This window comes from Porites lutea, chromosome 7 (assembly GCF_958299795.1).
Source record: "Porites lutea chromosome 7, jaPorLute2.1, whole genome shotgun sequence".
Classification (NCBI taxonomy): Eukaryota; Metazoa; Cnidaria; class Anthozoa; order Scleractinia; family Poritidae; genus Porites; species Porites lutea.
In genome coordinates, this window is record NC_133207.1 from 4,314,920 (window position 1) to 4,386,210 (window position 71,291).

Consider the following 71,291-nt stretch of genomic DNA (forward strand, 5'->3'; position numbering starts at 1 on the left):
AGCATAAATTATTCAATTATCATTAAACATTCCATCTGTTCGAAAAAATAATTTTTGAACTAAGCAGCGATGGTCTTAGCTATCCCTTGACTCACTTAACCCCCTCAAATTGCAACCTATAATCTATAATCAACCTATAATCTCGACACTGTTTTCATACATTTCCTACTGTAGTGACAAACAAACTATATACAGTGAAACCTCTATTAAGCGGACCCCCAAAAATGTGGACACCCTCTACTAGTTAACAGGACACTAAGCTGGGTCCCGAAATTAACGTCTTATATTTCCCTCTATAATGAACCCCTGTTCAGCAGACACCTCTATTAAGCGGACATGGACACAAAAATATGGTGTATTTGGCTAATTTCTATTGTTGAAATCCTCTATTTGGCAGACACGGGACTGAATTGACAATAATAGCATTGGATTACATCCTTGAAATACGGACTGAAGTCAGTTAATGTTTTTGCATTTACAAACAAATTAAAGTTGGTCATGAAAGGTAATGAACTTGAACTCTGGATATCAACTGGATAGCTTGTTTAACAACATTCAACTTTATCACAGTACAGGGTAACCGTTGAATGTTGATTGTGAACAAACATCGCGCAATTTTTACAACCTCTATTAAGCAGACGCTTGGGAAGGTCCCGAAGGTGTCCGCTTAATAGAGGTTTGACTGTATAGGGATTGTTTCTTCTATGTCCCAGAATATTCACTTTGTTCATGATCACAGCATTTTGATGCCTTACTGCAGGTCCTCATCATGCCATGGTGTCCATTTGCTGTGTGGGATAGCCAGTGTTCTAGGCGTTCAGATTGTGAAGATGGTGAAAAGAGATATGAGAAGGAAAAAAAAAAAATGGGATGAGGTAGGGAATGAGAGCAAAGCTCCCTCCTCTCTCCTTTTCCCCCTCTTCCTCCTTATTTTTTCCCAATTTAAAGAGGACAGATGGCAAATTGTTGTTCCTCGAAATATCTAAAAGTCTAAAAAAATCTAAAAGTCAGAACTGTTCGTCAGTAGGATGCCTAAAATGTGTGCAATTCTGCAATTGGTTTTGGCTATATTAAATTCTATAACATTTTAGGAGAAGCCACCCACAATGTGAGCACAGTTACCGACAAGGTACATGAGTAGGAAAACAACCCAAAGAAAATGTAATGCGTTAAATAACAAACTAAATAACAAATCAATTAAGTAATAAAAGAAAGTGACTTTCTGCTGCACTCCACAATCTGAATGCCTGGAACAGGCTATGTGTGGGACTATTAGTTGTAGTTGTTGTTAGTGACTGATGCATGGTCCCACCCACCCATTATATTATAGATACCATTGCATGATATATATCAGCAGTAAGTAACCAGAAGGTCAAAGACAATAACAAAGTGACTACTATGAGATTAAAACGATAAATATACCCCATCATACACAAACCAAGATACCAATAAAACCTTTCCTTATATTAAGACCTTTTATCTGTGGCATCATTTCTCATATTCTCATTACATAATGTTTGACAATTAAAAGAGATATCACATGGAGAAATTAGTTTCTGATCAGTTTTAATCAGCATCAAATTTCTTCTTGTAAAATTTATTAAGCAGAGTCCTTGCAAGAATAATATTAAGGACATGATCAAACAAGATGAATTTCACTTATACTTATCCAATTTTTCCCTGCTACCTCTTTAGGAAATGCATAGGGGCAACAAATAGACAAGAATTTAAATTTTGGTGTTAGGTTTAGTGGGATAAACAGGTAAGCCAGGCGAAAAGAAAGGCACATTTTACGCAACCTGCATTTTCAGAAGTTACAAATCTGTGACAAAATTTTTTTTTATTTACACTAAATCTTAATATACATCAGTTCTGGAACTAAAATCATCACAGCACCCAAACATTAAGAAACTTGTGCAAATGAAATTCTAAGCAAAGATTTCAACCACCTCTCAATTGTTTGGATACCTGTTTGTCAATACTATGCTGAATAGCTTTTAGTGCCGGCACAAAAAACTATCCAAACAGTATAGTATGAACAGCAGTTGGCTGAGAAGGTTTGGTCAACTAAACCCCAGTCCCCACTCCTGAATATTTACTTCCGTCTCGATGGTTCCCAGTCCCCACTCCTACTTATCCACTTCCACAACGGACGAGTAACTGTTCACACTGCACAAGAGTGTGGCACAGAACCTATCCAATATGTGACACTTTACTTTCGAAATTGGCACCGGGCAGTTTTGCTCTGTTACAGAAATCACACGTAAATCACCCTTCTCAAGTGTAAACAGAAGCCCTCTCCAGTCTGATTTTCACGCTAGCGCGAAAGCTATGCAAGGATGGTGTGAACATGGCCTACTTTTCAGCCGGAGCAAAAGATCAACAAACCAGCGTCATTGTAATGCTCTTTTGTTTCCTCTCCTTTAAAAAAATAATTTCAATATACTCTGAGAACTGCTCATCTTTGAGTGGGCCAAGAAGAATAAGCAATCAAAAATAATTTTAAATTCCTCTCCTTTCTGGATTTTTAAAGTGGATTCACATTCACACTGGTGAGAATCTTCCCCTTGATGGAACATAATCATTAAAGAGAGAAGGTGACAATTCTTTTCTCGTGGGGTAGCTAATCTGAGTTCCTGGAGCTAAGACAGTCGCTCTGGCAATTTCTCCAGATCTACGCACAATTTCTTCAAAAGGAAGTGTTGAGTGTTTAGCCATGTAAAATGCCATTGCCCCAATAAATGCATCTCCAGCACCCTAGAAGAGGGAAAGAGTTATTCATAATATTTAGCTCAGGAAAATTTGCACCCCAAATCCTTGCATATTCAGCTTCATATGTCGCAAAGGCAAAGAATGTGGCAGTTTTCATGACTGTCTCAATGGCATAAGGCCACATTGCAACTAGTTCTGTTTATAGAAGCTTGATCATTAAAGCCTATTAATATGTGATTTTATTGCAGATAAAAAAAATAAAAAATGAAGTATCTTAAATTGAATGTTGATTTTCATGAGAGCCAACCAGGAAGGGGACAAGAGGGGAGGGGTTGAAAGTAGTTGTGGCATCTCAGGATCACTTGCTTCATAATCCATGGTTGCTCCACAATTCAGCTTGATGGCAAAATAAGCACATTAGCACAAGAAAATAAAATGGGGTCTGTTTATTACAGTCTTCCTCAGTTAAATCTCAAAAGTCCTGGGGGGTTACTCAACAAAGTTTTGTACAGGAAGGCTCTGCCCTGAGGTTCAACCATTTACCCTTTTGTATACCTTTTTTTTTAACAAAAAGGTACCTCCTTCATATACCTTCTATTGACAAATGTTACTCCTTTCACATACATAGTTTACAACTTTGCATCCCTTTTAAACGCACAGTCTTTTAATTACGATTAAATCACAGAACCAGAATGTTTTACCACTTTTTCACAGTCATAAAATGCATCTGTTAGCTGTTTGCGCTTATTTACAGACCAAAATTACAGATGTCCCTACCCTTTCATATATGTGAAGCCTAAAAAAGCGGAGCCACCCTGTGTAGGCCTTATTAAATTTTAAGGAGTACCCTCCAGATCAAAAATATGATATTATCAAACTTACTGTGGTATCAACAGGATCAGCAGGTGTGATAGGTATGTGTTTTGGTATGGGGTTTTCTTGCGTCCCTATAACAGAGCCTCTCTTGCCCAAGGTAACTACCACCCGTCCTGCTCCTCTATCTAATAACATGATAACGGCCTTCTCCGCATCATCTATTGTTTTCACGGGCAAACCTGTTAATAGCTCAGCCTGAATAGGAAAGGAACAATGCCATCAGCCATAATTTAATTTAGTAAAATCCAACAAGTGGACTATTAACAATGCTGCATTCTGATTGGTTGAGCTACTACTAGGCTATATGTTACAGCCAACTAGTAGCGAAAAGCTTGGGCTTTTTGGCGGCAAAAAAGGATTTAAGTCTAGTTTTAACTGGCTAAAAGTTTTTTATTCTCGATATTTTTGACCAACTAGTTGGATTTTACTAAAACACTTATTTCTCGAGCCCTCATGGCCTCTGAATCAATAGCCCATGAGGCCAAAGGCCGAATGGGCTATCGACTCAGAGCCCATTTGGGCTCGAGGAATAATTGTTAATTAGACAATGTGCCATGCTTGCAACTATATAACAGAGGAAACATCAGATGGTATATATCACACTGCACCCACTTAGGTATGGTGACTAGTCAAAGTGAGTAAATCTCTGTTTTAGAGTCATAAGTTACTCCTGTAGAGGTTTGGATAGAATGGTCACAACACAGGGCCTAGTCAACAAAATCAAGAGTTAATAAATAAACATAAGAAAAATAGATAAAATTATAAATAAATAACAATTTGGTCAGGTGGCAATAAATCCACAACTTAGTTCTTTGTCTACTGTTCTAGATCAAATTGGAATTTGGAAATGTTGGGTTTTGAGGAGAGAGAAGACTGGAGTACCTGGAAGGAAGCAAATGCTCCCACTAATTCCTCTTGACAATTTTTGCTTCCTAATTTAGAACTTCTGCGAGAACAATAGAGAGTTTAAGCAACAACAACGGCAACAGCTACAAAATCGTCACTTCAAAAGTGAATTTGCACTGCCTCTAACTTAATTGTGCTTATTCAATCTCATTCAATTCATCAAATGTTGGCAAATGTTTTGAATTCTAAAGGACTGTATCACAGTTCAGGAAAAGAAAAAGAAAGTTGTTGTCTTGTTTTCCCATCCTGAACAAAACGTGACATTAGACAGTTTCACATTGTAATCGTGCAATGACGGCGGAGAAAGGTACAAACAAGCATGATGCATGTGCAAAGTTGTTGTTTTGCCAATCTAAACAGCCTATTGCTTTTTTGTCGTTCTCGTGGCTGTTGCCGTCGTCGTTGCTTAATCTCTCTATTAACTTCTCTGACAAAAAGAAGAAAAAGTTTCTTCTCCAGGACCCCTCCCTGTCAGAGACACCTTGTGACCCCTCCCTGTGAAACTTCTTGATTAAACTTCTGCCAAAGAAAAATATTTTATAATGATTATTGTGTTTTTCTAAGTGCTGAATAAAACCACAACAATATTGTGTGGGAAGCAGGACGGTTCAAATTCACAAGGATTAATGACTAAATCTTACCTCACTTTCATTGGCACAAAATACATCACTTAGTCTGTAATAATAATAATCTAGCCATGATGAAGCCGGGGCAGGATTGAATATTGTTTGTACTATCAAAAAAGAAAACAGTTAAGCTTTATATTTCTTAAACCTTTAAGTCCCAGTTATCTACATACTGGATCAGACTGGTCCCCATGCATTTTCTTAAGAATTAGTTAAGAGAACTAAGTAATTTTAAAAAGATCTTTTCATCAATTCTTACAGCCTTTTCTCTTAATTATGCATTGATATTGTTATGAGAAAATAATCAACAATTATTGGTTAAGACTGAGCAAAATATCGTGAGTTGTCAGTGGCGAGACACTCACGAATCACAATATTTTGTGATGACCGAGTTCAATAACTATTTCATCATTCAATCACCAAGTAAACTCATGGATTGGAAGCGATCTTCCATTTTCACGCTAGAGCGATCGCAAGAAGGAGAAAAGCATGGTACGTTTCATTTACACATTCATGAGTAGGATATTATTTGCAGTCAAACACAATTGGACAACAATGGGCATGACCAGACCATTATAATTCATGTGGGCAGTTATTTGCAGGTCATGTGATGGGCTCTTGCCAATGAAAAGGAAGAAAAATTTGCATCAAATGATAATAATTGATGTTAGTCACTCTTATTGCTTAAAGGTTAATGTGTAGTTCCAGGAAATATACATATTCTCCCCACAGAAGGGACTGGAAATTCCTTGGGGGTGGGGGGTTCTCAAAGGCCCCAAAATTTATTAAAATAAATGTATGAAGCTTGACTGGAATTTCCAGAGAGGTGGGGCAGGGTGAGGGAGGGGGGGGAGGTATGGATAATTTTTGGAACCACACAACACCAAAATCGACATAAAATAAATAAATATGAATGATACTGGAAGTAGAACTAATGTGCTTTTAATTACTTGTTAATAAGTGTTTCATTTATGCTTAACTAATTTAGTTTGGAAGTTGTGAGTTGGGGAGTGGAGCTTAATGGAAGATTTATGGTAATTAACCTGGCCATGCATGCAAAGAGTGATTTATAACGACTTGCAGCATACACAAAATACCTCCTGCTTTCTTTGCGATGGAAAGAGTATAATGTGTCACTTCAGGATTTATTTCCAACTGACAAACACAAACTGATGACGATAATATCACAGACTTTGCATTTCTCACATCATCTTCTGACAGAATATCATTAGCTCCACTGACGATGACAATAGAATTCTCTCCTGTAAAAATCAATGCCATTAGTAGTCGCAACCACTGTTGCTAGAGAGACTGCTAAGTTCTACCTCCTAAAACTAATCTTCCTTTTTTCTGTCAAAAACACAGGAAAAAATAACAGATTCCCATTTTTGGATATTTTAGGGTATTTAAAGAATACCCACAAAAATCCCAAATTTGGAAGAGTGAGACAAGTCACAACCAGGGAACTTGGTTGGGAATTCCCTGGTTGGGACTTGTCTCTTGGGATTTTTATGGGTATTCTATAAATACCCTAAAATATCCAATAATGGGAATCTGTTATTTTTTCCTGTGAAAGCGTTAAGGGTAATTCACTTCTCAAGCAGTCTAGACAGAGCAAGAAGAGGAGACTGGTTAGGAAACCCACCAAACATCAAAGTTGAAAACAATGGTGCTGTAGTTTACGTTGGAAGCTCCCTGACCGTGCCCAATCCATTGTTTTCTGTTCACAGATTATGACTGAATAAATTAATGCAATGTTTCTATTGGTCAATAACTTCAAAATGATAGGAATACTATTGAACGTTGTGCACAGTCAGGTCCAAAAAAGCTAACTAAAACCTATAACATTAAGGGTTTCCCAACCATTCCACTTAAATTAGCTATGGTCTAGATGATTCAGTCATGCCTGCTTTTTTCTAACAACAGACATTTCACATGCAAGTAAAGGACATCCAGTCACAATATCAGAACTCTCTACAAGCAGTTATGAAGTTTCGATGTTTGGGTGAAACAAACCTCCCCATAATAGCTAGACTCTTGGTATTGAAGTTACTAGCTCAGTCTCCATCATGTCCACAATAAATTGCAAGTAAATTTAGGCTATTTTCACCTTAAGGATAGGCTTTAGAAACTGAGACTTACAATGTATGGGAACTCTTAACACATTTGATGGTTTTGTAGTCCTGGAATCACCAAATGTATTCAACACATGTACATTGCAAAAGAGTCAAAATAATCACAATAATTATTATTACACAGTAGTTACCATTTGCATTGACTGCAATTGGAGCAACGCCTGTAGATGCCTCAGATGTTACGCTCACATGATCTACAAAACATCAACCATTATTCAACCAAGCTCATCCAAAATTAAAAATGTTGAAAATAAGCAAATCAGCTGATTCAACTTGTATTTACTTGGTTTCATTTGGCTTTCATGCAGTTTTTACAAGTTTTTCACAAGGATGCACTCTAACAAGAATTGAAGGAAGCCCAGTGTTATGAACCTGTGAAATCTGGTGTGCCCAGCATATGATGTCTATGAAAACACTAAGGACCAATTATTTAAACAGAGTTTAGCTGGTGTTAAACAAAACTTCATTCTAAGCCATTTTCAGTTTGCCCAACGTTTTTATCTAAAGACCATTTTTCATGAACAATTTGAATAAAAAATATAGTGCAGTCTGGAAAAGCACTTACTTTCTTAAATTAACCCCTTAAGAAGAAGACCTGGAGGTCCAATAACTTCTTAAACGGCAGCCTAAGTTAGACTTCGTTTAAATAACTGACTCTAAGATTTTCTAGTTGTCCAGAAGGAAAAGCTCAGCGCCAGGGGCCACCATGCACTGCTTAAGCACTGCCCTCTCTCAGCTAAGTAAAGTTTTTATTCAATGAACACTGCTGTAAACTTGCCATAAGCTTTGATCTGAACTATATTTGCATGCACTTCCCACCTTGAATAGCTTGATTGTGGCAGAGAGTGCTCATTGTCAAAAAAATGGTCATACCATTTTAGCTTTGTTGTTGTTGAATCAACTAATATGGCATTAAACACTCAACAGTGAAAGATTAGACTTATATTAACAACTGTGTTATAAAGTTCTCTAGGATATCAGTACAGGCTGCACAGTTTGAACACTTGTCCCCAGACGTTTTGACAGGAGCACCAATCCCCTAAATCCAATACAACCCCCTCCCCCACCCACACCAAACTACAGAAGGCCATGAGATTTATGGAGATGACAGTGCCCAACTTCAGATTAAATGGTGTTAAGAAATGTCCCATTTTTATCATCGGCAATAAAAATAACAACTGTATAAATCAGTAGAAAGGCTCAACTGTACAATGTAGCTCATACCTGTATTAACTCCATTTTGTTTAAAATTTTCAATGTATCGCTCTCCAAAGGAATCATTACCTACCTAAAAGATATAATTACTGCCATTTTTATAGTCTGAGAAAACAACCAACATTTTGTGATGCCACCATTGGTTTCCCTATGAAATGATGTCTGAGACATGACCACAGGAATTCCATACTGATGATGCGTGACTACCTAGATCTGAGTAGAGTTTCTGATTGGTCGTGCCACATGGGGACATTTGTTTCAGCCAATCAGAAGCAATACCCACGTAGTAATGAAGCATCATCAGTATGGAATTTCTGTGCACAATTCTCAGATGTAATTTCACACGGAAACCATTTGTTGCATCATAAAATGTAAGCTATTTTCTCAGGCAAACTTTATAACCCGTTGAATAAAGTTGAATAATGGTATTTACACTGTAGATAAGCTTGACAAATTTAAAACCCTTTTTTCCCCAGACTCAATCAGGGATTGAAAAGAGTCCAGTCAGATTGTCCAGGATAGGTAGATGTTCCTGCGATGCAAATAAGGTGTGGATCATGTGTAAAATGCAATGCAAGGAAATTAATACTCATGTCAACTTAAATTCAACAAGGAAGTTATACAAGAAAAACAGTTGCACACCTGAAGAAAAGAAAATGCATGCAATGTAGGCCAGCAAATGTGTAATTTCCTGGTCAATTAGTAGTTTTACAATCAGCATTTTGTTCAGATATTCCACAATTAAATAAAAAACTACTTAAATGACCAAAAATGGACCAAAAAAACCACGAAGGAGGAAATGTTTAATTCACTACTCATTTAAATTGAGTTACATAACCATGTCGACTTTTCCCATAATTATTATTAATCCTTATATTGAACTACTGCTTGACTGACCCTAGCCTGCATCACAGAATTTTTCAAACCCTGGCTTGTAGCGATCTGCAAAGCAGCACCCATGAGATCCTTGTTCTAGGCCCAATACAGTCTCAACAAATAAGAGGAAGTGCTTTTTGAATTTCCTTTCAACCTGGCTGACAAATCCACAAAGGCTTTTTTAAATTTGGTTAAATGTAATTTAACTAAGTTAACCACCACGAGCTTGGCAGTCAAGCGGTCCACGAGCTTAGCGGGCATCCAGCAGTCAATCCCATAAGTGCAGGCTCACATGGTGCGTGGTAGGTATGTAAATTGCTAGGAACTGCAAGCTGAGCATTTGTGCAGTGGTCTGTGGAGTGGTTCATTTAGCATCTTCCCCCCCTCCCATCCCTTATTTTTCTTCCTTTCACTGTTTCATCAGTGTGACGGGTACTTGGAATGGGGGCTCATGGCTGGATTGAGGGTATTTGCCAGCCATGGGGGCAGTATGCTATCCAGGAGTTGGCTGGTCACAGTGGAAGCCCCTAGGTATCCCAGGCACCAACCTTCCACTTAAGCGAGGCAGTTGGTTAACTGGCCAATCATGGCGCGTACTCAAATTCTGATACACAGGTGGGGACCCAGAACAAAGATTTCAGCTCTGTTTTGCAGATGGACTTACCAGAGTTAAATGCCATCTGTTGCGCAGGCTAGATTGACCCACTATAAAAAATAATGCATTTTGAGCTTGTGCCACTCGTGGTTTGAACAGTGGTCAATTCTAGATATAAAACAAACGTGGGAAATTGACTTGCAATGACCAACTGAACCACAACAACATCTAAGGAAATTTACATTAATGTAATCAGACATCATTATCTATAATTTTACTGACTCAAATAAAAACCTGTCTCTGAAGGGAAGAAATGTTTCATTGCCTTTTAACTGTTAACTATATTGCCTATTTCATGGCACTCCACAAAAGAACAAAGTCATGACTGTTAATATGTTGAACATGAAATTTGTGTATAGAAAATGTACAACGCATTTTACATCTGTATCAAGGTATACCCAAATAACAGCTGTTTTCAAAAACAGAAATTAGCATTTGAATAAATTAATTAAAACAGATTTAAAAATTAACAGCACCTTTGGGAAATATTTAAATCTAAATGGCAATAACCTGAACAGCTTTATTAGAAAACAAAAGCGTTTAAAAAGGAATCTTTGTGATAAAGAGATTTACTTTGTTCAGCATAAGTTTATGCAAAATGCTACAAACCGAAAATGAGAATCCGATTTTCTCACAATTTTGCTAAACTTGAACCTCAATATTTGAAGATCACTTCAGTGTCTGGACACAAGTGAAGAAGCAAACATTGAAATTGTTCACATAAGAAGTTAATTCGCTCAATTAAATTTCCACAAAAGTAAAATTTTATCAGATTTGCAATCGACGGCAAAATGAAACCAAGAATGAAATATGTTTACGCTTGCCGCATTTAATTTTTTTAGTCCATTCTTTTTCTACAAAGAACCACATCCGTGTCAACATTGACAATGAGCTTTACAATTTCTTTTTCCTGTTGAAGTATGTGGACCGTTTCATATTGTTCGGTCTAGTATAAGCTTTAATACATAACTGATTTTAAGGTCAAAAACCCTTAAGCTTCCAATTTTTTTTTTAATGTTCAATAAAATAAAGTGATTATATCTTCAGACCCCTTTTTTTTCGAGGAAAACAAAATCACTATAAAAAAACCGATATCAGCGATACTAAGCACAATATTATGGCAGATTTAAGCTTAATTTAGACGTTCGAGTCACCCGGCAAAGTTACTGTGTTTAATTCACACCTCCTGCAGTCTTCCACATGCTACTACCTCGACTGTTCTGGAACAAACAAATACCTCGCTGTCCTTGACAAGCTTACTTACTTTCGCAACCATAGCGGTTTTAGCCCCAAGTCTTGCAGCCATTACGCACTGGTTAGCCCCTTTGCCACCAAATCCCATTGAGAATTTCGTTCCATGAATGGTTTCACCCGCTCTGGGGAGACGTGGAACATAGCTGGAGATGTGAAGAAAAACAACATCTTTAGACAGAAAGGTTTCACATCAAAATAAAGGGATATGTTTGTCTCGTTGCTTATGCCAACCTCACGAGGTCAGTCATGCAGGATCCGACAACAACGACATCGAATTTTCCACGTTCTCCCGCCATTTTGATTTTGAAGGAAGCCACTAACCGGAAACTGCACAAGTCACATAAGAGATTCACGGGAAACGGGAGAGGGAACAAGGTTATCACTATATTTCGTTCATCGTACATGACCATACTACTGCTTTTTAATCCGCTGACTTATTGTTTGTGGTCGCACGAATTGCCTTGTTTTGCTGGGGGTCGCTGATACTGTGAAGGTTTATTTTCTACTTTTTCGATGAAATGAATAGAAAATAATGCCTTTATTTGACGTTATTGGACTTGGGAGTGAGAAACTTGCCGTTGTTATCGACATCGGAGCAGCCTACACAAAGTAAGATGGTTCTGATATCGCAAAGGTTCCAGTTCAGTGAAGTGTTCAAGGTTTCAAGGAATCAAACCAGAAGTTTACTGTACAGTATTTTGGGTAGAGAATTCATTCCTGGGAGTGGTTTCCCTCTAAACATTTAGAACAGTAAAACATTGCAAAATGGGCCAAAATCAATCACTAAAATATTGCAAAATATTTTTTTCATTTTTGATCGGATTAAATCCCCTTGATAAATTCCCTATAAGTTTGGACATATTTTGATTGAGTAACAAAAAATTTATTAAATTGGGCTTAGTATGACGGGCAGAATAATTATGCAGATCTCAATTCGACTAGGGTGTCATCAACTGAGGCTGACAGCAACTTTGATCTGCATTCTTAGCTTTATGTCGTACTTAGCTTTATTCAGTGATTGTTAATTATAAAGATAAGTGCAAAAACATGTAGCGTACGTATGTGTTAATATTTGTTTGCCCTTTTTGCATTCCATGGGCAGTGTATTGGTGTTGTGAATAATGTGATCACTAAATGACACCAGTCAAGAGATTCAAAGCACTGCATAGTAACTATGCCACAGAACAATAGTTACCAACAACAGTTTCCATAAAACCCAGACACTCCTATTCTATTGTTCTATATACAGTGGAACCTTGATACAACAATGGGTCAAGGGACTGACCAAATGCATTTGCTTTTACAAGGATTTGTTACTTTATATCAAATTGTTTTCATATACTTTACTTTTTCTGGGGCAAAGAATATTCTTTGTTTTGCCTAGGACTTGTTTTATAGGGTTCATTATATATCAAGGTTGCTTTGTAGTTTGTTTTTATTTTACATCATTTTTATATGTGCCTGTCATTTTCGTACACCACATGTAAACTTTGTTGCCTCTCTTTTATTCAGATGTGGTTTTGCCTCTGAGACAAGTCCCCGTCACATCATCCGCAGTGTGCTCACACATACCATAAATGGACAGGTGAGTTTCCATAGAAACACAACCAGTATGCGGCCAATTTCAAATGGTTAGGATGCTAAAGTTAGATACATATCCAGAAGTAGTCAATGGTTATTATTAAAATATGTTCAATGCATTTTATGATAGGTATTTTTCCTTGGGTGATACTTTGTGTTTTCTTGCTCTCGTGGAATACATTTTTTGGTGTTTGCTTAGTATTTTGTGCTGTCCCAGTTGTGGTATTTTCTGGTAACAGTTATTGAAACATGCAAAACACAGTCAAACCCCGTTTACGGACAGCCGCTTAATACGGACACCTCATTATTACAGACAGTTTGCTTTGTCCTTGGGCAAAGAAAGCCCTTAGAATTACATTTTCTCTAAATTCAACCCACTTAATACGGACACTCCATTAGTGTGAATGCTTTCTATGGCCCCCTTAGTGTCCATATTAATGGGGTGTGGCTGTACCTTAGCCAAATGCTTTTTCCTGACTCTTCTTATGTGCTGATATGTGGATTTGTACCCTGAAGTGGTCAAAAACTGAAGTTTGTCTTTCTCAGTGACTGTTGTTGCAAGGACTACTCAACCTCATTCTCAGGATTGTCTCCTACTCGTCCAGCAAGTAGGAGAGAACCCTGGGAGCAAGGTCTATGACTTCTATGATCGCTGCAATCATCGAGAAGTTGATTTGATTCCATATAATCTCTAAGATCAGCCTAAAGTTCCTTGCTCATTGCAGTTATGATAATACTCAGCCAATATAACTCAGGAGTACAGACTACTTGTTAGTATTATTGAGAGAGCTTGGTATGAGTATGTCAATGTACTGCCATCTTCGTACAGTACACTTCACATATTTTTTCATATCTTGTAAGAGTCTGCAGAATAGAGCTCTTTTTATTGGTACCTCTGAAGCTATCTTTTCAACAGATTTAAAAGTTAGAGGTGACCAGTTAGATATTTTTCTGGTGTGTTCGTGTATCAAAATTCACCTCTTAATAAACTGACTTGTGTCTTAAATTTAGACAGAGACAGTTAGTGTTGTGACCAATGAACAAGACAGAAACCCTGATGAATTGTATGCAGTCTTAAGAGACTTTCTCCATCAGATATATTTTCGGTAAGTTACTATTGTAGCCTGACAGTTGCCTTCAGTCAATGCCCCAGACTAGGCACTTCAATTCCAAACAGTAGCTGATGCATGACTGAATGTTATTGTTTTGTCCAGGAAATCAGTCCATAATTGCTGCTTAAATAATGTATGACAATGATAACAGAAAATAAAACTATTAATTAATATTTTTTCAATTAAAAATAAATAAATAAATAAATAAATAAATAATGATTTTGGAGGTAGCACATCCACAAAGTGGTTCTTTGTCTACCTGATTCCTGGTCGAATTGGAATTTGGAAATGTTGGTTTTTTGAGGAGAGGGGAAAACCAGGGTACCCAGAGAAAAACTTCTCGGAGCAAAGAAGAGAGCCAACAACAAGCTCACCCAACATATGGTGTCGACGCCAGGATTTGAACCTGGGCCACATTGGTGGGAGGCGAGTGCTCTGACCATTGCATTATCCCTTGCTCCCCATTGAGCATCATCAGAGCTGTCATCAGCCTTCCAATTTTCAGCCTTTGATTTCTTATAAATAAACTGAATTATAAGATACGTGTATTAATAATAATATGAAACAAATTCATGTACAGTGTAAGTGTATTGGCTATTTATTAAGTGATTTTTCATTCAATTCCCATCAAATGATTTCTGTGCTTAATTTTTTTTCTCATTCTCTCTTTAGATACCTTCTTGTCAACCCTCGGGACAGAAGGGTTATTATCTGTGAGTCTGTCCTCTGCTCAACACTTTGGAGAAATGCTATCGCCAAAGTTCTTTTCAAGCACTTTGAGGTGAACATGGTTAATCCTTCAATGAAACTTACGGAAAACAAGGCTGTGTGCATTAATTTTATGCTAAAAAATTAATGTACACAAATTATTTAATTCTATGAGTAGCTTGCAATCAATCAATCAATCAATCAATAAACTTTATTTACCCTCGAATTTACAGTGTAGCACTCAAGTGCTAATATCTTCGAGCCAACTACATTAATAAATAATTATAATAAAAAGTTAATTCTATATAGCAAAAAAGATAACTAACTACCTAGACAACTAACTTGCAAATTATCATGATGTAGAAAGGTTTGCAGTTCCTGCCCTTTTAAGTAAATTATTGTTCCCAGTAGATATCAGTCGTCGAAAAGAAGTAAAATCAGAAATAGTGCGGTAATGGTCAGGGAGAGAATTCCAAGATGTTGCTGCCAAGTAACTAAAGGAATTGATACCATAAGAAGTGGTCGATGGTTTGGGCAAACAGAGCATATTATGTCCTCTTAAAAAAAAAATACTAGCATCTTTTGAGAAAAATTCTTAAAGAAAACTTTATAGAAAAAAATAGAGAAAATGTTTTGCTGAATAAATAAATGATAATAAATACTGTCATTATTGTTGTACATGTAGCTTTGAACAAAACAGTACAGATAAAAAATGTGCAATATATATTTGAGGACTTTATTGGTTAATTTTGAAGCCCTAGTTTATAGTCTGTGCTTTTTCTGTCCATTCACCAGGTACCTTCGGTTTTGTTTGCACCTCATCATCTGTTAGCTCTGTTCACCCTTGGTGTACCATCAGGTCTTATTATGGACTGTGGCTTTACAGAGACCGTAGTCTTACCAATATCCTTTTATGATAGACGAATAGACGGTGTCATCAATATGGTAGCAATACACCATACATACTGCAAGCACATCTTTTAACCATAGTTTTGACCATCGGAAGTCAGAGAATATAGCCTGTTCCAGGCGTTCAGATGGTGGGGAGCGAGTTAAATCGTATGCAGCGAGCGCAAAAAGAAACACAAGGGAAAAAAACGAGGGGAGACCTTTGCCGCCCTATTTTTTCCCTCGTCAAGTTTTCACCCACGCCCAACTAATTTTTCGCTTCTGCCACTCCTTCTGAATGCCTGGAACAGGCTACAGAGAACACAATATTTTAGCCATAGTTTGATAAATTAAGCCCATCTTCACAGGAGTATACATGTATTACAATAGCCTGTTACAGGCATTCAGGTAGTTAGCACAAAGTAAAGATAGCAAGGAAAAGTAGTGGGGAGGTTGGGGTGAGCAGTGAGGTTCCCTCTTCTCTCTCCCCCTCCCCCGTTTTCATTTTTTCGCGCCCCTTTTTAATTTATGCTGCTCCCAACTATCCATGGAACAGGCTAGTACGTATTACAATAAAATCATCCATGAAGTCATTGACATCATGGAATGTTTGTTGTTTCAAGACCATTCACAATAAAGAACAGAAAATAAAAAAAATTGAGGCATACACAAAATTGATAAATTCCCTAAAGAATGTCATCTACTAGCTTTCATAATGCTTCTACCCGGTACAGTAATACTTCTGAGCTTTGAGAAGTGCATGTCTTGAGCACGGTCAGATCTGCCTATTATTACCTTTACATGTACTTCTGATTATTGTTTTCTTAACACTCTGCTGCTGTTGGTATTACGTCTTTGAGGGTACTGCTATTCTGAAAGCTGTGCAAACCATTCCCCTTGGATCGAAAGCTATTCACAAGTAAGATTATTAATCCAGGACAGTATGTGAGTGGTTTTTAATGTTTAGCAAGAATTAAATCATTCTGTTAATACTGCTCTTTTCTAAAACACTCAATTCTGAAGTTCAAAACCCAACTAATGTTTGCGTTTTCCACTGCCATCAATCATCTTAGCAGACCTCTTAGGAAACATAATTATGTTTTTTTGAACAAGTTCGAAAGGTCTTGGTTTCTGATTTGTGATTGGTGGATTTCAATCTGCTCTGTATGTTTCTGTCTTTCAAAGTTCATTGCTTGTGATTGCAATAAAATGATTGACACCAGCAAAAAACAGAAAAGTAAGCTGGCTTTTAAATTTAGAATTTACGTGTTATTGAAAAGCACAGTAATGAAACCAACTAAGATACCCATTGATAGCATTTTATTGTGTGATGTGGATAATCACATAATAGTAGAACAAAGATTAATGGTTCACTATGCTTATTTGTCAGGCATCTAGAAGAGCAGCTCATGGAAAGAAGCCTTGTTCAAATAGAAACAGGAGTAAAACCTTTGTCATCAGTAGTGAGTGAGTGCAAAGCTGTTGTTGAAGTGTTGACCTTCTGATAGAACATTTAATGGTGCTAAGTAAGGTTTAAAAGCTAGGCATCAAGTTGGACATGAGAACATTATTTAAGTTTAGCGCAAGGAAAAAAAAATTAAGTTAACCACTGTACAATAGTAATTGTGTTAATTCAGAAATTTTTAAGACACTGAATATGCAGAAGAAACGTTGATTTGTTTGATGCAGATCTGTAGACAAAATACCACACTTCTGATCTTTACTGTTTTAAATTTTTTGCAGACTCTCTTGGAAATGAAACTTTAGAAGACATAAAAGGTGAGATTATTTAACTTTCATTTAATTTATCACAATTGAAACCGAAACATCTTTTATGGAGTGCTATTAAAAGGATTTGAATAGTGTGAAACAGGGCTGTCATTAAGAGCCAGGGGCCGGGGATTTTCCCAAGCTATCATGAACGTGGCCCCAGGCTTCTTTCATTGGAAAATGGAAGAAAAGTTGAACCAAAAGAAACCCCTAGCTGTTTGATTCCATGCCTACTTGTTGTGTTTACCCGGCACTTGAAATCTTAGTGACAGCCCTGTACAATCAGCAATCTAAACACATGCACAGCAGCTAGTTCATTAACTCTTATGCTGAGGAGAATTAAAATTTGCCCAAACTACTGACATACTGGAACGCTGCCATTATTTTACATTATTTTACTGTTTTCAGTGCGTACTTGCTTTGTGGCGCCAAAGTTTAGTGGCCCTGAAGGAGAGCCACGCCCAGCTTCTTTGGTTCCAAAAGTTGACTATCCACTAGATGGGGGTAGGATACTTAGGATTGAAGGTCAAATCAGGTAAAAAAAGGAAAGTTATCTTGTTGGTTAATTTTAGAGTGCCACTTTGTGTTAGGGCTCGAAAAAAGTCTTGTCCGGTAGTCCAGGACAAGTAGAGTCTCTTGCTGGGCAATTAACTTTTAAAGCTTACTTAACAATGGGGCAAGGGTACAGGCAAGTCATCCTCTAACAAAATCATTACCACGCCTTTCACAAACTCACAAACTCTAAAGTTCAGAAGCTGTCTTCACAATTTCGTTTTTGCTGCTGTCAATCAAAATTATGATCACAAGCAATGAACTTTGAAACACAGAAACACACAAAACGAATTGAAATCCACCAATCACAAATCCCCAACCATGACCTTTTGAACCCAATAAAGTAAAGTTCTGTCTCCTAAGAGGTCTGCTAAGATGATTGACGGCAGTGGAAAATGCAAATGTCAGGTGGCTTTTGAACTTCAGAATTTGCTTGTTTTTGAAAAGCGCAGTAACTAAGATGAGCAAGAAGAAGGCCCCCAGCAAACAAAATGTGAGAGCTAAGATTTTTTTGAACCCTGTGTGTTAACTGAGTCGCAGAGTTAAGGCTAAAATCTTTTATAAGCTGTAGATTTTTATGCATTTCCAAATATGAAAACTCAGGGTTTGCAAATACGCCAAATTTGGCGTATTTTACGCCAAAATTGTTCAGATGACTCCACTGAGGTTACGGAGGGAGTCACTTCGACTCCAGAAATTTTCGGTAACAAACAGGGAGCCACTTCGACTCCAGAAATTTTCGGTAACAAACACAGTTTTGTCCTTATCTTTTTCGCAACAAATACAATTTACGTTAATTGTAAACGTTGTAAACCTTAATTAAATCATCAAAATTAAAGAATTATACTGCAGGACAAAACAGGAAGAGGGTAAATTACAATCAAAGTTTACTCGAAGACCGCCACCATGGATTTGAGCTTTCCAGGTCAGCGGACTGCCACAGCTACTTTGTGTATCCCTCACGATAGTGTATACATGCCATGACCACGTGCTGGAAAGTCTGAAAATGGCTTTTTTCGTTGTGATACTTGACTCCAAATATTCCAAAATGACTCCAGAATTTGTGAAGCAGGAGTCACAGTGACTCCACTCATCAATAAAATTTGCAAACCCTGAAAACTTTAAATTTGGCTTAACTCTGGGTTAATATTAAAGCGGCTGGGGACACCTTTGGCTCATTGTTATGCATTTTAAAAGTAAAAGGCGTTTGCACAAAGTACAATGACTGCACAGGGGTAAAATTGAACCTCTGCACCCATTATTCCTAAATATGATTGGCAGCTTACCTTTTTGCTTACTTATTTTTTCAGAGAACAGACATTTGACATCCTTTTTGATGGTGATGAAGAAGAAAAATCCCTTGCAACCTGTTTGTTAGATTCCTTACTAAAGGTACAATGTACTTTCCAATCTTGTCAATGCTGCTGGGATAGTTTGCCAAGAGGTTTTAGAAAAGAAAATGACATTTTCCTCCACAATTTAATATACCCACATAGAACAATGTAATTAGTAATTTTTTCTTGTGTGGGGAGATTGAAATTATTTTAATTTGCCAAAATAAACTGTAATGGTAATTTACTGTTTTTCCGTTTTTTTCTTACCTTTTATAGTGTCCTATTGATACAAGAAAACCACTCGCAGAAAACATAGTTCTTATTGGTGGAACTGTAATGACGCCAGGTTTCAAGTGAGTAAAATATATCCCTGCCTTAATCCATTTATAAAATTAATTTAATAAATTATTATTCTTAATATTCATAATTATACAGGGAAAGATGGATCCTTCCACTTTTTTTTCAACCTTTGGCATGGACCAGTTGGCAAAAATCTGTCAACACTGCTACCAAGAGCACCTTAAAACTAGTAGAGGTGCCGAGTCCGAGAGTGATATTTTGACAAATAATGAAGATATACTAACTCGACAAAGTAGCTAATCAAATGAAGAATGATCCTCGCAGTTGTAAATGCAGTTTATGCGATTGCATAAGAAGCCTATACAATTTATTTCATATACATTTGTCACACTCAAGGTGGCTAAATTTTACAGATGTGTGGTGACGTGTGTATGTGGTGGGAGCACCATACAAAGTTATGTAAATTTTTGTGATTTTGCAAACATGTATCTTTGCACGATTCAAAAGACAAATATATCACTTTCAAACTAGGCAAGTTTATAAGTTATAGGCAAGTTTTTTTTATATCCCCTAATGATAAAATTGGTCCCTATAATTATCAAAACTTGAAAATAACTGTGAAAGGGTTTATTGTTAAACCCCTTGCATTGGGATTTTGATTCATCAGCTTTGAAGTCAGAAATATGCATTTAAATAAAAATGATCATGTGGTATACCAACCAGGACTGCATAAGATGTAGTGCACCAAAATGCAAAGTGCTTAACAAATCTTCTTCTAGGGTAAACTTACTTTATCAACTTACACTTATTTTAGAATTATTATTGTCACATGAGGCCAGTTGTTTGTAGGATCTGTTCAGCTCAGGGAAATTTGCAGTGTTCCTAAACCCCCTAAATCAGTAGATTTATTAACACAATCAACAATGTACAGTCAAATCCTGTTAATACGGACACTGAGGAGGCCATAGAAAGTTTCCGTATTAATAAAGGGGCATCCATATTAAGTGGGTTGAATTTAGGGACAATGTAAGGGCCTTCTTACCCCAGGGACAAAGCAAACTGTCCATATTATGTAACCCTTTAAGCCCCAATGTCCACATATAAATTCTCCCTACTGATCTTCATACATTTCTTTAAAGAATTAGTTGAGAGAGTTTGTTAACAGATCAAAGCATTTTCTCTTTAGTGATCATTTTATTAACTCTCATAACCATTTCTCTTGGCAACATATGGATATAGTTAGGAGAAAATTGATGTTGGTCACTATTGGGACTCAAAGGGTTAAGCGGGTGTCCGTAAAGCACGGTTTAACTGTAGCTCTAAACTGGTTCACCTGGTTATTTTCACAGGCATCGTCTCATGCAAGAAATCTACTGTTTACTTCAGTCCCCTCGGTACAAAGAGAATTTGTTTATGAAAACAATAAAAATGCACCAGACGCCCATCAGTGCCAACTGTACTTCATGGCTTGGAGGTGAATAATTTGAATGATTTTCAAACATTAATAAAATTTAGGGCCTGTTTACATGGAGGTGGGGGACCCCAGGTAGGTGAGGTAACCCGCTTAGGTGGGGTAACCCGCCGGTCCATATAATCTCTCATTTTAATTTGATCACGTTTACATGATAGCTTGGGTGACCCGCCAAATGTCACCTCACCTACCTGTGGTCCCCCACCTCCGTGTAAACAAGCCCTAAGAAGGTGAATTAATGCAAATGGTGTTGTGGATGAGAGTACAACGGTTCGTGTCCTTATACATTTCCAGTAGCAGGGCTGTCACTATGGGCAGGGGCATGCTCCCTGGCTGCTATAAGCATGACCCCCAGCTACTTCCATAGCAAACCAAAGGAAATTAATACCTAATGGATATTCCCCGCCTTCTAATTGCATAAAACCCTGCAATTTAGAATCTTTGTGACAGCCTTGCGGTAAGGTCAGCACTCCTGGCTGCAACTATTAGTCAATTTACGAGTTAACTATAATAACCCACCCTACACTGTACTTATGGTATCGGTGAAAAGGTGGTAGTGTTATAGAGGTAGACCACACCACTGGGAAACATCCCCTGTTCTTATGAAAGAGAGTTGTACATGTTCTTTCAATGTATAACATATCTTTTGGGGTTTTGGTGGTTTCTTTAAAATGTGGCAATAAAGGCCGGGGAGGGAAGGTAAGCCAAGGGGATTTTGATAATTTTTAAAGGTAATGGAACAGTTTCCCTTTCCTGGGGATACCCCAGGGAGAAAAGGTTAATGGCTTCTTGTCCCCACCTAACAACATATTAATCTGAACTGAGAAAAGGGTCTTAGTGGTATCGTCACTTCATTTTTAAACTTCCAGGCTCCAGTTGTTCAAAAGGTGGATAGCACTATCCACTGGATAAATCACTATCCAATGGATAACGCAATTGGTTTTTCGTACTACTTAGCCACTGGTTAGGGCTATCTAACTTTTGAACAACGGAGGCCAGGAGGTAAAATTAGGCACCCGCGTACCCAGCGTGTTTGTTCCCCTTGACCAGCAGTTGGGCCTTTGCAGTACAGGACAAGGACTAGAGGTGTGAGATTGGAAAATTAGGCCTCTGCAATAACAGTTAATTTTCTTTCTGCAGGTGCAATATTTGGTGCTCTTGAGGTCCTAGCAGACCGATCCGTAACTAAAGAGAGATATGCACAGGAGCAAAAGATTCCAGATTGGGCTTCCTGTGAAGTTCAAGCCATGGACAACATCCCTATTTTAGATGAGCGACTTGAAAGACCTGTGCTGTCTCGTCGTCAAACTAGTGGCATTACCAGCACTCTGAGTAGCATAAGCAGCTCGTTATCGAGTAGGCTTCTTAGTGGAGGCAGCCGCAGCCCTTTGGGGACAGGTTTACTTCAGAGGTCTTCGGGGTCACCTTCCTCAGGAACTTCTCCAAGTATTAAGGAAAATGAAAAGGAAGGCCAGAAAGAATAGAAATAATGGCTATTGTGATATCAAATTACAAAATTCATGAAAAGGTTGACCCTGGTTTTGATAAACAGTTTCAAAAGAGCTTATTTCAGTACTGAAAAATTCTTCATATTCATCAGGTTCTGATGATGTAAATTATTTAATTATTTAATTGCTACTTAAAGCAGCTGGTCCCTAAAATGCAAAGAGAAACAACACACTGATGTTTACATTAGAAAGCATTTTTACTTTGTAAGTAAAGCCAGTGTCAAACCTTTTTATGTATAAAATAATTATTTTGGTTCTATGAATCCTGTCTGTACATTATACATGTATATGTAAATTTAATGACAGTGGTTATTATGGAATGTAGATGTAGCATAATTGTTGTAACTATAAAATGCTATGGACAAGTCAATAAATTTCTCTCTAGATAGATATAAACTTTGTTGGGACTTAAATGAGAAAGTAAAAAAAATCAGGTTATTTTCGACTTTCCATGGATAAAGCTCATGAGTGCTGGTATGCAGACTTAATAAATTTATAAAAATAGCTTTTAGGATAGCCTGAGAAAACAGCCCACATTTCGAGACCCCACCACTGGTTTCCCGCGAAATGATGTGTGAGGAATGAGCACAAAAATTACATACTAATGATGTTTCACTACCCAGATCTGGGTAGCACCTCTGATTGGGACTTGTGTCGCTAAGGAAATTTGCTTCAACCCATCAGAAGCATTAGCCAGATCTGGGTAGGGACGCTTCATCAGTATAGAGTTTTTACACTCATTTCCCCGACATCATTTTGCGGGGAGACCAGTGGTGTTGTTGAGAAATGTAAGCTGTTTTCTCAGGCTAGTTTGACTACTTCCAAATAATAATATTGTCCACGCTTTCATTTAAGTATTATAGTTTTAAATTTCTTTACTGCATTAAAAGCATTAAATATAGTATGTCTTGCTATCTGAGCTCTGCTTCTATTAACATGCTCTCTAAAAGTATGTTGTTATCATCTTGGATCAGTGGTTCGTGTAGCCATAATGAGAGGTACACCATCAGTTTATCTCTGTTTCTACAGTGAGTAATCTCAGGTACCAGCTTCTCTTTAAGTGAGAGTTCATTACAGTATGAATCAAAAAGTCTTTGTGATGTGTCAGCTGGAAAAAAAAACACAGTATCATCACATCAACATAATTAGCCATTTCTGACACGGCTCAAAAGAGTCCTGTCCTGTACTCCAGGGCCCGGTTGTTCGAAGGCCAATTAGTGCTTAACCTGGGTCTCTTTTTCTTATGTTCAAAACCATTTTCTCGGATAATTTTCTCTGTTATTTTTAGAGCTTCCAATCATCAACTTGTAGACAAAGAGAATTAAAACTGAAAGGCTTTTTAAGCTTTCGAATCTGAATTCAAATCTCATGCTAACACTGGGTTATCTTAACCCAGCTTTGAACAACCTCGGCCCAGGACTGGTAGATTCCTGTCCTGTAGTCTGGGACTAGTAGATTTTCTTGCCGGGCAACTAACTTTCCAAGCTTCGGCCTGGTTCAGACGACGTACTTTTCATCTGCCAAACCTACTTGAATAAGTTTGACTTTGGAGAGACACTAGCGCGACATCTGATTCAGACGGCGCACTGGGTGTCGTGCCCAAGTTAAGTTGGACAAAAGTTTGACAGACTCTGTCAAACTTAACACTTTTACTGTACCAAACTAAAACTGCCATACCAAATTGATTCAGACATCGCTCTTTTGCGGTACTTAATTCATCAGTAAGGTTCGGCATGAGTGGAGCAGGGTCTGAACCGGGCCTTATCTGCATCTTTTCACGAAATAATTAACTACATCAAGAAAACAATGGTCCCAAGCAAGCAAATGTACAAGCTGCTTGTTCTGGAACAAGCCCTGATTCTTTTTTTAGTCAAGTTGTTTTTGAGCTATGCATTCATTTAAAACCTGGACTGTTTTAAAGTGGTTCACTGGGATGGAGTCGTCTAGATTCGAAAATTTGAGGTGAAGCCAAAAAGGGAGAGGAAATACTCACAGAATTGCTCAATTGTCCACGTGCTGAATATTTGACTTTTGTCAGAGGAAACATGTCCATTTTGTTTTGACATCTGCAAGCTTTTTATCGCACTGAAGGTCTGTACCAAAGACTCCATTTTTGTGAGTAAATCAGCCTAAGAAAAAAGTAATACAACAAAACGGGCATTGAAAGACGAACAGTACAACCTGTGTTTATATAAAGTCCATCTTAAAGAAACGTTAATCCTCAGGCTATTAGAAACAATCATTGTGCTTGTGTACCTTGCCAAATCTGTTACAAAAAAATATGATTTCTTCAGCTGAAAGATACACTTCGAGCAGTGTCCTTTTTTCTTTCGAGTCACGATAGATGGAGAGTGCATGTGAGATGAAAGAACAATAATGGAAGGCCCAAACAAGAAAAAGACGGTCCCAAATGTTTGTTTACAGGCTCTCACCCTGTCTCCAAACAGAAAGCCTGTTCACAGGCTACATACAACCCCATTACCCTATCAATGTTCCCTATATTGCTATTATATTTGGTAATACAGCAACAATATTTTTATCCATACCAAAGACCCATATATTCTGGAAAGTTCTTCGGATGCCTTTGAAATTTCTTCTTGAATTTTTATAGAGTCTTGATCATTGGAGACAACAACATTAGTGGCGTCCTCACCAGAATTATATCTGTACATGGAGATACAACGGGTATTTTAACAGAGACTGTGCACAGAACAAAAGAGATGCCACATAGTGGTCATGGAAGAACTAGCTTAACTAGGCTCGATATCCACCATATCCAGAGTCTGCTTTTTGATCCTCTCTGAAGAGAGGGAGAATGAGGGCAAGCTCATTTTTCTCAAACTGCAGCTGGAATTTGAGCCTATGGCTCAATTCACGGAGTGCGTGTGCGGTGGGAACCTTCAGTACTGAAACCAGAACCTGCGCATGAAAAGTCTCATATGTCCACCAATCAGTGCAAAGCACAAACGAGCACAATGTGAACAAACATTGAAAAACACGTGCCAAGAGTAATGACATCATTCTAAATGTCATCTCTACCAATCAGCAAATCGCATCAACTTTTTTATGCAGATATTCAAATTCCAGAGACGTAGTTGCAAGCTCTCCTTCCTTTTCCCACCCCGCGACCATCGCCCCTGCCCCGAAACAAAACCCTTCACAGTCCGACAGTCAAGCAAATGCAGACTACGGACTGTAAGACTTGAAGGTAAAAAAGGTTAATTATTTCGTGAAATGCTCTGAAAACTATCCCTACCAATAACACTTGTAATTTTACTTTTAGTCTAAAATGTTTTGTACTTTGCTATTTTTAACTAGTCTGTTTATACACTGTAGTCCACTGGAGGAACAGGAAAAACTTGAGAAAAAATCTGACTATCACAGCCTCAAACTTACTCTTTTTGAAGACGAAAATTCACCAATTTGTTAGCCACTGTGGTTCCCAACTCGTTCAGTTTTGACCATTTAAGTACGACATCGTGCCAACTTGCACAACAGTCTCTTACTCTTTTGGGAATCTCTGAGTAAGTCTTGCTGGGAGATGCCTTCGGGGACGTTGATTGAGATGTAGCTCCCTTTTTAGAAGGTGTTTTAGTTGTTTTAGGAGATTTGCCTTTTTTCGGTGAAGGAGACGCCATATTGAGCTATAACCATATTGGACGTGAGCGGGAAGATGGTGGACTGGGTTTGAATTCGTGTTGCTTAGTGATTTGCGATTTCGTACTGTGTATATAGCAACACCAAGTGTATTTACATAGCAACCCCAATCGTGTGTATCACATAATCAAGGAACTGCTGGAGATCATTGTGCTTTCTGGTTACAACTCGTTGTAAACTGCATTGAATGCGGGAAAACTTTCAAACCTGGAGAAAGGGAACGAAATTTTTCGTCTGAGGTAAGCATTTTTTAAATATCTTCTGTGCTTTGACAGATTTTACGATCTGAAGTCAACGTAAGCTTAACGTTGGATTTTTATAATTTTGTAATCAATCAAAATTTTACCGCAATCGATGCTGAAGAACGTTAAAAAGATGAACATTCAGGCCTTCCTGGGTCTTCACATGGTTTAAAAATCAGCAGAATAACAAATATTTCAACAAAAAGTCCACTAAATATTTCAAAATGATCGCAAACTCTGATCACGGTCGACCCAATCTGATGACAAAATGGACGCTTATTTTTTTAAGGTTCATACGTGACGAAAAAAGTATCTTTTTTTCTTTGTTTCTTTGTTTAAAGAAAAATCGCATAAATGTTACTTTTTCCCATTGCCGATGAATAAACTTGATTATACTGGCGCTGTAGAAGAGGATGCCCTGCTTAATATGTTATGATTTTCGTGACAACATTATTCACATAAATATTGTTGTCACGTAGACCGGAAATTTTAAGAAAATCCTACAGTACAATTGTTTACATTTTACAAAGATTTGTTTGTATATTCACAGTGCAAGGCCTTGAGTGGTGACCAATATATATAAGTGAAGGTCTCTTTGTATCTGTCTGTAATCAATTCAAGTGTCTAAAACTGATGTAAAGAGTGATATAACTGGGCAATGAGAAAATTATGGTTCTTTTTTATACGATGTTGTTGTTGTTTTGTTGTTGGTAAAAACATTTCTCAGAAGAAGTGTTATAAATTTTGTTTTAACAAGAATGTATTAGACAGAAGGCTGATTTTCATGAAAATGGTTTGAAATAAGACCCTGTGCTTTATAAGTTGGTTTCCAACTGTCAGTATTGAAAGACTGCTCTTGCTAATTTATTATGTTAAAACCATTTTTTACCACAGATTAGTGAGGCCCTTCGATGGCGCAGACCCTTTATGACACCTCACCGACTCGATCTTTTCAAGGATATAAGAGTAATGCAGCACATTCATCTCTTGTTGATGATAAAATGAAGACAGCTTCTGCCAAACTTTCACATGTTAATTACAATATGAGCCAAGGAAGAAGTGCCCCAAAGCAGAGGCTATCTCGCTTGGAATTGCTCCGGAATGATTACAACAAGAAACTCCAAATGGAGCGAGAGGAGAAGATAAACAAGTTAAGGGTTATCCAGCGGGAAAATAGTGTTAAACAGCAGCATCCAAAAAGTGGTGGAGGAACAGTACGGGAATTCTTTGCAGAGCGGAGAGCACTGGAGGCTTCAAGACAGGGGCAAAAAAATCCTGAGTTGTTGCCTCCTATTGAGTCACATTTCAAATGGGTTAAGGAAAAAAAACAGGACGCGCAGTTGCATGGGCAAGCGAAAAAGGAGCCAGCAGCTCAACCTGTGCCAGTTGGCAGACGAATAAGCTTGAAGCACTCGGAAATACAGGTGCCACAACAAGCAGTACATGTACCTCTTAAACACAACACAAGAACTCAACCAAGGCAAGCTGGTGTTCTTGTAAGGAAAAGGACCAAGGGTATTGACAAACAGGATCCGCTTCCTCCAGTAAATAAAGGAGGTTCTGAAGTAGCTAAAAGAAAGCCACCAACACCTAATAAAAGATATGAGACACACTCTGTTCTGATGCAAGATGGTGAAGATGATTATGAATCTTCAGGTCCCTTTGTGCCTGTTCCCCCTATTCAAAGAAAACCAGTTGCAAAACGAACAAAAGTTCCTTTACCACCCCCTAGTGGTGAAGAGTCTGCTAGTGATTATGATGATGCACTCAGTACCCTTACAGATCACAGCAGTATTCCTCCAAATTTAAGCAAACTGAAAGCCAAAGCTCTTAGGCAAAGGCAACTTAGCAAACAAAAATTAAATGTCACAAATCTAGAGCAGGATAGTGGGAAGTTGACAGATTTCCAAAAATGGCAGATGGAACAGGATGCAGAGAGGAAAGAAAGGTTGGAAAAACACAGACAGAAGAATGAGAACTCTGAAATGTCTCTCTCTCAAAGAGAAAGAGAGCTCCTACAAAAGATTCAGGAAGAACAATCAAAACTTGCAAATTTGAAACAACAGAAAAGAGAATTGGAAGAGCAGGAGAAAAAACAAACGGAAGAGGATGAAAAGTGGTTGAAAGAAAAGCAAAGTATAGAGCAGTCACTTTTGCAACCACAAGAAATAACACATGTACAGGAGTCTAAACAGACTAGGAAAAAAGTGTCAAAAAAGATAGAGAAACCTCATGTTCACAAAACTTTACAAAAGGAGACACGGCCCTCTCAAGCACATGAAGATAGTGAAGAAAATATTCACGACAATGCACAGAGTAATTTCTATGCTGAAGTGACTGAAGACATGGGAGAAGTTGTAGTGGATGTATCACTGTGCTCAATCTGTGGGCGTAAATTTGCCCCAGATAGGTTGGCCAAACATGAAAAAGTGTGTGCAAAAACTGCAAACTCTAAACGAAAGGTTTTTGATACTAGTAAACACCGCAGCCTTGGGACAGATTATGAGAAGTATGTGCTGAGTGGAAAGCACCTGGAAGAACCTGAGAGAAAGGTGAGTTACCAAGAGCAACTAACGTATACAGGGTCATATTGTAAGGTCTTAAACAGAAGTTACTTGGTGGCTGATGAGTCATGAAGTGTTCGGTAGCAAGCTAGATGTTAAGTCTAAGTTTTAACAAACAAGTGAAGGTATATATTTTCTTAGTGGCTGGACAGTTCATCAGTCAGGCTAGTTTTAAAAGAAGAAAGGCATTCGTTTTAGTGACTCAGTAGCTCAGTGGCTCTTCAGTCAGGACTCACGAGGGATACCATATGTAAGGATGTTTTATTTCACTGGTAAGCAGCCGAGCCACCCCAATAAACATACCTAGAAAATTGGCCCTGTATTTTGTTTTGCCCAAAACAACAATGCTTCAAATTGAGGTGCAGTGCTAGTCAATGCTCCTGGTCTGTCCACTTTGAATATTAATGAATTTGATTTGAGTGGTTTAGCTCGATCTTTACTGTCCATAAACTGGAAAGGTGGACCTTTAAGAACTTGAAAAACAGCAATAAAGATATATATTTCCTTTGACTGACTGACTGACCAGGTGCTTTTACTTTCAGCCCAAGGTAGACTGGAGAAAACAGCATGAGAATTTCATAAAGGCTATCCGCTATGCTAAGGGAGTTAGTGACGAGCCACCACCCCCCACAGAAAACCCTGACTATGTACAATGTCCTCACTGCAAGAGAAAATTCAATCAAGCTGCAGCAGAAAGGCATATTCCAAAATGCAAAGATATTAAAGCCAAACCTTCACGGTTGCAAAAGAAAAGATGACAAGCAAAATATTGTGCATGTCAAGGTGTTAATTGTTAACGAAGGCACTGGTTGCATTTTTGTGGTTCTTTACTGATCAAGTCTTGCAACACAAAGTTTAAGGCTTTGCATAACACCATGGATGCCAGAGCTTGGGAAAGACAGCAACAGTGATGCCATTTGCATTAAACTTTGAAACTCAAAAAAATAAAGTACTTTAGGCAAGTCCTACAGTTGCTGGCTTATAGATTATTTTATGCTTGATGGTTTGAATTGTTTTCTGTGCTGTATGACAGCAATAATTACTATGTACCTTAGGTAACAGCTATTAGAATTTTTAGAAAATACTAGTTACAACAATGTGGAAATGTAAAACATTTTTTGGGAAAAAAGCCAGCCAAAAAAATTATTATTTTGTGTGTATTCATAAAACTGGAATAAATCTTTTACAAACATAGAAGGAGTCATTTCTGTTTGTGTGTAGGAAAAACAATATAATTTATTAAAAATGATCTTAACCAATCACAAAGAGAGGGAACAAGCATTGTGATTGGTTTAACATTCTCCTTCTGCTACCAAATAAGCCTGAATTTCAGCCATCTCCCTAACTCAGGAGTTTGATACTCTGGGAAATGTTTGGGACTCAGACTACCTCCAACTGCGACAATTTGGTTTTCAATAGAACGCAAGTGACAGAGTCATACATGGAGTTGGAGAAAATTAACAAATCAACAAAATTCCATGATCAATACTCTTAACCATAGAAATGGAGACATAATGTTCAAAATTCAAGTGGAACCTCATGCACAGGCCACATGTTCTTCCAACTAGGATTCTTCCCTGCTGATGACTGCAATCATTATTTTTGATTTTCACTGGGCCATAAACACCCACAACTCCAAGTCTGGCTCTATCATGTGAAAACCAGCCTATAGTATGTGCCTGAGTGCACTATGGGATACCTCTTGGCAAGCCCTTACATGAAAAAAAAAAGGATGAATCAAAAGTAGTGAAGCATGTACATAAAAAGCTCAACAATTCATCACAGTCAAAATATTTTAAAACACTTTTTAATGTTTCCATAGGCAAACAAAAACACACACTTGCCAAACTACAGTGTTGTAAGACCAACATGCATGTCTTGTTCCGAATAAATACTTCTCTAAGTTTCAAACTCTCAGATAATTTCCAACTCTTCTCTGTAGTTATAAAATACATATGTACAAAATATCTGTATAAATATACTTAAGTAGATAAATATTAAGTTTTCACGACACCAAATTACTAGTAAAGGAAACACTGTTTTGGCTCTTTTCACTCATTATTGAAGGAGACGTATTCTAGGAGATGTATTCTAGGCATTGAACTGAGAAAAGCGTCCCATCGAAGCACAAAGTTAATGTCAAAAATAAGACTATAAGCCAGGTTTTTTAGTGATATTTAAGTGACAAGATAGAATTCTTTTATGTAATCAAATAAAAACAGCATTCCGTAAAATTTTAGAATAAGTTTAAAGGACATAGTGCTTGTATAAGTCAGTGATTTGCAAACAGTAAAAAAAAGCCAAAACAGGTTTCCAGTTACTCTCTTTTGAAAAAAAAAATGCAAAGTAGTTTCACACATCATATCATTCAATAGTACTTGTTTGAAGAAACTACATGTCAAGAACAAAGTGCATGGAATAGTTTTAAACCTCTAAGCCCTAATACTGACCGGTATGTCACTTCTCCTAATAATATTACAGCTAAATCAATCATAAAGGTCATGAGAATGTGGGAAATGATAATAAAAGATTAAATATGATACCTTTTTGTATTAGGGCTTGAGGGATTAATCTCTTTTGTATAATATGCATGTTGTGGTTTACTCATATTTCTCTGTGACACCAGTTTCAATTTTTCTTCCTTTTATGATTGTCACAGTGATACACATAGAATGAAGTAAAAATTCAAACTGGTTAAAAAACAAACACAAACCACAGCACACAAGACCATTGGCTATTTTCAAATCCCCCATTATACACTGTATTTGCTTCCCAGAACTTGCAAGTTTATTACAGAAGATTTGAAAACAGAGAATAGTTGTTATTTACTGAAAAAAAGTTGCTCAAACAGAAGATGAATTTTATCTTCAATGAAACTGCACAAAAATTCATTAACTGTCACAAAGGAATGAAAACAGCTTTCATTTAGTTGTTCTGAAAGTGTAGTTTCTTACATGAAACAAATGCCCTACAAAACAGTCCAACAAAAGGTATGAGATGTGAAAAACTGACTAGACAAAAAAAAAAACATGTTTTTACACCCAGCCTACGTCCAAAGATCAAGAAGACAGTTTGATATTTCACACTACAACACGTAAAAAATACCAGAAAACCAGTAGAAACTTGCAAAAATTATTTGTCACACAGTAAATCTTGCAAAGATTTGTTCTCTATGTAAAGCCTGCTTAGATTAAACCTACGAGATACTACATTATGTCATGGTGTCTGTTTTCTACCAAAAAAAGAACTTCCAAGTACAAGAACAGTGCATTTTCAAGTTAAGGATAAAGGCAATAAAGCAACTACAGAAATTATCCTGAAAAAATGAAAATCATATAAAGATACTGCGAGGTGAAGAACTAGATGAAAAAAGATCATGAAAGTTATGGATGTGACTGGTAGTTGTGAAAAACAGCCCGGAAAAAGAAATTGTGTTTCATAACACACAGAACTGTTCTCTAAAAGAAGTCAATTTATGAAAACTACACTGTTGTCATAGAAAGGGGCACAAGAGGATTATCTACTCAAGACCAGTTTTGTGCCTCATTCGACTTGGACTTTCACATAAATGCTTACAACTTCATCTCACCTGGCTAAGGCGCCTACTTCAAAAGTTATTGAAACCTTTTGGGTACAGTGCAAATATAAAGGAAATCTGACTGATCCAAACTTGAACAAACACCTAACTGCAAATTAAGAACCTGGCACAACACATATACCTTATTCAACAATAAAACTAAGACCAGACTGTTTTCTAATTAATCATCTAGGATCTTTCATGATAAACTTAGAGAACCATCAAATTTAACCCCACCACACAGTTTTCTGAGCTATTCAAATATCGACAATCCCTCACAGAGAGCGATGGAAGCCCGCTTCCAACCTTTTTTGATGACCAAACAGCTTGCAGCCAACCGCAGGTCGTGCATATGCTCTAAATATAACTGGCGTGAGCCTGTTCCAGGCATTCACATAGTGGAGTGCAGCACGAAGTCAGAGAGTGTTGTTTTTTCTGCTTGCATCTCTTTGCGCCATCCCCACGATCTGAATGCCTGGAACAGGCTAACTTGGTGTGTATGAAAATTCCTTTGTTTTTAAACAACTCCCAGACACAAAAACCAAGATAGCAAGGCCATGAATCAAGGAATATCTTCAGTTGGTGAGCAGTGCTGTTGCTCTTACACCCAAAAGCTACATGTTCTTTGAAAACATTGGAAGAAAAAAAAAATACTGTTGGTTCAAAACAACTTAACAGGTAAAGCTGCCATAGGTTCTTTAAAAGACAAAAGCAGTTTCCTCCAAAAGACCCAGCCTTAGCAATTTCTTTCTGTGATCAAAATTACTATTATCTTTGATAAAGACAGGTCATTAAAAACAATCAAAGCTGACAAAAATAACTTTGGACTTGCAATAAGTTCACAATTGCCATCAACTTCCACAAATAAGATAATTAAAGACATCAATTTACACACGTACCTGACCAGCTGAAATAAATGAACTTACAACAGAAGAGTTCTACTCCCTTTGCACCCTAGCACAATTTTTTTCAGCTCCATTTAAACGTTTGTGTATGTGTGGATAAATTCTACAATCAAATTAAACCTCTTTGAGAGCCCTCCATCTTTCTTACCAATTTACACCATAAAACCTTACAATTGTCTTGTTGTACAACTTTTTCATTTCAGCACCCTAGGATGCACAAGGGTGGGCATAAATCTCTGCTGTCATTCAGCTGTTATTCTGTATAAAGTATCACGTTGCACAGTGACCAACACAAGACATGTTGCATGCAAAAACTAAGTTTAGATGTCTATCAAACTGCTCAAAGAACTGAGCAACCTTGTAATATGACAAGTATAATAAACGGTTGAGTATACAACTTTTCTCTCCAGTCTAAAAGGTACAAGCCATCAGTTCCTCGTCACTTCAGAGATATACTCTGCTACTTGTAGAAACAAGTCGTTAACTTACAACAACCACGCATGGATCCAAGGTCTCTGATAACTGGCCGTGAAATGCAGAATCATTGTTGAATCCTCCATAACTGGCTTAAACATCTAATCTGTACTTGCCAGCATCAGTTGAAAAGCTGGATAGGAGTTCAATAAGCAAAGCCCGGTTCTTCAACTGGTGCTAGACTAAACGATGGGTTCATCTGCATTGTAGGAATGGGTCTAAACGCCAACACAGCAGGATCACATGAGCGACTATGTCTAGGGTTAGATATACTCTGCAAAGATCAAAGTAAAATGAAAGAATGTTAATATCACACACACCAAGAGAGAATAAAGGGACAGAGGTCAAGGTAATTTTAGGCCGTTGGCCGGGATATGTGAATTTCACTTGAGTTATTTTAAGAGGTTGTAAAATTACTGGGCATCCACAAATTTTAATTGATTGTTGGAAACATCACGAAGTACACACATAGCCACCTCAAAGTAAAAATTCAGATTATTGCCATGACGACTGTTGACTTCTCTCTTGACAATAGTGAATGAAAGTTTCCGACCTCCCCGGAAACCAACTTGTGATTAATTCAAGCCTTTAATTGGTCTAAAAATAATTTTGGTGAAATTCACATGTCCTGAGGGCTAGACGGGGCACTTGTCCCATTATTTTTCTTGTACACATTTTACATTTGTGGATACGACACCCATTTACAGGGTAAATACTGTGAAGTCTTAATAAGTACTGTTCCCCTCTTAAAGAAGATGGAATGTATATGTACAGTCTGGAGGCCCTGGTAGGGTAAATTTAAACAAGCGACATGGCCTTGAAACAGCGAAACAGGAGAAATAGCAAAAAACGACACAAAGATGGGTTGAAACTACAACAGCGATAGAGAAAAGCGCAAAGACAATGGTAAAATATAGACAGCAACATGGCTTCCTCCTCAATACATGAAACTACACGTTTTGAAATTCAGACTAGGCACATAGAGGGCCCCAGTCTAAAAGGGTATAGCTTGACATGATCTGTGCCCATTTTGGTCAGGAAGCAACTGTCTGTGCAAGAAACAGATGTAGACTTCTCAGGGGACAGATGTAAAAATGGGCATCGAGGTCAGGGTTTAGTACCTAAAAATAGTGAAATATGCATTATGAGGAGTATTCAGCCCGACCCACACTCATTTCTGAAAAGTAAGCTTCATTATTTTGGTAACTAGGTTTGGGATGACTAAGTTAAGGTTAATCTAACCAGTAAAACTTTGTTACATGTAATGTGCTTATGGTAAACCTACAACCAGAACTCCACCAAGTAAATCAAACCAATGACAGTGGCAAGTCGGTACAGCTGTACATTGTACAGGTAGTTTAAATTACACGATACAACTTGTGCTGCATACTCATCGTAACAACATTGCATGTGACAGAGTTGCACTATGTAATTCAGCGTGAAGGTTTTTTGCAGACGAGTGTCAGAAAGTTTCAGCCCTCAGTGTAAGACTTACCCTTATTCTGATGGCTCTTGGTCTAGTCACTCCATGATTGTGCTTCTTAATCACCACAGATTTCTAGAAAGGAAGATTAATTTCAAGGTTACTCATTGTACTGCCATCTTAAGAGGAAAAGCCAGAAGGCAAGATAACTCCAAGTTTATTTCTGGATCATTTATCAGGAAAACCATCATAGCTGTTTTCACATTTACAGTACTTAGGTAAACTGAGAGAAGAGATCACAAGGCATTAGTATCAAAAGATAACTTGCACTACTTTCACACTCTCAGCAAGTGGTTGGAATAGTACAGCAAATCTTTAGCAGAGAGTAAAGATTGGGATTCATATTTTGCTACAAAATCAGTGGATTAGAATAAAAAGTACTATTTTCTTTATTAATTCACCTTGTTTTAAATCAGTCAACTAAAAAGGTGGACCTATTGAGCTTGTGGGGGTGGATGTGGGGGTGTGAGTGTACCTGTCACACCCATCTTCCCTACAGGCCTGAGAGATTTGCTGAATTAAAATGGATTGTACAAAATTCAGGCAAACAATATATTACACTGTAAATTTTTCTTTCTTTTACAAGCCAGGTTAAGCTTCAGTAAAAAAGGCTACAAAACATGTAACTTGTTCTGTAACACTACAGCAAAACAAGTTGAAAAGCTACGTTGCACATTTTACTACCCACATTCAAACCTGTTAACAGTCTGCCGACATGTTGCGAGACAGGATTGACGTGGGTGGTAAAACACATAACATCGCTATTCAACTCATTTTGCAGCAATGTTGCAAGACAAGTTGAATAATTTTTGTAGCCCATTTTACCATACCTTTGGTAAGTTTAGGACATGTCATGCATGGAATAATTTTCTGTGGCAGTTTAATTAAGTGCAAAAACTGCTCAAAATGTGCTGCTGATTGAACCTTGGAAGCGGTAGCCCTTATTTTACACTCGAGGGATAGAACCTGATCAAATACATGTCATGGCTAACACACTTATGAAGATGATGCATACAGCTGTTGGTTCAATAATATTAGGGAAAGTTGACTTGGATTCAGACCCTACTGTAATTAAGACATTCATCTCTACCAGTTTGCCATGGGCTTTAACAAAGGCTCATAATAGCAAAATGCACTGAAGTCTCAAACTGTCTGCATTTTCCCATTTTTAACATTAGTTACAGTCTGATGAAATTTCTGCATGATTGCATCAGGTTACAAGCCTTGGCTATAGTGACACCTATGCAATCAATGTGAACATCGGGTGTTCTGTAGCACAGCCAATCACAGCTTGATACCTATTTGAACTGAACACATCTCATTGTCACCATGTTGGAACAACTTCGGAGCAGTGGCACAATTAAGCACAAAAGATCAGGTTAATCACAAATGCATGATTTCATAAGATACTTGAAGGTCTCGACCAAGGGTGAAACGTAGCGAGAAAAGTGATTGTAAGCAATGACGCAAACAGATGAGGCAATTTAACGGGTTACCAGTCATGCCAAAAGAAAACAAATACAACCCCCATAGCTGAAAGATAACAATAACTTCGCAGACTTTGTTGTACAGTTAGCTGGCATGTGCCTAAAATTTTTCACCACTTGACAATGGCATCAAAAGAAGCAAACAATCCGAGGCTGTTTTAAATCTTTGGGCGTCATGCACTTAATTGTTCTGTGGCATTTAATTCTACCTACACCGGAATAAAACAATCTTGATCCTCAAAATTTAGACTCTTCGAGGCAAAATGATAAAATCTCGACGTTTGAACAAAGACACTCGCTGAACCTACCTGCTGCATTTTCTCAAAGTTCAGTGAAGGTCTTGAAACGGTTTCCCTCGAGGCAAATGCCTCATCCTCAGCGAAAACCAGCCGATGTTTTTTTCTCAAGTGACCCTCGCTTGTGTAAGTGGTTGGCCTTACTATAGAGGAAAATGCCGAGTGCTTTGACAAGACAGTCACTTTTCCAGGTGGACTTGAGCTTAACACAATTCGTCCACTTTTCTTGCTGCACAATTCTTTTATCTCATCGTCGCTCGATGAACTATCATTGCCCGAGGCAAACTGTTGTAAAAGTTTATGAGTATTTACTTGAGACCACTTGCGTTTCTCAGGCGCTGTATTTTCCCTAGTGGGTATCTCGATCGGCAAAAATCCAGTCTTTTCCTCTCGGGGGTCTTTCTCTTTACTTATCTCTTCTCCTGAAACTCGCCCTCCTGGTAGAGGGGAGTTAATTTTAAAAGCTTCTGGCTGGACATAATTGTTGTTCAATTGCAATGCTGCATCTGTCAAGGGTGAATGAAAGTGAAAACGACAATATATTAAAGATAAATTACTGTCAGTAGTCCTTTACCCAAAATTATAAAATTTATCCTACTAAAATTACCTCCATTTATCTCCTTTAATTCGTCATCTTCGTCGGTGCTTTCCTGTAGGTCGGACCCGTCTTGTAAAAACAGCTGAAATCAAATTAAAAAAATCAACATAAAACTTGATGTGTAAGCGTTTTAGACAACTCAAAAGTTTGAAATGCATGTGGTTTCACAGGCAGTAATGAGCTCTGTGTGCACTCGGTGTTCGAAAGAATCTTGTGTTCTCTTTTACCTGCGGTTCATAAGGCTTTACTTCATTGATGGACTGATTCTTAAACTTTAGGGCCAAAAATTTCAGCATTTCTTGTCCAGAGATGTCGCTCGTTCAACTTATGATGGCGGGAACGGAGAGGACTATTTCCCGCGAGTTCCAGGGGCGTCAGGTTGACGTCAAGGCGTCTGTGTATTAACAGAAGCAAAGAGATTTCATTTTAAAATTGCCACCAATATAAATGAAATTTCAAAACGCTTAATTTCCCAGCCCTTCAGACGTCTTCATGACTCAAGAGTCCAAAACCCATTTAAATGCACTTCTCGTTCTTGTGGTCGTGCGATCAAAAACACATCTCGTTTGCGTTTCCTTCGTCACAACCGGATAAATTTACGAACCACAAGAACTTGGAGTTTGTAAAACGCCGTCAGTAGTAGAAAACGTACCCAGCAAAAAATGAAAAACGTAGAGCCAACCCGCTCAGCTATATTAAAACCGGCGCTACCATCTTCGATTCATCGCTGTGTTTGCATTGGGTTGATATGGATTACCGTGATAAATTTCAAGAAATGAAAGGAACAACGTGGCATGCAAAGCCAAAACAAGGCAATTTAACAGAAGGTTTCTTACACTGAAGGTGGAAGGTTCAATTTAAGTGATAGAAAAACGCCGTTGGTAAACGAGGGAAGGACATTCGAGCTTATCGTATGCAAAGCTGCATCAAAATTCAGGTTTGAAAGCCAGTTCATGTGTTCCATGAAAAAACAACCGGCTTAAACTTCAAAAACTGTAACGTCGGTTTTTCGTCCAAATAAACGAAATTTCACAAAAATCACTGTTTAACCTGCCTCTTTGATTCAGGGGAAAATGTAGAAAGTCTAGCGAACGAAGAAATTAGCTAAAAGCCTACGTCCAACTCACAATAGCTAAGGCCAGGTGCCGTTCACAAAGAAATGCGTGTTCGGTGTTTCTGCTTCTTCGCTCCCCTGCGGCAAACTACATCTTCGCCGAATTTTCATTAGAAGGTTTTCCAACAACGAAGGAACTGGTAAAAAGTATTTCCTACCGACAAAACGATTTGTAGAATTTCAAGAACGGTGAAACGATGCCCAGAAACCCGAAATTTTATACACAAAGTGCGTAGTGCGTAAGGCAGTTAGATGTGTTCAACGCCATTTAAAAGGGTATTTACGCAAGGCAGTAAGTCCATGAAAGGAAGAAATGACAAACACGTTTGACAAAGAGACATTCGAACAGATTACCTTCGAGAGAAGCCAGAAAATTTACACCGTAGTTTGTAGCATCTTACAACTGCTTCCAGATAGTGTTTGCAAAGCGGGCTAAATGAACACCCGTGAACTAAATAAAGCTCATGGGACCGAATTTAAAGCGACGTGATTGGTCACTTTCCTTGAAAGCTGTCCATTCACAGATCGCTAGCTTGACAGTCGGTGTGACCCACAGGGCAAAAAATGCCAAAAGTACAAATGAGTGAAAAAAAATACTGTAGTATCAATTTACGGCGAAAAAGGCTTTACACACAGGTTTGGACACGACAATACCTTCTTTTCTAGCCATAGTTGTTTTTCTTGTAAATCTACATTGGATTTTTTAATTCCAAGCCGATTTCATAACTTGAAATTGAAATTTGCATTTCTTTGCACAATTTTTAAAAGGCTTTTCAATGGCCGTACGTAGCTCTTTTCAAGCAAGTCTCAGCTGGTTGGAGTGTTGGAGGCGTGATGAGATAACATTTCATTTGTAAATATTCACCTGGTTCGTACCACAAGTTGCTGGGCATAAACGCTAAAACCCCTTCTTCAAGCTGCTCTTTGATGCTGATTTGAGCGATATTATAAAGAAAAATTTCTCAAATGCCCCAAACGCAACAAAATAGTAATTGTACCTTTGAACATCAAATGGCCCACCGACATTCTTGTCTCGTGAATTACATTAAGACTTTTGTCACGCCACGATGAAATTTTATCCGCTTTGAAAACCGAATAGGCGCCAATATTCCCCTGCCACCCTTATCAAATTTCGTTTTTGCAATACTGTATTAAACTACATAATACAAATAAAGCTTATGTTGTTGTTGTTGTTGTTGAAAACGCCATGAAACTTGAAATGCACAATACACGATTTAAGGATTTGGACATCGTGAAATCATTTTTTCAATTACAAAATTAACACGTTTGTTCTCGTCTATCAATAATGAATCCAGGGGGAGACGCGGCGTGGAGAAAAATGAGTGTCTACAGTGGTTGATTTTGCAACTGAAACTGCAAGTTTTTTGGTTCCCCTCTGAATAAATTAAGAGAACTAACTTAAAGCTACCTACTATGGTACTAATTAAAATACAACTAGCATAAATTAAGGCTGATCTCGTGAAGAATTTACCGGAAACTTGACTTTAGGCTTTAGTTATGAGATGGATCAGTCAAAAACTCAATGCATGCCTCTATTTGGGGCCTTGGGAATATTTTATTTCCTTTTCTTACAATTCGTCCTAGATAGAACAGCAAGCAAAACTCCGACAGTCATGTAATATAAAAGCCTTTCTGTCTTCTAGATAACTGAAATCATGTGGTGATCATACACCCGTCATCCATGACCCTCAGACCCTTTGGAAACGAAGAAAGGTCGTACAAATTAAAGGTACGTGGATTTTACTACGTCAATTTTTACGTTCTCCTCGTCGTTTAGTTTGTCGCTTGTTTATTTCTAAGGGTGACGGTTCCTTTGTCTATTTGTTCAATATTACCGTAAGGTCTCTAACTAGCTCTAAAAAATAAACTTAGTTTCTTTTTTTCCTCACTATGTTTTTCTCCTCGTTTCCTTTCCTGGCTTCGTTTTCTATCTCGCAAGTGTCTTTGCGTTTTCGAGCGTTTTAGCATGTTCAGTTTAAACTTATTTGAAACTGAAGACGATTTCCTTTGAAAAGATCTCAGGCGAGCTTGTTTTAAAAGTCTTCCACCTACTAGTTTAGTTCCTGTCTCTCAGATGGAAGTGTTGTATACAGTTAAACAGCGGCACACAAGAAGACATAATGAAATCTTCAATGCTTATCTTATTCAGCGTGAAAATTAACCTTGCAAGAGATAAACATGAAGCCGATAGAACCCAAAACAGAGCTGGTTTGTAGCCGTCGACAGCTATTAAATTACATCTATCTACTGTTCTCCGCTCTAAATTGTTGTCCTTTTAGCCAGACATTAAAACTTACTCAAAGCTTCCTACTGCCAAAAAAAAGACACAATCTTAAAGCTTGTCGGTCATTTAGAGATCACTTACCGGAAACTTGACTTTATATTATAAGTCAGGCATGAGGACCGGATCAGCTAGTATTAACTTCCCTTTTTCGATCCCGGTTACTGGTTACTCACTGGAAGATGTACTTCAGTTTGTTACAACAGTCAGCCGTCTAGCAAATAGGGCACATGATAAGCACGGTAATAGATTTTATCTTCTTCAGGTAACTGAAGTCATGAGATCATCATATGTAGGTGAGAGTGAATCTTATGACCATAAAAAGTGAAGAGAGGTCGTACCACAGACTGGACTTAACGTCAAATATTGCTTTCTACCTATCGTTTTGCTTTTGCTGTTGTTTTTAAGGACCTCAATCTTTTTCTTTTGTACTGTTGCAACAGTTGAATGGCAACTAACGCACACTGTTTTTTTCATAAGAATATATCTCAAAAGAATATCGAGGCTGAAATTTGTGAAATCTTTAGAATATTATAAGAATAAACCCCAAGCTGTGATTTTGAAAAGGACATAATTTTTTGTGTTGAAAATTTGTAAATACAATAAAATGTTTTTAACCTAGCCCGCCAACAAAACGAAAAAAACCTGCACAAACTATAATTGACACCCCTATATATTCTAAAAGGGAAATGTCATAAGCTATGTCTTAAAATCTGCAGAAAAATAATGGTATTCTGCCTGGGCCGGAAAAAACAACTTTCATATAACAAAAGAGGGTATTAGTTAGGCAGACTCAAGAATTCAAAGTCCATTTATGTGTTAACTTCTTCATGATCTTGCGGGGAAAAACGTGTGTGTAAAAGGGTATTTAAATATAGTAATCTTACGAATTGACTTTCAATTATCCTAAGATTTTAGTTTTTTTTCTCGATCGACGTCATTTCATTAGGGAGCTTAGGCAAGAACGATGACGACAGCATCGAAAACGTCGAATAACTATTGATTTTATGGGCACAACAACAGCTCTGCACGTACATCACGTGCAGCAACCATCGAGTTATGGATGTAAGCGGGAGGTTGCTTCGCACGAAAGAAGGCGTAGCCCCAGCCGAGAGCAACTGTAGCTTCTTGAGCGCTTAGCAAACCTCTCAACTTTTTTATAGCAACAACAACATCTGCCATCTGCGCGCGTTATGGCGCATGCAAATCACTCTTGCATCTTTTCGCTGAATAATTTGTTCGCTGTCTCAGTGAGAATTGTAAAACCTGTTTACGTCCGCTCAACGGTTTTGTAAACTGTCCCTATCATATATTAAGACTAAAACCTTTGCAAACTATGTGTCAATAAAACGAAATATAATTGCGTAGAAAGTGACGATTTCCCCCTCTTTTTAGCTTGGGTCATAGAGTACTTAAGAATTCAACTCCATCAAAATTCGCTTACTCTAGAAAGGCTAAATAAACGTGATAACATTTGAAAGTGAATGGAAAATAATTTTGCGTTGACGCTTTTAATGCCGTCATCGTCTTTGTTCCTCAAGCTCTAGCTGTTCATGAGACCCGTCAAACAAGGACTCTCAACCTAAGACTTTGAACACCTCCATTTTTGTCTGTTTACGACTTTAAAATCAATACGTGAGCCCCAAATTTGAATTAGAGATCCAAATAGGATGGTCAAAAATAGGATCGCGTCACCTAGATGTATCCAACAAACCCCCGATTATTTTAGTTAATCATGAACATAGACTAGCGAACTAAGTACTCTAAAACCGAAATTGAACCGCATAATGATCGCGTAAAAACTTCACAAAATTTTCAAAGTATAACTTTCTAGTTCTCTTAAACCATAACTTGAAGCACCTTAGCGTATGGACTAGCTCAAATGTGCTTTTTTTAATAGTTTAACCTTCTTGTGAGAGGGTTATGACGCTTACTAAAAATACTGACCCGTAACGGCGAGGAAGGGTGGAATTTTTGATAGTATTTTCTGGATCCGCCCTCTCAGTTAACTGTCAGTCTATCTTAGGAATTATAAAAAAACCGCACTTTTTAAGCCTGAATCGCAGACGATGAAAAAGATCATCGCCTTTTATGTCATAGGAATGTCATCTACCGGTAACGTGATTTGCTGGAGCTCTAGCTCTCACTCCTCCTCCTCATCATCATCATCATTATTAGTAGTAGTAGTAGTAGTAGTAGTAGTAGTAGTAGTAGTAGTAGTAGTAGTAGTAGTAGTAGTAGTAGTAGTAGTAGTAGTAGTAGTAGTAGTAGTAGTAGTAGTAGTAGTAGTAGTAGTAGTAGTAGTAGTACTATTATTATCGTTGTTGTTGATCGTCGATCGAAACCTGTCCATCAATACCCTTGCTCATACTTAGAAAAGTGTTTTCTATTTGTTTTAGAATGTTATCTTAAGAGTATCAAATAAATTGTTTTATTATTATAAAAATAATAGTAATAGTAATAAGCGGTGCAATTCAAAATTAAGTTGCGCCTTCCGTGATATCGATCAAACAGTGTTTCAACTATTTTGTACTGTCTTTGTGTGGGAGTATCCCGGGGGGAGTATCAATCATTAGAATGAAAGATGTTATTCATCGTGGTAACTTTTGGCTTGTTTATGGTTTGTTCCACGATAGTCATTTTGTTATTGATCGCAACGTGCCGACCCACACAGCGGTGAAGGGCGGTCGATTTATTACTGAGCGGAAGTTTAAGGAACACTGTGATTGCTTGAGATTGGTACATTACGAACCTCACCTTTGGTTGCACGCATTTTTGGCATTGTTAGTGACGATGAATGCAGTTATTTCTTTTAAAAATGTATAGAAAGGGGATGAGTTCTATCAGCAACACGATAATAAAAATACGTTAAGGCTTAGTTTTATTTTGACCTTGAGTTCCAGAAACTTTGGAACTTGCTGCCGCGTAAAGGTTAAGGGTAAAGGTAAAGAGTTCTTATTTTACGTCAATAGCTCAAAATAGTCATCTGACCAACAAACCTGTGACCGACGGTGTGTTCAATTAGGCCCTCACACTTCATCAGCTCTCAGCTTTAGTATTTAAAGCTATTTAAAGGTGCATGGAAAGGAAAGCAGTCGAAAGGAGGAAGATATAGTAGGAATAGGGGGGCCGTGAGGGCCCGAACGCCAACCTCCCCCACCCCCCGCTCCCCCCGCCTTAACTTAACGGCATAAAAGCAATAGGCTTAGATTGGTAAAAAAACAACTCTGCACGTGATCACACTTTTTTGTATATTTCTTTGCCGTCACTCTACGACTACGATGTGAAAATGCCTAATTTCTCGTTTTGTGGAGGACATGGACACGAGGCAACGACTTCCTTCCGTCTTTTTCTGAAGTTCGATCCAGTCTTTTAGAATTCAACTCCAGAAAAATTTGCCTACATTTGACGAATTGAACGAGTCGGAATAAGCGCGATAAAGTTTGAGGCAGCGCGACTTCACTGTTTAAGTGACGTTTTCCTAGTCGTCGCCGTCATAATATTAATGTGCGCTCCTGGCGGGGGAGTGAGTACGCCTCTAGTAAATAATACTGCGAACGCCTGTGTGTCTTCTCACTTCCAAATTGTTGGAAATTATCTTTGTCGTTCCAACAGGCCGTGTAGCTGTTGTGGAAAGACCAAGACCTTCTACTGAGGGTGCGGAATCTGAAATCTGACCTTAAAATGACAAAGCGAATTGAGACTAATACAATGTATGCACAGTGAGCTTTGAAAACTTGTTTAAAATGCATATTAGACTCTATTATCCATTAGAGACTAAAAGACTGGCTACTTTGTTACTTATTATATCATGAAAGACAGTTAGTATAGATGCACACAAGAGATATTACAAAATGCATTTCAACGGTAAAACCACAAGTTTTACAAACTTGACAGCTGGTTAAAATTGAGTCGGAAAAGGTCTTTGTTCTTGTTATCATGTTTTGATAAATTACACGGGATATGAGTTTCGTTCACAAGACTGTTCCTTAATTAAATGCGACAATTAAAATGCATGTAGTGTCGTCTGTAGAGTCTAAAAAGGAAAAAGGAGTAATTAATTTTCACTGACAAAAGGAAACTCTTTTTATCACGATGAAAAAAATGTTTTAAATCAGGGTATGCTTGATGGTGTTTAGATTCAGATCTAATATTGAATGTACTCCGAGCGCTTTTTTTCCAGTGGTTCAGTTCAGTTTACTTTTTATCTGTTGGACAGATATGATCGTCTGAGATGCAAAAAAGGTGCTGATAGACAGGTTTTTTTTATTGGGTAACCAAAAACCCTGTAGGGTATTCTGTTGGAAGCGCTTCTTAGGCCGGTAGAAGGCATCACGACCCATCACCATTTACATGATCGATGGCCACTTTAGGAATCGCCCGAGGATTCAAGTTTTTAACATTTCTCATTAAGAGAGAATTGAAAGAGGATTTCAAATAGTGTCTTTCAAACCCGTCATCCCGACGCAGAAATTTACGCAAAATCCCAAATCCCTTAATCTTGACGGTTTTTATCTGATGACCCATATCCTGAACAATTGCAGAGGCAGATAGGTGGATAAAAATTTGTACGTTAAAAACAGGCACTTGACTGATGGCCCGATCTGAGGAAATGAGGGCATTTCTCTCACCATTTAATTTACGATTGCAGTTACGTTCTTCCAGAATATTTTTAAAATAACATCTCCCCCTTTCCTAACAAACACCTTATTACAGCCCTCAAACGATCGAAATCCGGCGGATACGGAAAAACCTGTTGGGTACCCTCCAAGTACCAGTATACACGCGATGGACTACGGGACAGCCTCTCATGGAAAAGCTGGGGCGGTGCAGGAACATAGACATCGTACGAAAAGGCAAAAACTGGTTCAAATTTTGGTCATGAAACATTGAACTCCTTACTTTAATATAGAGCTTGACAAAACTGGCCAAAATGCTGCTTTCGGCCAAATGCGGGTTTAACATTGAATGTTAAAGCACGTTTTCCGGCGTCCTATCACTGACCATCTGCGCGCGTTGCAGCGTTTTTTTCTAATAATTCTGATTGGTCTATCGAGATATTAGCGTTTGTTGTGCGTTATACCGCTTGTAATTATTTCTGCGGTGCGGCGGTATTATTACACTGATTACGCGGATAACAATCTCGCAAAGATAAGACAAGCGCACAAGATGATAAGCGACATCCGTCAATAATTAGACGAACTATATTCCAAACAAAGTTCAGTTTTTGTTTTTCCAAGTAAGAAGGAAAGAATTAAGTCTTGTTGAAAGCGTTAAATGAAAACTTGCCTTCCCTTATCTCCTCTGCCATTTGTTCTGTTTTTAAACTGAGATTGAAATTTTACATTCAGTAGGCATATTGGACTTTACAAGTTTACACTAAGATAACGCAGGAACATAACGATTTAAAATACGAAGGCAAAACTTGCAAGAAAAAAAAATCGATATTTCTGTATTGTTACATTATCAAGAATAGTAGATGATTAAAAAATTATACATGTTGTAAAGGTGAACTACACAAAAAATTAAGATAAGCTGACTGCCGTATTCGGCAAGAGAAAAGAATTGTTTGTACATGTGCTCAAACAGTCGCCGATAATTTAATGAACTGAGCCACGAGCAGGTTAAGACAATGAATGAGGGCGTTAGCTAGCAATATAACTTTCAAGTGTTGGTCGAATGGGACTTTCAGTGCCTTCAGATTAACTTGAATTAATAACTTTTTGAAAACTTGCGATGGAGTGTAGGAGTTAAAATTGTTTTATAAAGCACAATCAAAAACCAGAAAAAATATTTAATAAAACCGATGGCTGAAGAGTCACAGGAGTTTTATTACTGTGGCCATCGCATCTTTTAAAATAGCGTGAGCTGGACCTTCTGATGAAAATAACACGGAGCAAAACTTAATTACCTGAATATAACTCTCTTGAGATATATGAGGAATATCGGCGTTATCTGGCCATATAGCTTGCACGAAAAGCAAATTGCTTTTTTTAAAAATCTATCATTAGCAACATATACTTTTCCATCTATAATTTGGGATGAACTCTTTAATTTCCATAAAGACCAAAAAATTAAGTCGAAAATTACAAAACAACGAATTTCAATAGACTGGTAAACTAGGTCTATTTTATCGAAGGGAGTTGTAAGTTTTACTAAGAATGAACTGAAAGCAAAAATCAAACTCAAGAGGACATTGCGAAACTGAATTGAACGAGAAACGTGGCTTGGAATTAGAGACATAACGCAGCATGAGGGCGTTGTCTGGCTGTATACGATTGCTCGCACAAAGGGAATTATACCTAAAAATATAAAAACTCATGTTTACAAAAGTACGTGTGTTAATGGTAATACTGAAATTTGAATCCATCTTCTCACTTAATTCAAGTTGTTGCAAAACAGGAAGAAAATTGAACCACTGCAAAAAATAAAATTAATTGGCACATGCAATTTCATGACCGTCAAAAGGAGCGGCATAGATACCGTCATTATCATAAAGTAATTTCCTCTTTGTTTATCTCAAGTAAACGCAAGGTGCTAGCTAGTATATTCACAAGGACATTGCGAAACAGCGGAAAATGGAAACATTTTGTCATATTAATTCCAAACGTCCCTAATTGTTCTCCACTGAAGACTATGTCCAACGTGAATTTGATTTTACTAAATCGTGGGGTTTTCGATACGCGTTTTTTGCTTTATTTCAACCTCATTTTCTTAATTTTTTTCGCTTTGTTACAGCTATCAGACTATTGCATGTCTAATTGTTTGCACAAACCAGGTAATGCCTGTAGCAGACAACAAAGCCGTTCTTTGTTTCGTCACATGCTAAAATGTTTCAGGTTACGTGGCTTCATGACCACTGTCGACAGGAGACTTGTGAAAGCCGCGGGCAAAAATCAAGAAAAAATTGTTCTTGTATTAAATTCTTTTTTTTTGTTGTAGCCTTTTTATATGAAAGCTAGAAATGGCCCATCTTTAATTTTTTTTTCAAGAAGATATCATACTAAGAACGTACAAAATTAAAAATTATTTTAAGCCGGAAGAATAACCGTTTTAATTAATAATTGTACTGAAATTCAGATTTAGTTGTCTCCTTTGCTATATAGCTCAAGAAACTAAATCGCAGAAGGAAACCAACAAATTTCATTTGGGGTCGTAGTGAATTCCATGTTGTGATCGCCGATGGCGGTTTTACTTGAGTATGAATATGAATCGAGTTTGTCATTGCTAAGGCGTATTTACAACATTTTGCTGCAAACCGTGATGGCGTAACAGACAATACTGAAGGAAACTGATGGAAAATGAAGTCCTTGACGTTCTCGAACGGCTTAAAATCAAACACAAACCTAAGAATTTTTAAATTACCGCTAAAGTACTTTTTGGACCGATTTATTCTGGTTGCAATGGTTTGGCTACAAATCTTTTTGTTTGTAAAGCAGACCGCAAAATGCCCAACAATTACCAATTTTAATTGCTATGACTACAGCTGCGAGTATGTGGTATTCCTTTGAACTGAATAGAAAATATATTAGGAGAATTACTCAATAACAAAAGACTGGAATTGAGCTGATTCACGATGCAGACATTTAAATATGGTCGAAATTAGGAATAAAATCGAACTCAATTAGCAAACGGCGGCTCGTGCCGTTCCCAGTATGGGATTTGAGCAAGTGACTTATACAATGGGCAGATCGTGGAAGACAGACTTTTGACTAAAGATGTGTGGGGAAATAACACAGAAATTCCCCCAAAGAGATGTAAGTTCTGCAAAGCTTCCGCGAGTAGAGGTTTTTCTTAAATGGACTTGAATGTACTTAAGTGGATCACTGATATAAACAATATATTTTCATTTTCAGTTTACTATCTAAGTTAGGAGATTGAAATGTTTCTTATCTTATTGCCATCCTGTCTCTTGGGCGAGTGAGCACTCACAACTAGGAAACTTACCGCTAAATCGCTACCCTTAATTGTAGTTACAAGGCTTCATTATAATCAGTTGTATTTCCAGGAAAAACTTAAGGCTAGTATATTACAGATTAAACTTACGAAGTAGGTATTTTTTATATGTTAAAACTTACTGAGATTTCCAATGGTAACTGAAGAGCCACCTTGCTGCGTTGGAGAGCAATCGCAGGTTAGAACTAAAGTAGACTATACTAGAGTAGATTTTAACACCATTGTAAGGGAAGAAAGATTATGAATATTTATATGCTATTGGTTCTAACATTTCACACCTCATGCACGAAACAACTTCCATGTAAAACGGCCTTGATTTCTTGTAAATCTAACCACCATCTGGCCACCAAAACTATTTACTGGCTTTTTTTAAACTAACCCAGATTTCGCTAGAGGCCGAGGAGAGGAAATTTCGGTTTGTGCGTACCGCATAAATGGAGTGACCGTATTGACTTTTTGCTCCTTCGTGTGTTTATTTTAATGACTGTAATAACGTTTTGTTTGCGCCTCGGAAATGGTACAGACTGTCATAAAAATGTGGTGTTAGCTTAATAGGTCACGTAGCATGGTTTGAGACTGCGACTGGCAAAATTTTTAGGACAGTAAAACGGTGGTAGGGTTACACGAGTCAAAAGTAATGTTATATGAAAATATCTACTGTTTTTCTTTATAGATACTGGAAATCTTCACTGAACGATGCACATGAACATAAACTACATTGGTTACTAATGCGCCATCATTAAACAACCAGGATGCATAGTTGTTTCAACGAGTTTGCCTGGGAACAGCCACACTCCTCCTATGTGTTCTGTGCTACGTTGTGAATAGCTAGAATATTCTCCTAATCAAATCCAGTAGCGCGCCCGTGCTTCATTTTCCAATTGAGCACGCTAATGACGTCAATGAACTAATACCCCGATTTGTTGTGAGCTTAGCAATCCTCCCAAGTGCATACATAACTTAATAGTACACGATGAAGCCTTTACCGTGTGCTTTATAACTAACATTTAAGAGAAAACTTTTGAACCGGAACCGGAAATGAGAAGCGAAGGACTTTGAGAAAGTCTAGGTTACGACGTGTGTAAATCATTATTTGCGAAGGTTTTTCGCTCAAAAAGAATTTTCCAGTGAATTAATAGTTTTTTAACTCAATATGGTTTTAAAACCTTTTTGAATGCTATCTTAAGAGACTTGAGTAAACACTTAACATAAGTGTAAGGTAAAAAAAATACAGTCAGATAGACGTTGACGCCTACTACTTTGAACGCGCGCTACAATAATAAAATTTTAAGTTAACTGCTGCCGCATTGATAATGTTATAAAACAATTGGTTGATGACACAGCTGTGCGTAAGTCGAGATATGAAGCACTTGGAAAGTTTTGTTGCTCTCTGCGCCTCGAGCAACTCTTACGCCTCTTAAGTGCTCTCCAAACTTCTCGCGTGCTTCTCAACGGTGTACCCCAGAGATTTGTTTCTTTCACCTGGAGAACATCACATGGTCGGAAAACAAAACACACAAGCTGTAAAGGTCTATTGAGTGTTTTAAGTTTACAAAAGGATGAGCTTGCGCATTGCTACTTTAAAAGCACAACGTCAACCTTTTCTCAGAGGTCTAATCTCGTACCCAGATCTCTTGTTGAAGAAGCCGTACGAGATTACTCAGAGGTCTTGGTGCCTACTTTGTAAAACCTTCTCAAGACACTACTCGTGTCGCGTAATAGCCTGTTCCAGGTTCTTATAGTGGGGAAGACACGAAAACATGGTCTTTCTATTATCCATGGCGAAAGTGAGTTTTCATGTTCCCGCTTCAGTCGATTCAGCGGACCCGACTATCTCGGAGCTTGGAACAGGCTAGTCGCGTAACAGGGAGGAGCGACGCCTGAGAACGAGGCAGAAAAACAAGCAAGAAAGCACAGCGCGAACTATGTAAGTTGTCCTGGTCAGTCTTGCTGCAGCATTTTACTTCTTATATCCATTATAACTTTGGCCCATGAGATCTCTTCAGATAGAAAATATAAAACAGCAGAGTTGACTTACGGTTGTCGTGCTGTCTACAGCCAGATTGATAAAGCTTTCCGCGTAAGGTATTCACAATGCTGTTTAGTCTGCGTATTGCCCTGTAGGTTTTGTCAAAAGCTATTTAGAGTGTAGTCAGTATGACGAGGCTCCTTTCTGGTTCTGAGCAGATATTGCCTTGTAATCTGGTTTGGATCTACTGATTTCCAATGATCGGCCTATCTTGCATCGTAATGGGGACGCCAAGTCGTTCCTTATGAAAAGACACGAGATCGCGTTCTATCACGTACTTTCACGAAAACACTCTAGTTTACCTTTTCCCTCGCCTGTTACGTCATTTTATGGGGAGCGATTTTCCGCATTCATGAATTTTTTAGTCACTCTGCTATCTTTAATGAAAATACAAGTATAATGATAGTCTAGCTATGTACTTATTCTCTCAATAAATGAGATTTCTTGCAATCTGATCTAATATTAATCTTGTTTTTTATAGTTTCGCAAGTATCACTAAGAGGCTACTTTGAAATTGCTGCATGATCTTCAAACTGAAAAAAAAAAAAATGAAATTACCAAATTCGGAGCAAGTTAGTTCAACTAGAAAAGACAATTGAGCAATTTCAAATCCCCAACAGGCTCAGCAGAATAGAAGGAGCTGCCATGGCCAGTGTAAAGAAAATCAACTTTGACGAACTGTGATCTCCCGGGAAGACTATAATCCTGGCTTTTCTGGTGCACGTGATCCCCAGAGAAAGAGAAATTTCAGTGCAGCGGTGAAATATTTATGTTGTCCTACCATAATCACTCCCTCCTACCCCTCCTTGGAGGCTTATTTGTTCACTAATAGCCCGGCAAACGCATGCTTATAACAACCAAGATCAAAAGATCTGGAATGCCATACCTCAAAGTCGTGCTTACTTTGTCATCAAGAATATAAAAATTCAAGATTCAGTGAAATCGTATTTAGTATAAAAAAAAAATAAATAAAAAAATAACGCTAACTGGGAATTTGCCCTTCTTTCAAGAATTGTCTAAGTATTTAATCCATCTACTAAACTGCATGAGGAAGCCAATTCTCAGTGTGAAATTACATAAATAAATAAATAAAAGGACGAATTTTATATAAATAAATAAAAGGACGAATTTCGATCCGCGTTAGTGAGACGATTGAGTAAATTGCGATTAAATATTAATTTATTCATTCTATATTTGGAGATTTCAGTCAAAGTTTCTCTTCTGCATCAATCACTACAGTTTACCCCGATAGATTATGAGAATTAAAAGTAATAGAAAATACTATGATCTCCTATCAAATTCTCTAAGACCTCTAAGCTAATTCTTTATGGAATGGTATGGAGATTAGTCTGAAAAATGTGTCTTCGGATATTGGGACTTAACGGATTTATCAGTTTCCTCCCAATAGTGCTGCTAATATTCAAGAACTATTCCAAATTTCACTTTGTTAAGTAATGTTCACAGGGGCACCTAACTACCAAATTCTTCCAAATACGCCAGAAATGTCTCAAATGGTTTTCTCCGTGCTTAAGAAGCCTGTTCGGTTAATTTGGAGTTGCCCTAAAAACTATTTATCTGTTCAGATGTCTTGGGGGAAGTTTGGTTCAGTGTCACGAAAGTCTTAAATGGCTTTTTCGTCTCATACGAAAGTGTTAGCTACCCTTATGGGTCCGGTCGAGAGTTTGAAGACACCATAAGTTGCCTTTCTCAAGCTTTAGAAATTTCTAGGCAATATTTGCTCCTTCGAACAGTTATTTTACAGAAAAAAGTCGCTGGGTGTCCCTGACGTTCAAGAGGTATTGTTTGAATTATGACATTAAAAGGTTTTGTTGACAGACTCAGAAATTAGAACCTGCTTTCAAAAACAGCATAACAAATAGTTGAGGTTTGTCCTACCATGTGAAAGTACTGCTGAAGAAGTTTTATTTGAATGATCTCTCTCCAGGGTTTGTCCACTCTTGGGAGAGTTCGGCTGTACACGGCTTGCTAATGATACTATTTTAGGGTGTCCATGGCAGCATGGAAACCAAATAAGGAAACTATACGGCCTAGACATTAGTCCATATAATTGCTACCTTGATGCAGGACGAATAGCGTGAGAAATGGGTTTCTCGTGCGCCTCCTTGGATTGGAGGACCCGGATGTGACTTTCCCACCCAACAAAAACAAAATGGCTTATAAGAACGGAAGTGCTTAAATAGCGACATTTGAAAGAAAAACTGTTTCTCCACACGTACAACTTAATTAACATTCGTAATATCCATTCGGCCACTGGGAAACATGACATAGAGATTCAGAAGACAACCAAAGATACCTTGCAATATTCGCAAAATCAGTAAATGTGGCGTCGAATGCAAAACAAATACAATTGAGAGTGAGATCGAAAACAATTAGGAAAAAGTTTCTTTTGCAAAAAAAAAAGAAGATAAGAAAAAAGAAAAAGAAAACAAAAAAAGGAAACGAAGCAAATAGAACAAACAACCACAATAACGGCGTTAGCAGCAGAACCATCAATCTCTCAGTATTTTGCCCGTGGCGATCGTCTCTATTTCCATAAGAACGGTATGCGAAAAATGCGGCCTGACAAATGAGATTGCTTATTTTTGGTAATAAAAAATATCGAATTGACTTCATGCCCTATATGACCTAGTAATGGTGAAACTAGTTGGGAAAATATTACAAAAACAAAACAAAAAGGGCAATATCTGGGGAACGTGTTTTGCGATGCAGTTGGTTGAAGTATTTAACCTCTTGACACGTTTTGCGAAACTGAAAGTGTTGTTAGTGATTGTCAGTAAAGTACCTTTGTCCTTAAAACAAAGTCCCCACCTTTAGTATATCTATGTCGCCTGCATGAATTACCAAATAAACACGACATGTGTTTGAAACAGTAAAAAAAATTACAAAGTTAGCTGCGAGTAGATCGCCGAACTTTCGAAACTGAGCTACAAAGCTGCAAAGGCCTGTAAATTAAATTAACCGAATGAGAAAGATTATTTTACGAAATAAAGTCTTGCGTGATCCGAAACAGAAACGTTCCTTAAGTGAAAGGTTTTATGAAAATTAGCCTTGTAAACAAGAAGGAAATTGACTAAAATATGCGTTATTAGCAACCATCTGCGAAAGGTGCCACTATACTTAAGCTTTCGTTTTTTTCATAAAGACCGGTGTATTACCAGGGAAAGAAATAAGCAATCCATCTTTACCTCGTATGCTTGACGAAGACAATCTTTCAGGATTAAGGTTTCTGTTCGCAAAGTCTAGGACCAAAGTGCACCTAAAGTATTCCTTTAAACAACACGTAAATGTGAAACTGATAGCATAATCGATATAGGAGGGCGTTTTGTTTCTTTTCGCATGATATTTGATTCTAAGAGAGGCTGTGACCTAAATTGCAATCAGTGAGTGGATATAGACAGCTGAAAAAATATCACTTTTCATAACACTAGTTCACAGATTAGGATGCCAAGTTTCGAGTTTCTTCGGGTACTCCAGTTTTCCGGTCAAAAACCACAACACTTCTAAATTCGATCTGGAACGCATCTTATGCACGGCCACGTTTAAACGAGTCCATGAGAACTCCTAAGTGCATAGTGGGTAAACAAATTACAATTTTACAATTACAATATATAGGGACAGAGTTCTCACCTGGGGTGGGCACTCAACAAAGTTTTATAAGGGGAGGATCGGCCTCGAGGTCCAACCCTTTACTCTTATAGACACCATTTTTTGACAAGAAAGGTACCCCTTTCATATACCTTTTAGTACATATCGGTTATGATGAGTTTCCTCACACGACTGGGTCGCTGTTGTGTCTAATATTCTTGGGACGCAAGCCCTTCTTTTTAAATTCATTCCCCAAAACGTTCCCATAGTCCAATTCAGTACGACTCTGACCCAGTCTCAAATTATTGCGCTCTCGGAAACGTCACCCCAAAACGAGAAGGAAACTGGGTAGAGTCAACTTTCGCAAAGACTTATGGGACTTTTACTGGGGACAGGGAAAACAAATTGGTGAATAGCTCTACTAACGCGTCCCCAGTAGCGATCCCAGAAATCTTAGTTGCAAAAGCTAACTCGCCCCAGTTTCCTCCTATTTTTTAAAGCGGCGAATGAATCTCTTTTTGTACTACCGTAAATCCTCTATTAAGCCCACCCTCTTAAATATATAACCCACCTCCCTCTAATAAACCCTTCTTTTCAGGGGAAGAAGGTTAATTAGCCCATTCTCCCCTCCCTTAATTATTCTTCACCTATAAATGTTAGACTGTATTAATTAATCACGACTGTAAAACTTCGTGTGGACTGATCCGGGATGGTTTATTTACCAGCTGGAATTCGGATTTGATTTTGATCCTCGGCTGCTTGACCTCCAACCTTCTTGTGCTTGAGCTTTTCCACTTTGTATTCTAGTTCTTTATAGAGAGCTGATACCATCGCCTCTTCTAAATTAAATAAGCCCCACCCTCCAGAACCCCCCTTCTCTTTTAAGCTACCCCCGCCCGCCCTCAAATGGGCTTGAAATAAATAATCCCCCGGGGGGCTTTATAAAGGATTTATGGTATAATGTTTGTGTCTTCGGCTGTTTTAAACCAAAGCTGTTTGTAAAAGCTTACACAACATCGTGGAATGACACACTCCGGGTGTTCAAAAGGTGACTCGACTTGCGATGGCGGAGGCTTTGTTTGTTGTAACGAACAGCTCTGATAAATAAGCCAAATAATCCTGTCATTGAATTAAGTTTAAAAAACTGATTTTTGACAGAACCTCTGAAAACTACGCTCCGGATTGTTGATTCTGAAACCCTTGAATTAAGTTATTATAATAGATGGACTTCGTAATCATTATTTAAAAAATAAACTCTCCCATTAATTAATAATTATTTCTGTTACGGCGCAGCTGACGGCGTTTCCGACGTTATTAATCTTAGTTTATGCTTATTCAGTATAATAAAATTAGAAAAATAAAAACAATAACAGCAACAATAACATCAAAAATAGAGCAGAGTAAAGAGTTAACTGTAAAGCCTAAGAAGAGCTCTACCGGCTTTTTGCTTTCAGAAGTTCAAATTGGCGCAAATGAGGCAAAAAAAAAAAAAAAAAAATTTCCAGGCTTTTTGCTATATTTATTTTATTACAAAAAAATGAACAAGTAAGAACGCTTAGCTCCTTGGTTGTCAATATGTTTCTTAAGAGTGATTTATCTTTTCCGGAGAAAGGAAAGTTACTACGCCAAATTTCGTGCCCGAAGTCAAATGTTTTGATAGAACGTTGACCTGTCCTTTGCAAATTCATCAAAATCGCATTTTCAGGTTCTGTGATAATGGGGTCTTTTTTGCGCTAAGACACATCGGTACAAACATCAATTCTCTTAATTCCAGACACATACTCCAGTCCTTGAGGCTTGGCGCCACAGTGGGGAAAAACGAAAATTCGCGCAAATTTCCCGATCGTAATCTATCAAACAAAGATATATATATATATAAAGGTGGAAAATTATCTTATTAATTTCACTGTGTGTAACTAGTCGCCCATTAAATGTGTCTAATCAGACACGATTTGGGAGTATATATTTATGTTTACAAACAAAAACCTCAACACGGTAGATAAATCTTTTGTCATGTCGGGAGAAATAAAAAATATATTAACGAGGCCCACTAGCAACAATTTGATATATAGCCGCAAAACTTAGCTGCTTAGCAAAGGATTATATTTGACAGTGAGGGGAAAATGTTATACATAATATTAAAAGTTATTTCGTAGTTGCTGAGCTATATTTAGGGTATATTTTTTAATGGAGTTATGAGCTTAATATTTCTTACTATTTCATTCAAAAGCTGGCGTGGACACACTAAAATGCTATGCTTTCTAGGTAAGTTAAGTTCTTAAAATCTGTAAAATCACTTTCCGCCACTTCGCATATTAAGAAAATCTTGTGATATGTGAAAGAAAAGAAATCTTTCAGCAGGAAAATGGAAAAATTACGTTTACTGCTACTGTTTTCAAAAAGCGACACAATGACTCTTCAAAAAATCCGCATGCATAATTCAATTTGTTAGATACGCTGGAGCTGTCAGAGATGCAGTTTTCGAAACCTCACGCTAGGAGCAAGAGAGTTCCCATAAATTGTCCCTTAAAGCTGAATATCAGTTGGGAAGAGTTTTTCCTGTTCAGCTAATTTTATCAAAAACTTACGATTCCAAAGAAGTAAACTGGGTTGTTGGCAGATGAAGTCACCGCTTAGACGCGCCACATCCAAACTTCTTGATTAATATTAGGATTCGTGTGAGGAGTTTCAATTTTAATTTGGTTTTCTTGTCAAATATCGCCTTGTGATGAGTAAATAAAGCGGTGTTTTGAAATATGAATGAATATGCATCTTGACATTATTTCAACACTGCAGCCAATCGCTGCCTGTATCCGTCTTAATGGGGCAATTCGAAACACAATAATTGCAAGATTATTTTATCTGACAAAAGCTCCGAAAATTCTGGAAAGCAGCGAACCGGGAGGGTTAAGAAATTAGTACACGCAAGTTTTATATACAGATTTAGGATTTTTTAATTCAATTCATATTTCAGTGAAACAAACATGAAACTTGCTTTCTGAGGCGATTTAGGGAGCAAGTATTTGTTCCGTGACTGAGCTTGAAATATGTTTAGATATAAAATTAATCAATTTACGGAAGAGGAAGTGTTTTTTTTTGTTACAGACAAATTCTCCCTCGGGCAATTTTAACGCAAGGAAAAAGATTATGACACAGATATTGCTTCTATTTTTCTTTCCTAATTCTGTTGCCGGGGAACTGATGAAGTCATGGATCTCAGTTTTTCTCACTACAATCACGAAAGTTAAAGTCGGGAAAGCTTTAAACAGTTGAAAGGCATAAATTGACATTATTAGGAATTTTTTTTTATCTCAGAATTGAGCTCCAACATCAATGCAAGTTGCGATAAGTCTCAAACTTAAGGTCTCCCTTGATATCAGACAGCAAACAAAACTAATGACTGTCATATTCAAGCAATAGACCACACATTCGATGGGTTTACTTGAAAAGCTTGTAAATCACGAGCCGAATTTCTCGTGTTCTCCCAACATCCCAAGTGAGTTATCACGCCGGTAAACCTGTAGAAAGTGTGGTCTATTGCTTTTATAAAATTATAAGTATTTAAAAACGGAGTCCTTTGTTTTTCCTATGAGTTTACCGCCACAATAAACAATAGGTTTTTAACCAATCAGAACGCGCGTACTATTAGTTATTTCATAAATAGAAAGGAACTTTCTCCGAAACAAATTTGGTATCGACACTGACCGCAAAAATCACACGCTCTAAAAAAAGGAACTGTGTAATTGTCCACATTTTGAAAAAAAAAAATATTCTAATGAAGCTGAAAAACTTTCAGCATTCTATCTTCGAACATTGACAAAATAGGAAATTGTATTTACAAAACTTTTTCCTTTAGAAAGAAGATTAGTATATGATAGTCACGTGCCAAGCACGTGCCCAGGAAGCCTCGTACCAGTCCTTTAAGGATTTCCAGCACAGTTAAAACGAATACTCAAGTACAAACAATGGAACTGTGAACGATTTTGTCCACTAACGAGGCTTGATGTGGTGAAATTAACAAGACTAGCGTCGACTTACACTGCGCACCTCAAATGCTTGTGTTTTACTCTACAACTATTACATTACCAGTTTCTTTAGAAACAAACCCGTGTAGACAAATGGCAACCTCGTTCCCAGGGTTCTCTGCTACCCTGGGAACGAGGTTGGACAAATGGATGGAAAGTTGTCATTTGAAAGGTTCGGCTGTTGGGCTTCCCTCTTAAACCATGGCGGTTACAATTTTGGTTAAAGACTTATTATGTCTTTCTTCTCCAAGGAAATGTTTAGTCAAAAGGCGGACTGATGCTTTTTGCGTTCTGAAAGGGAGGCAGAGTTAAAAAAAAAACCATTTCCTGATGGTGATTATCTTTAATCCTGACCCGGGAAACCATATGGGTCTTATAAAGCTTGAATCCTGGCCAAATGGTAGCAGAGATTTGCGCACTCTTGAAAGCAGTGGGTGATGAGGTTTGCCATCAAGGTTTAGTACTAATTTACATCCAACGGAAGTGCTTTTTGGGATCACCATTTCTATGTTAGTACATAAAAACTGTTAAATGGGGGAAATTGCTGGCGTAGGATTGGAGGATAAGAGGTGGAGGAAAAACAGACGTGCTTGTGCAATTTGGGAAAACTGGTTCAAGATCCTTCGATAAATATCAGGGGCACCCAACGACAATTTTCGGAAAAATATCTGTTCGGAAGGCGATTTGAGATCTAGAATTTTCGGAACATTTGTTGTAAAATTTCTTGCTTGCCTTCCTCTCCTAGGATTTTCGAACATCTTAAAAATGTTATAATTGCATATTTTTAACGGATTTTTACCCTAAAAAGGACGCCTAGAATTTTCGGGAGCCTTTTTTCAGGCTGACATTTTCGAAAAGGTAAGTTTTGATCCCTATAATTTTCGGATCACTAGACTTTCAGCTAGGAAATCCGAACAGATGAAAAATTTTTAGGGGATAAAAATATGCCTTTATCTACCGTTTAAATACTAAAATACGTTTAACAATGCTATGTTTAAGTGCTTTTGAACTATATTCTCGTTGGGTGCCCCTGAAATATTTGTCTCCACCTTAGAGACCGAGATATGTCTTTTTTCTTCTCGTTCAAAGGCCATTTCGTTTATAGCCTGCGAATACAGCCGTTCTGGATATTGTTATTGTGAGGACATAATTTCCTACTTCTATTTTTCGTAGCATTAATCTTTCAACCAGTCGGACATTCTGTTGCAGATCAATCTCGACTTGCCCGGGGGGGGGGGGGGGGGGGGGTCTCAAGATTTCAAGTGACGGGGATAATCGAATGAGGGCAAAAATGAAAGCCCCCCCCAAAATCCCCAGAGCTTCCAGCATAAGCCAAAACAATTCCCTCGAAAAAATATTAATCCCCAAAAATCCCATGCCGAATTTTTGAACCGGCCCCAAAACTAATTTGGCTGGCTTTATTCGCAGAACTACGCAGTCGGAATACGCAGGCACGAATGTTCAGACTGTTTAACTGCGCCAAAAATCGCTACTAAATCACAAACCCCCAAAAAATCCTTCGATCATCATCCCCGTCACTTGAAATCTCCCGGGGACTTGGCTATACGGTTGGCAAGCTCGCTTCGAGATCGTTTTGGTCAGGCTGTTGTTGGAAGCAATTTTAAGAGCCAAAATTCCATTGGGAAAATAAAATTTGGGGAAAAAGGTTTCTCGACCAATTGTGTTCCTGATAAAGATAGAAGTGTAAAGAGAAGTAACTTCAGAATATTTCGTGTATTTCATGAAATCATTGAACATTGCACACCCAATCAGAGTTCGAGTCGTGTCTAGCTAATGTTTGATGGATTTTGACCTCGTTACTTGCAAACGGTTCAGGGGCACCCAACGAAACTTTGTTCAAAACCACTAACACATAGCATTGTTGAACGTATTTTAGTATTTATACGGTAGATATAGGCATATTTTTATCCCCTAAAAAGTTTTCATCTGTTTGGATTTACTCGCTGAAAGTCTAGTGATCCGAAAATTATAGGGATCAAAACTTACCTTTTCGAAAATTTCAGCCAGAAAAAAAGGCTCCCGAAAATTCTAGGTGACCCTTTTTAGGGTAAAAATCCGTTAAAAATGGGCAATTATACTATTCTTTAGATGTTCGCAAATCGTAGGAGAGGCAGGCAAGCAAGAATTTTTACAACAAATGTTCCGAAAATTTTATATCTCAAATCGTCTCCCGAACAGATATTTTCCAAAAATTGACGTTGGGTGCCCCTGACGGTTAGTCTGAAACAAACTATTTCTTCTCTCTTCTCGAGCTTTTGTTTAATCTCACTCGACTGGCAGAGTTACACATGGTATAGATATTCCAAAGCATAATCAGGGACTGACACAGAAATATTTCTTTTTTTGCCCTTTTATTCTTTTTACGGATACTTTCTTTAACAGGAAATTGTCTACTGTGGCTTCGTTTTACATTATGATGCTAGTTCCACGGAAGAAATCTTCGCGGGATCTTGCGTATCCGCTTGAAAAGTTGACCTCGCGTCTAAGCTGCAATGTAAAAACAGTTACAGACAAATTAGGAACAATATTCCAAGAAAGCAACGCTAAAGCAGATTTGAGATAGTCACCTATCGCCAACCGCCTGTATTTCCCCTTTGATTTTCGTAATACTCTTCTATTTCCTCGCTATCACAACCTTCGTCACATTCTTCTGTTATTCCGCGCCGTTGCTGCTGGCTACCAGCAGGATTGTTCAGAAAGTCGTTTGCGTCATTTCCACTCAACTGAATTTTATCTGTAAAGTAATTCAAATGTAAAAGAGTCAACCGATCTCAGTACCTGAGATGAGTTTATTGCTCTACTGACACACCAATAAAAATATTTCAGATCCACACTCACCAAGTTTGTCAACCTTGGAGTCATGATCAACAGCTTTGGGTGCTGCGAAGCTGTACGTTATAAGCAGGGACAGTAGCAAGGCGATTTCAACGAAACGAATCGCAGACATCTTGAATCAGTCTTGAGAGTCTCTTTGTTATAACTGAAAAAGTAACTTCCACGGAGCTTCCTTTAGTAGTCTGAGTAATGCTCGGAACAACCGACTGAAAGAAAACCTTGGCATCATACACTTAAGTCTAAACCCGTTTGAGGACAGGAAAGAAAGAATAGCTAGAGACACGTTATTTTTCGTTTATATTGTGTTGAAGTCAAGCCCTCAAGCCAACTTGCAGATTTTCCTTCGACTTCCTTAGTCTGTCAAACTCATAATAATACATTTTATTACGTGATACACTTACTCATCCCCTTTATAACAAAAATGTCAACACTGACATAACATATCGTTCATTTCATTAATCTGTTTTACTTTGGCCTTTTTCTGTATGCGTCTTTTTATACACGGTCTTGACAAAAACTGCTTCACAAATTGGGGGGGGGGGGGGGGGGGGAGAGGGGTGTGACAACCTCCCGCTTCCCGTACCCCGTTCTCCCGCCTCCCGTACCTTTTTGTTCCTTTGTCTCCCGGCTCCCGCCCTTTATTGTATTTTTCCCGTCATCATGTAAATTAAAAAGATCAGAAGCCCGGGTTTAGTGTTAAAGCTGTAGGGTAATTTGCCAAAGATGAAAATTGTTACAAGTCAGTTTTCTTAGTTAAAGGTTTGACCACCGCTTCTGACATACCACTACAGCGACAATAGTCTCAGTCCACTGTGCAGTGTAATAGCTATTACGTTTTTTTTACTTTTCTCGCATTAAAATTTTGATTTAGGGCCTCGGAGAACGTTAAATGGAAGTCAAGAAACGTTGTTGGGTTCGTTTCTTTGACTGGATGATGAGCAGTAACAATTAACGAAAGCTTGCCTTTTACGTCCTTTTGGAATTTCTCTCCCGCTTCCCGCCCTTTCTTCTCCCGTCTCCCGTACCCCTCCCGCCCCCTGTTCTCCCGAGCTCCCGCCCCCCTGTCCCCCTCCACAAATTACCGTATTACTCACGACGAGATTCATAGAGATCTCGGCTAAAATCGCAGACCCCTGCTGATGTTCACCTATTCAATAGTCGAACATCAGCAGGGGAGCTCTGTAGAAGTAATCAACTTTTTACGGCTCATTTGCTTGGGGGTGACAAATTATCACATCAACTGGATTCTTGTACGTCAACAAAGAACTCATTTATAAATTAGCCGCATTAGAAGTCTTTCTGCCGAACCAGAATACATTTGAGTTTGTGGCTTCTCTTAACATTTATTGTACTTCGAGAAGACGGTGATTTTACGCACTTTGTGCTGGGAAATTTTCCGTTGTATTATTTTTGTTTACTTGTATTTATTAGACATTTAAGGGCCAGTTATTTAGCCCGTGTGTTACAAAATACGGTGTTGTAATTAAGCCATTTACAGTCTGGCTGCTCAACGCTCTTTAAAATCTAAACACCAAGGCCAAGTACCCTTTCCAGATCTTCCCCGCACGACGAAACGCCTTCTCTGACTTCTCTGACCGCTTCCCGCCATATCTTCTAATTGTTGGAGGCAATTTAGTCCTTCTTTGATCGCCTTAAACCCTCTTTCGTCTGCATTCCATCGGCGTGTTAAAAGCTCGGGCTAAGGCTGAAATTATATGATCTTTCCTCTTTGAAAAACCAAACCTGGATGGGAGTAATATCTGTACTATCGACCAATACATAAATAATCGGCCCTGCTACTTCCAAAGCATCATGTCTACACTCTTTTTTTCTTTAATAAGAATATTGTTTTTCCGGCCCAGGCTGAATATTCTTATTTTTCTGCCGATTTTAGGCTGAAAATATTATTGTATTATTCTTAAATTATATATAGCTTATGACATTTCCGTTTAAAGTCACTGCCCTGTACCAAAATGGATGGTTCACAGGAATAATTGTTTATTTTAACAGAGAGTTAAAAGGATTACAAAGTAGACTATGCCGACAAAACGTCAGATTACCCGTCTTAGAATGACTTTGATCGCGTCGAAGTAATTTTGGAGCCAAACTGCAGGCAATAAAGCCTATTGCTGTTTTTGTTTTCGCTAGGTTTTGTTATTTAAAAAGGAAAGAATTTGTCATAATATTTTTTTGCGGTTTATCGAGGTTTAGTTTATGTCTTTTGTGCTGAATACTGTACATAGTCTGTTACATGTACCGTTCGGTTGATCGAACTGTCATTAGCGTTGAACATTTTGCTATAGCTAGTGCAGGTTTTTTCGTTTTCAGTTGGCTAGTTTCGCCGTTCAGTGAAAGGAATAGTTTTATACGGTTAAGTTAAAAACATAAAATTGTATTGTATTTACAGATGTTTCAACACACAAAATTATATCTATCCTTTTCAAAATCTCAGCCTCGGCTTTATTCTTAAAATATTCTTAAAATTTCGCAAATTTCAGCCTCGATATTCTTATAAAATATATTCTTATGAAAAAAAAGAGTGTACATAAAAAGCATCAAATTTTGACATGCCATGAATTCTATCTGTCGTTAAAACCATTTGGTCACTGATTTGCTAGATACTGCGCACGAGATTACGTTTTTACGATTTTATAATATCTAGACGACTTCGAGTGCCATTTTTTGCTGTCTGGGGCGATTGTTGTCCCTCTCCTGGAGAATTTAGCCTGCGCGCAGACACTTTATGCGATACGTGGCCGCCCGGGCGTGGCCGGCTGCACTGCAGGCTAAGAGAAAAATCGTTCAAATGGCCATTGTCAAAATCTTAATTACCTAAACCACAGGAAACCCGAACGCTGTATTAGCTAATAGAATAATTAAATGTATTTACGCTGTATTATTAGCTAATAAAATAATTAGCAGTTAATGAATGAGGCTGAGTAGGATATTATAAACGACGTGAGACAAGTAGGCCAGACAAGCAAAGGCATTTGATAACCAGCAATGTTAACCGTCTCTGATCGGATTCAAATTCCTTCTAAAACGACTCATAAAGACACAGGAACACAGGAAAATACATCTTATTATTTTATTAGCTAATAATACAGCGTTAATGCATTTAATTATTCTATTAGCTAATACAGCGTTCGGGTTCCCTGTGTTTACAGTACATTTATTGATTTATAGTGTTTGAAACCGTCGCACGCAAACCTAGAGTCCCGCCTAGAGTACACCGGAAGTGGAACAAAATTCACGAAAAAATAGCTCATTGAAATTTGAAGAACATTTAACTTTCTGCTAACGTCTTTTAACCGAAATAATTTAATTGCAGCCTTTTATGCGCAAACTTCTACAACTAAAAAACTAAATGACTGATAAAAAAAAAAACGAGTGCTCCTAAATTACCTTTTCCTGAGAATCTGAGATGGGCAAACAGCAATGATCATACGCGCAAAAGTTAACTTTTTCTATCACAATATTTTGTTGCTAATAAAGGTCCATATTCAAAACATATCCAGTGAGCCAGGGCTCACAAAAATATTTCTTGCCGTGTTTCTTCAGTTGTACGACCTGCCTCTTTCTCTACTGTCGTATCCGCTGAATGGTGATTTATCCGGTGGATAGCGTTTTCCAACGTCTGGATCAAATGGGGCCAGGACGATAAAGCCAGTAAGGCATTCAAGCAATTTTACATGTAATATGCTATGATTTTTGGTACCTTATAAAATCGCGCGTGTAGAAATTGAGCTCAACTGACGCCAATCTGGTTGGCATTTACCGCCGTGAAATCGCCGCTGTTTCGAGCTTGCTCGAATTCTGAAGCAATTTTTGAACGTTTTCTGCTCAAGAGGAACCATAAATCTAACTACGCGAATAAGTTTTTCCCGCGACAAAAAGGTTTAAAATCGCAATTAAATCGCCACGTAATCGAGGTAAATTGGCTGCGTTAAGGAACCCTTGGAACTGGAATCCAAATTGGTGTTTCTATTAGCCAGGCTCTTTTGACCTGACAACGATTGAGTCTGTAAACATCCCCGAAGTAAAGATATTCCCAAATTCATTCTTGTAGTGGTTGGTAAATTTTCAAGTCATTACTGATCACTTGAAGCGACATTACCATCTGATAGCCTGCGTAGCAAGCGTTTCCGTGCGGTTTAGGAGCATTTTATGGCTCGTGTTTCATTTCTCGCGCGGCCAAACCCGAGAATCCCGTTCCTCGGTCTTTCTTTGATCCGAAACCAAACGGAAACGCTTGCTACGCAGGCTATTCTGAAGAAAAATCGGCAACCTTTTATGAAGGTGTAATGAACATCATGTCGTCTTCAGAAATTATGTGCATCTTAAAAACGCTACATTGAAGGGGTATTTTATACAAACATCCTCAACCTTAATGACGCAGAGTGCCTTGTATTTTTCTCTTGAAATGATCTCTACTCGCGTCGTGGTGCTGAATATTTTGCTTTATGTTGCTCTTCACTCGGTGCGGATTCTAAGTGATTTAGAAAAAACATTTCTCATTCTTTTCTCCAGCCAAGCACTGCGTTCCTTTTTTGATCACGTGGTCTTCGAAAGTTGAAGTATCCAAGGGGATCTATTGTAGGAACTTTTGTCTGACGTGTGCGCGCGCTCAGGTCGTTCTACGTTTAATGGCGTTTGATTATGACGTCCAACCGTTACTCAGAACTTTGATCTTCTCTGCGCTACAAACGGACGACAGTTTGCGTGAAAAGAAAAAGGTTGCTTGATAGGCCTGAGCATCTCATATATAACAGTTTACTAACTTGGGGATTTGCCTTCTGTGGTCGATTGCCATTGAGGCCTCATTAAAGTGAAGGTGAGAGTTTCATTGGTTTTGAGATCGTTTTTTTCTTTTTGGTCTGAGAATTACAGAAACAAAACTAAAAAGCCAAAATTTTTCATAAGTTAAAAAAAAAATTACCAATTTTGCTTCGTTTCGAATTGATACAAGCGCGAACGCCGTCAGTACATAAAAAGGGCATTTCAGTTTTTGAAAAAGGACCTTTCCAAAAACGATGAAAAATAGATATTAAGCGTTCTGAAACTCAACAGATGAAGATACCGCGGCCATTTACTGAGCTATGCGGTCTCTTCATCTGAGTGAAAAATTTCAGATTCACTGATGAACAGGGGAATGATTCCACAGATTCACTGGGAAACAGGGTAACGGGAGAACAGGGTAACAGGAGAACAGGGGAACAAGGGAACAAGGAAACAGGGAAACGGGGGAAGAGGGGAACAGGACAACAGGGGAACAAGGGAACAAGAAAACAGGGAAACGGGGGAAGAGGGGAACAGGAGAACAGGGGAACAAGGGAACAAGGAAACAGGGTAACGGGGGAACAAGGAAACAGGGAAACGGGGGAACATGCAGGGCAACAGGGCAACATTGCATATTGATCTTTCGTAAAACAAAAAGAAACAGGAGTTTATTTAATCGAGTTACCCTAAAATAAGAGCGTGAATGTTCATGTTCTAGTTGACAAACTATTTTGCATCCCTTTCATATGAACCACCAAAGGAAACAAACTCGCGATTTATGAAGCCCAAGACAGTACACTTTATTACAGAGAAATACCTTGGAGAGTTTAAGCATCACGTATACGGCAAACGTCAGATTCAAGTTGAGGATTTCTCACAACAGAAAATGAGCAGATAAAAGCAGCTCAAAACAATTCTTATGGATGAAAAATTGCGTGAAACTACTAAGTTATGTGTTAAAATAATGAACAGTAAACAACAAGTTAAAGGAAAACTTGGTCACATGGTACAAATTCGCATTTGCCGTTAGACGTAAACGCTATGCTTAACCTTTCTAATAAGAATACATGTATCATAAAAAAATCAAAATAAAAATACGAGAACACCACAGCCGGACACGTAAACCCCGAAAAACCAATTTTGGAAAAAAAAAAAGGGGGACCGTGTACCCCCGACCAATGCTACGGTGCTGCCTTTGGGGTTTTAAGGCCTGCTAGCTTGTATAAATACGAGAAAAAAATTGAGCTTTAAGTAAAAAGAAATAACCTCTTAGCTTAGCTGGGCTAAAAGTAAAGAAAAAACCGTTTGCTCGCTGAGTTGTTGAGTCGGTAAGGCTGACCCCAGAATAGCGAGACTTAACGACTGTCGCCGTTTCAAAGTGCGCAAGCAATGATGTTAAGCGCTTTACGGGCGCATTATCCTGAAATTCTTTTTTTGTGCCTGCAGAGCTGAATTAAATTCTGTTTATTGAACCAATGTAAAGGTTTGAAAGCTAAGTTTTCGTGCCTTCAATCGAGTTTGTTTAATTATTGGCTTGCATTAAACCTATGAAAAAATGATATTTTTTTAATAGTAAGTAGATTTAGTGTGTAGCACTTCTTGATTTTATTGCAAAGGCTCAAGAAGCACGAGAATTGATTAAAAATTGTGACTTAAACCTCTATGTATCACGCGATGGCCTGTCTCACTGTACCAAAATTATTATATCTCGGTGAACATTCGGAAGTCAGCCAAGCGCGGTCATTACACGCGTGCTGAACAAGAATGCTGTATAATGACAGACTAGAAACAATAGACAACTCCCAAAGCACAAACTCAGCCAAAACGCTAAAAATCTTCAATGTTTACTCAAGTTTGGGCTTAAAGAAGATAATGTCACAGTTTTTCAATGACCATGAAATTCAGAGTCCGGGTAGTTAGTTAATCAATTGTGGCCCTGAAAAAATTTGAAGGAAAAAAAACTACGAATTTTTAAGAAAATGCTTTTTTCGTGAGAAGGACTCTTAAACGCTGACAAACGTCAACAAATAGCGAAAACTGTAACTTCTATACGTTTGCTTTGCTCGAAATCGCGCGCATTTACAAGGCCCTAAAGCGTTTGCTGACTTGCAAGGACCCATCTGTTATAACGATGCCCAAAATAAAGAGATGAATCTCATAGTTTATTAGATATAATCCGTGTAAAGTTTGCTTATCATTTTCGCATAAATTATGACCTAGATTTGGAAACCGCTGAATTTCTCGAATTGGGTCTTTGCGATTTTGGTGAAACTCTGTTCAGCGCAAGGCACTAATGCGCACTATGTGTAGCCGAGAGATTTTCACCAAAAAATGCCGGCAACAGCAGATTTTCGACTCAGACCTCTAAGGGGCGTGGCATTATAACCACGTGACATTTACTCCGATCGCCAAAATTTTTATGTTATATTGTACATTGATCTATATGTTATCCATTCTATGTGTTAGACTTAAGATAAAAGTAAAGGTGGGGATACCAGAGAGCTTTAAAGTAGGATGGTACCCCCCCAAAAAAACTGGGTCGAGTCACCTTAAGAGAGAGGGGACAGGGGATGAAAAATAGATATAAAGCGTTCTGAAACTCACCAGGTGAAGATACCACAGCCATTTACTGAGCTATGGGGTCTCTTCATCTGAGTGAAAAATTTCAGATTTACTGATGAACAGGGGAACGATTCCACAGATTCATTTGGAAACAGGGTAACGGGGGAACAGGGTAACGGGAGAACAGGGGAACAAGGGAACAGGAGAACAGGGGAACAAGGGAACAAGGAAACAGGGCAACAGGGCAACAGGGCAGCAAGGGACTGATTGCATATTAACTTTTCGTAAAAGAAAAGGAAACAGGAGTTTATTTAATCGAGTTACCCTACTGTAAGAGCGTGAATGTTCATGTTCTAGTTGACAAAATATTTTGCATCCCTTTCATATGAACAACCAAAAAAACAAACTTGCGGTTTATGAAGCCCAAGATAGTACAACTTTATTAGAGAGAAATACCTTGGAGAGTTTAAGCATCACGTATACGGCAAACGTCAGATTCAAGTTGAGGATTTCTCACAACAGAAAATGAGCTGATAAAAGCAGCTCAAAACAATTCTTATGGATAAAAAATTGCGTTAAACTACTAATTTATGTGTTAAAACAGTAAACGGCAAGAAAAAGGAAAACTTGATTGCATGGTACAAATTCGCATTTCCTGTTAGACGTAAACGTGATACTTACCCTCTATAATAAGAATACGTGTATCATAAAAAAAAATACGAGAACACCACAGCCGGACACGCAAACCCCGAAAAACCAATTTAAGAAAAAAAAGATGGGGACCGTGTTCCCCCGAAAAATGCTACGGTGCTGCCTTTGGGATTTTAAGGCCTGCTAGCTTAAATAAATACGAGAAAAAATTCAGCTTTAAGTAAAAAGAAATAACCTCTTAGCTTAGCTAGGCTAAAAGTAAAGAAAAAACCGTTTGCTCGTTGAGTTGTTGAGTCGGCAAGGCTGACTACAGAATAGCGAGACTTAACGACTGTCGCCGCTTCAAAGTGCGCAAGCAATGATGTCAAGCGCTTCATGGGCGCATTAACCTGAAATTCTGTTTTTGTGCCTGCAGAGCTGAATTAATTTATGTTTATTGGACCAATGTAAAGGTTTGAAAGCTAAGTTTTCGTCCCTTCAATCGGCAGATAGCTATAACGTTTTAATTTTTTTTTGTTCCGATAAATTCAGATCATGCAAAACATTTGCTCGGAACCTCTAAAAATCTTCATGCATTATAAGGTTATTGCTGGTTATGTTACATGTTAAAAGCTATGAAATCAGCGAAGTCAGTGGCATTAATTAAGAAGAATTCAGAAGTTCCAAGTTACGCTTTTACGCGTTTGTAGCCGAATTGATAAATTCAGTCTCTAAATCTTGAAAAATAGCTTTCTCACTTTACATCATGCTTCTGACATTTGTGACATATTGACCTTGTTTCATGTTATCTAACACGAAACCAATATTGATTAGAACAAATAAACTACAGTACAGATTTTTGTTATTCCTTTTGCTTTAACAGCCTTTTAAGAATACTAAACCTATCTTGCTTTCTAGTTCCTAAAATCCTAAATAATGATTGTTGCTACGAGGAAGTAGTGCTGAAAAAGTCTTATTTCCGTGGTGAAACCATCGGGTTTTGCTCAACAAACTTTGAGGTACATTCAACCACAATTTCTTTATTTTCATAAACGCTTTGAAAGAGTTCAGTTAGTACAGACCGCTCCTTAAACTGTTATGATTCATCGGCCGAGAATGATTACTTAAACTACTCCTTCTTCAGAACATAGGCCCAAGTTCAAACTCGCTGCTGTTTTAATTAGAACCGATGGCAGGTTTCAAATTAAATTATATGGGATAAGAGCTTATTAGAAGAACAAATTGTCGAGTTTAAACCATATAGAATTGGCTGAATCCGTTTTCTTCAACGATCAATGTTTGCTGGCGAAAGCAAGGGAAAGCGGTGCAAAAAGCAGTCTGTTAATTTGAACATGGGCCTTACTTAAACATCATAGAGTCTATCGTAGTTTAAAGGTCATCTTTGCTTGGATTCTCCTCCACGTATGTTGGTAGAGTACAGCAACTACATCCACAATCTTCCTCCAATATGATATATGGACTCTTGAATAGTCCTCTTTTTCTCGTGGGTGCTGCTGAGAGGAAACAGTTTGGAATCACCTGAGTTTAATTTTTTCAAAAATAAGGATCTCCCAGGTTTATTTTACTATAGCTGCAGAGTATTTTCGTGGTGTATTTTTTATAGCCTTAAATTTCTTATAGGGACATGTGCCTCCACTTCTAGTTTGTTT

The 71,291-nt window shown here is 38.0% G+C and overlaps 5 protein-coding genes across 7 annotated transcripts; 2 read left to right on the plus strand and 3 right to left on the minus strand.

Annotated features, from left to right (window-relative positions):
- Positions 1-1,821: 1,821 nt before the first annotated feature.
- On the minus strand, positions 1,822-11,588 carry LOC140942791 (ribokinase-like). Its single transcript, XM_073391791.1, has 8 exons — positions 11,487-11,588; positions 11,266-11,398; positions 8,480-8,543; positions 7,387-7,449; positions 6,218-6,382; positions 5,136-5,227; positions 3,595-3,783; positions 1,822-2,757 (listed from the first exon to the last, which is right to left on the minus strand). Exons 1-8 carry the CDS (start codon positions 11,549-11,551, stop codon positions 2,545-2,547), a joined length of 984 nt encoding a protein of 327 aa, XP_073247892.1. The 5' UTR covers positions 11,552-11,588; the 3' UTR covers positions 1,822-2,544.
- Positions 11,589-11,713: 125 nt separating this feature from the next.
- On the plus strand, positions 11,714-23,837 carry LOC140942663 (actin-related protein 10-like). Its single transcript, XM_073391609.1, has 13 exons — positions 11,714-11,864; positions 12,768-12,840; positions 13,848-13,942; positions 14,621-14,729; positions 15,452-15,559; positions 16,396-16,463; positions 16,935-17,011; positions 17,288-17,323; positions 17,723-17,849; positions 19,177-19,258; positions 19,477-19,553; positions 20,850-20,974; positions 22,112-23,837. Exons 1-13 carry the CDS (start codon positions 11,788-11,790, stop codon positions 22,453-22,455), a joined length of 1,398 nt encoding a protein of 465 aa, XP_073247710.1. The 5' UTR covers positions 11,714-11,787; the 3' UTR covers positions 22,456-23,837.
- Positions 22,721-26,152, minus strand: LOC140942664 (cyclin-dependent kinase 2-interacting protein-like). Its single transcript, XM_073391611.1, has 4 exons — positions 25,876-26,152; positions 25,026-25,143; positions 24,473-24,608; positions 22,721-23,587 (listed from the first exon to the last, which is right to left on the minus strand). The coding sequence occupies exons 1-4, from the start codon at positions 26,115-26,117 to the stop codon at positions 23,391-23,393; spliced, it is 693 nt and encodes a 230-aa protein (XP_073247712.1). The 5' UTR covers positions 26,118-26,152; the 3' UTR covers positions 22,721-23,390.
- Positions 26,153-26,226: 74 nt separating this feature from the next.
- LOC140942662 (uncharacterized) lies at positions 26,227-30,142 on the plus strand. The gene is made up of 3 exons (XM_073391608.1): positions 26,227-26,375; positions 27,273-28,930; positions 29,485-30,142. The coding sequence occupies exons 2-3, from the start codon at positions 27,290-27,292 to the stop codon at positions 29,698-29,700; spliced, it is 1,857 nt and encodes a 618-aa protein (XP_073247709.1). The 5' UTR covers positions 26,227-26,375; positions 27,273-27,289; the 3' UTR covers positions 29,701-30,142.
- A 591-nt stretch (positions 30,143-30,733) lies between these two features.
- Positions 30,734-54,501, minus strand: LOC140942877 (uncharacterized). 3 transcript variants are annotated; one of them, XM_073391892.1, is made up of 6 exons: positions 54,370-54,501; positions 37,990-38,156; positions 37,772-37,844; positions 37,177-37,670; positions 35,394-35,456; positions 30,734-34,172 (listed from the first exon to the last, which is right to left on the minus strand). In XM_073391892.1, exons 2-6 carry the CDS (start codon positions 38,056-38,058, stop codon positions 34,044-34,046), a joined length of 828 nt encoding a protein of 275 aa, XP_073247993.1. In that variant the 5' UTR covers positions 38,059-38,156; positions 54,370-54,501; the 3' UTR covers positions 30,734-34,043. The 3 variants fall into 3 exon arrangements, with proteins under 3 accessions (XP_073247993.1, XP_073247994.1, XP_073247992.1); XM_073391893.1 differs by lacking the exon at positions 54,370-54,501 and adding an exon at positions 51,173-51,311; XM_073391891.1 differs by lacking the exon at positions 54,370-54,501 and adding an exon at positions 39,231-39,333.
- Between the last annotated feature and the right edge of the window lie 16,790 nt (positions 54,502-71,291).

Bases quoted from the DNA above. Each gene is read 5' to 3' on its own strand.
- LOC140942791 (XM_073391791.1), bottom strand. From the start codon at position 11,551: ATGGCGGGAGAACGTGGAAAATTCGATGTCGTTGTTGTCGGATCCTGC. The intron at 6,383-7,386 runs GTAACTACTGTG...TGATTTTTACAG, and splicing joins AATTGCAGTCAATGCAAATG to GAGAGAATTCTATTGTCATC. The intron at 3,784-5,135 runs GTAAGATTTAGT...TTTCCTATTCAG, and splicing joins TTTGTGCCAATGAAAGTGAG to GCTGAGCTATTAACAGGTTT.
- LOC140942663 (XM_073391609.1), top strand. From the start codon at position 11,788: ATGCCTTTATTTGACGTTATTGGACTTGGGAGTGAGAAACTTGCCGTT. The intron at 17,012-17,287 runs GTGAGTGCAAAG...AATTTTTTGCAG, and splicing joins ACCTTTGTCATCAGTAGTGA to ACTCTCTTGGAAATGAAACT. The intron at 17,324-17,722 runs GTGAGATTATTT...TACTGTTTTCAG, and splicing joins AACTTTAGAAGACATAAAAG to TGCGTACTTGCTTTGTGGCG.
- LOC140942664 (XM_073391611.1), bottom strand. From the start codon at position 26,117: ATGGCGTCTCCTTCACCGAAAAAAGGCAAATCTCCTAAAACAACTAAA. The intron at 25,144-25,875 runs GTAAGTTTGAGG...CTCCATGTACAG, and splicing joins AATTTTCGTCTTCAAAAAGA to ATATAATTCTGGTGAGGACG. The intron at 23,588-24,472 runs GTGAGTATTTCC...TTTTTTTTCCAG, and splicing joins GTGGACAATTGAGCAATTCT to CTGACACATCACAAAGACTT.
- LOC140942662 (XM_073391608.1), top strand. From the start codon at position 27,290: ATGGCGCAGACCCTTTATGACACCTCACCGACTCGATCTTTTCAAGGA. The intron at 28,931-29,484 runs GTGAGTTACCAA...TTTTACTTTCAG, and splicing joins TGGAAGAACCTGAGAGAAAG to CCCAAGGTAGACTGGAGAAA.
- LOC140942877 (XM_073391892.1), bottom strand. From the start codon at position 38,058: ATGCTGAAATTTTTGGCCCTAAAGTTTAAGAATCAGTCCATCAATGAA. The intron at 37,671-37,771 runs GTAATTTTAGTA...CACCCTTGACAG, and splicing joins ATTAAAGGAGATAAATGGAG to ATGCAGCATTGCAATTGAAC. The intron at 35,457-37,176 runs GTAGGTTCAGCG...CTTCCTTTCTAG, and splicing joins ACTTTGAGAAAATGCAGCAG to AAATCTGTGGTGATTAAGAA.